At 33.0% G+C, this 67723-nt stretch overlaps 3 protein-coding genes, 1 non-coding gene and 1 pseudogene across 5 annotated transcripts in view; 1 reads left to right on the top strand and 4 right to left on the bottom strand.

Moving 5' to 3' along the window:
- Positions 1-17204: 17204 nt before the first annotated feature.
- Positions 17205-20530, top strand: PUB14 (plant U-box 14). Its single transcript, XM_039036015.2, has 4 exons — positions 17205-17947; positions 18429-18545; positions 18736-19152; positions 19245-20530. The coding sequence occupies exons 1-4, from the start codon at positions 17666-17668 to the stop codon at positions 20319-20321; spliced, it is 1893 nt and encodes a 630-aa protein (XP_038891943.1). The 5' UTR covers positions 17205-17665; the 3' UTR covers positions 20322-20530.
- Positions 20531-20556: 26 nt separating this feature from the next.
- ATVPS33 (Sec1/munc18-like (SM) proteins superfamily) lies at positions 20557-28972 on the bottom strand. Its single transcript, XM_039036016.2, has 22 exons — positions 28696-28972; positions 28570-28609; positions 28263-28343; positions 27818-28012; positions 27602-27712; positions 27431-27496; positions 27123-27230; positions 26982-27026; positions 26628-26684; positions 26248-26342; positions 25724-25775; positions 25517-25573; positions 25348-25410; positions 25134-25240; positions 24363-24485; positions 24196-24277; positions 24017-24087; positions 23127-23207; positions 22708-22765; positions 22552-22613; positions 21815-21908; positions 20557-21005 (listed from the first exon to the last, which is right to left on the bottom strand). The coding sequence occupies exons 1-22, from the start codon at positions 28746-28748 to the stop codon at positions 20916-20918; spliced, it is 1791 nt and encodes a 596-aa protein (XP_038891944.1). The 5' UTR covers positions 28749-28972; the 3' UTR covers positions 20557-20915.
- Positions 28973-45287: 16315 nt separating this feature from the next.
- LOC120082299 (small nucleolar RNA R71) lies at positions 45288-45394 on the bottom strand. The gene has a single exon (XR_005483130.1). It is a non-coding gene; the product is annotated as a small nucleolar RNA R71 (small nucleolar RNA).
- Positions 45395-49617: 4223 nt separating this feature from the next.
- On the bottom strand, positions 49618-54284 carry LOC150035145 (UDP-rhamnose/UDP-galactose transporter 3-like; annotated as a pseudogene).
- An 11757-nt stretch (positions 54285-66041) lies between these two features.
- Positions 66042-67723, bottom strand: part of LOC120080918 (vacuolar acid trehalase) — a 3825-nt gene continuing 2143 nt past the window's right edge. For both annotated transcript variants that reach the window (XM_039035599.2, XM_039035598.2), the window contains exons 6-8: positions 67307-67394; positions 66698-66795; positions 66042-66318 (exon numbers count right to left, since the gene is read on the bottom strand). In XM_039035599.2, coding sequence (XP_038891527.1) covers positions 66292-66318; positions 66698-66795; positions 67307-67394 — 213 coding nt within the window. In that variant the 3' untranslated portion in view covers positions 66042-66291. The remainder of the gene's footprint in view (positions 66319-66697; positions 66796-67306; positions 67395-67723) is intronic.

Raw genomic sequence — 67723 nt, 5'->3', positions numbered from 1 at the left:
GTGGGATTTATCTAAATGACATCCCTAAAAAATTACAATAATTATGCTATTTTTAGACCGAACTACCCTATTGAATTGCGTAACACGGTCATTCTGTACAATTTTTCAAAAAAAAAACGGTAATATAAGATTTTTTTAATTCCCATATTGGCCCTAGTATGGTCGATCAATAGTTTTTTTCGACATAATTGCTATACTCGGTTATGAGACTTTCAGATATCGATTTTTTTTCCAAATTTTAAAATTTGAATTAGCGGTTTTATATCTGTTTTGATTTGATTTAACTAGAAAATATTTAGAATTAATCCATCCTTAATTTGTTTATCACCATTTTGATTTTAATTTATAATAAATCTTTAGATTTTACATTATATTGTTTGTTTTTTTTATTATTTTAAATTCGGATTAATTTTTTTATCTTGATTAAGATTTTACTTAATATTTTATACATATTTGTATGTTTCATTTAAGTTTTATCATTTTTTTTTTGTATTTTTTAATCAAAATTTATTCATTATCATCTTTTTTTTTCTATGCCTCCAATGACTTAGACTTCTTTGGTAGGTTTTGTGGTTGATGGAATTATAAAGAGTGTATAATTGTTGAAGCTTAAATGAAAATGAAATTGTAAATACACTGTAATTGTAAATAAATGAGCACCCTTAATATTTTTTCTCCCCTAAATTATATTTGAATTTATATTTTATTATCAAATTAGATTTTATCTAACTAATTAATCCCAATAAACAAAATCTGGTTTTTCTATCCAATTTATATTTCAATTTATCTTTTATTATTAAATTTGATGTTATCTAACAAACTTTCAATTTGTTTAAATGTTTGTTAAAAATTCATTTGTATCTAAATATTTTTTTAATTATTTTATTCGTGTTTTTATCAATTTAATTTTTTTTTTCCATATTTTCAATATTTTCAATCTTTCATAGAAACACGTAAAAATGGTTTGTTGTACTTAAAAAGAAAGAAACATGTTCGTATATATAATATATACAATTGTTGGTTCAACAACCCTTTTTTGAATTTCATGACTAGCTTTTGACGACCACCCTTGCCTAACGTTCTGGATTGAGGAAGGCAATGAAACTCCCTAAAACTAATTTGGTGTCAAAGGCAATAATATTTTCAATAGTCACATAAGTTGCAATTCCTTTAAATACACACTTGCCAACAACTTCACTAGTACAATCACATCATCTTCCCTTGCATAGACACGTACTATTGGAAGATATTTGGTGATTTTTAATTTTTGCTTCTTGAATGTTTAGATATTGTGTATTTGTAGTTTTCTAGAATATTTAAGTTTAGCTGTATGTTTTTGCATTTATACTTAATTTTCTTGTTTTAGGGTATTTTTGTCATTTACTAATTAGTATTTTCTATTATATAAAACTTTGTTTTTCTATTTTTTATAAGTTTAAAACCCATTTGCCATTTTCCAAATGAAACTTTAAAATTTGTTATTTTTCATATTATTATTTTTTTTTTGGAAAACACTGAACTTTGGCCCACAGCTGAAGGCCCAACTCCCTACTTCAAACGGACAGGCCGTACTCAGTGGGCCGGACCAAACATTATTTGATCACCCTTTTAATTTTCAATTTCATTTAAATTTGATCTGAAATTAAATATTATTGTAACAAATTTTGTTACCATGAGATCAATTCTAGATGCCTTGGATTTAATTTTACATTTGTCCCAAAGTTTGGAATATATCCAAATTTAATACAAGATAAATATTAGGTTTTATAATTTTGGTTTAGATTTTAGAATAGAGTTAAATAAACTTTGGGGAATTTTATTTGGGATGAAAATTTCATAACGTCCAAATTCAATTGGAATATAATTTGAATCAAAACTCCTAATTTGATCGGAATTCCAAATTTATAACTTTAATTAAGATAATTTTTATTAAAAAATTGAGTTATTGAAAATATTTAAAGGAGTGGGAGAGAAAGATAAATTTTTTCAATAAATGTATAAAATTATTGAAGTTGATGAATAAAGTTATTTAACATCGTGTTGTGACGTATGTGGGTCAAACAACAGAGTTATTATTCTTCCCGAACTTAAATTAACAGGTCAAACACCTATATAAATAATTAATTTAGTCCATGTGGGACAGATTGATGGTATTTATTCAAAATTTAACCAAAATTCTTCATACATACATATTTCATCTTATGTTGAGGAGACAAATAATGTGGATATAAACCAAATCAAGAGAATTTCTAACTTGCATATCAAAGCAACATTACTCAACTAATAAATTATGATGTTGAGAATGATGAGTATGACAAATCTAATCAAATACACCAATAACAAATGATGTCATATTAGACCCACCTTTTTGTCATTTAAAATATGATGTAAAAAAAAGATGGGTCTTATGACATAGCCCTCTAAATTAGAGCAAAGTCAAAACTAAAAATCTTTAGAAAAATAACTATTAAAATAATGGCCTAAATGCATTGTATACTTTAAGCTATTTGGTGTTAACTTTTGTATTTCAAAAAGCAGCCTCCATCAACTAATCATGACCCTTGTGAAAAATTTTCAACTATTTCACACCTAACATTACCCCTCTCTGTCCCATCATAAAATTTCAATTCTATGTTTTAAAAAATTAATTTACATGGATATTATTCGTTCATAATTCTAAATACGATCCTTAGTTTTTTTCTTCACAAATAGGAAGTAAGACTCTTTTATACACGAATTTGCTCATTATATCAGAACCTTTAAACGGCTCAAAATGAATGGATAGTTTTGTTTGTCAAACGTCTAATATTATTGTCTTTTATTATTTGTATTAAATATACATATGTGACTTTTTTAAAAAAATAAAATAAAAACATATGTAACCTAACACCTTTGATTAATCATAATTTAATTTATCCCATTTATAACTAGAAGAAATAACAATTAAAATTTTCAAAGAGATCTAACAACTAAAATAGGATCCGGATGAAATTTATAAGAACCAATCTTATATAAATAGATTTTTTAACTAAAAGATATTTTGTATGTTACTTTTTCCAAAAGATTAATATTATAATTTAGTTTCGTATTTAAAAGGTCTTAAATTTTATTGGCAAAAAAAAATCTAATAAGTTTGTATATTTTTAATTTTGTCTATCAACTCCTTAAATTTTAAATGATGAATAAATTTTTTAACTTTCAACTTATTTTAGGAGGTCCAACATTTGACATTTAACCACTATTATATTAAAAAAAGGTCAACTAACATATTTTAAACTTAACAAATATATTAGACATAAAGTTTAATTTTGTATCTAATATAAGGTTAAACTTTCGAATTAGGATATTCGGTCATATACCACTAAATAAACTTTCTTTTAGAAAAATAGAAAATCATGAAAATATTTTGAAATATAGAAAAGTGGTTCCTCTCCATGTCTTTTAATATCGACAAATCTATCCTAAAATATCATCTCATTTGAATCTTTGAGATATAATGCAATCTTTTTTTCTTTTTTTGAAAAAGCTCAAATTATCTCATTGTTTCAATTTAATAAGGATACCATCGTTTTTTTATTCTACAAGTGTTCCTCTTTTAGTATTGGGAAGTAGATGAAAAACACATCATTGATAACCCAATGCCACAAATCTCCAAGAAACATACCAAGTGTAGCTCCAACAGAAACATACCAAGTGTAGCTCCAACAGAAACCTGTGCAACACTAATGAAGTTAGGGACCAGAAAGACCCAAGCCAAGAGAACGGTCGAGTTAATCTTCCCTCTAGTATTGGACATGCGTCAAGGCTGCCGCTTTGAGTGGTGCCACCATCATGGAAGTGAAAAATGGAGAACCTTTAAGGTTGAATCTGACTGGATCACAAATTTTGAGAAATTTCACTAGAGGTACTAGAAGGAGCGAAACATAAATAGATCGGAGACAAAAGGAATTTAAATGCATGAGATCGAGAAAAAACCAAATTGATTTGATTAAATGACGATGAAGATTTTTCAAGGGAGAGAGATAATCAGATTGTGTTTGCGGTTGGATATGTGTAGGGGTATTCATGGGTTGGTTCGGGTTTGTTCGATTTGGGGATAACCGAATCGCAAATTTTAAAAATGTTCGATACGGTTTCACGATTTTTTGTTTTTTTAATTTTTTAATACTTTTTCAACAAAGAACCCAACTCAACAAATTGAATTCACCTCAAATCTCAATCCTCATCGATAGTTCAAACAAACAAAACAAAGGAAAGGGAGAAAATCCAATTATTACAATAATGTGGAGCTGAAACATGGATAAAATCATCACCAGAGCCAGATTCCAAAGTCAAGAAGGCAAGAAGAATCCAAAATAACAGAATTTCATGAAGAATCAAGCAAAAAAACAAGAACCTAGGAAGCAAAAAATGATAAAGAAGAAGCCAGAGAGAAAGAGACAGTAGTACCTGGATGGATATAAAATGAGACGTGAGTGAGAGATAGAGCGGCGAGAGTGAGACGTGAGTGAGAGTGAAAGGCGACATGCATGGCAGTGAAGAATCGGGGAGTAAGTGTTAGCATAATTACTCCAAATGGCTATTGTCTTTCTCAACCAAAACTCCGAATGTCCTAAGTGGGATCTTTCTCTAGATGAGATTTCAGAAAGATTGATGACTTATTGTTTTGATATATTGGGGACCATAGCCTAAGATCTTTTTATATATTAAGGAATCTATGGCCTTAATTAATTAGATCACATGATAGGCTCAATCTAATAAAATAACCCAATGTGATATATTATTAATCCACATACGGAGATTTAATTATGTCTAACAATCTCCCACTTGGGTTATGTTACTGATTTAATTAAATCATATAAACCTTTCCCCTTTAGTTCAATCTGGTTTATCTCCTGTATTAGTATGGAATCCGAAGGAAATCTAAATCGAGATCCTTTGAATGAACACAACAATTACAGTCTTAAACGAAAACGAACAGATTATGCATAATTATAAAATTACAAGTATGCTACAAGAGAGGAACAAACAAGGGATAAAGTATGCATATCTTTGAAGAACTCTTCTTCAAGTATCCCTCGATCATTCAACAACTTGTTTAATAGCACGAACTCGAATCAACGATGAGAACACGATCTCCATGAACATCTGAATGAACCTCGATCCAAATTGAGTCCAACTCAATCCTCGAACGGAATAGGAACACCACTGCAAGTGTTACCTTGGTATGAGCTCTGTATGATCTTGGATTGAGGAAAGCATGAGGTAGACGATCGAGTAAGTGGGAGATGAAGACTGTCTATCGTATAAATGATGTACTCGATCGTTTGGAAGATGAAATCTATCGTATAGACTTTACTACTCGATCGTTTAGCAACAAGTGAACGAGTAACTATCGTATAGTCAGCTCGATCGTGTATGCTCTCTATGCTATCGCTTAGTAAAATCTTTTTACTTGATAGCCTTTTCCATGAGATTAATCTGGATAACTCAACCACCTAATTTTGGAAAACCGTTTTCCTTTTATCTCACATTACCATAACTTTCAGTAATCTCCCACTCAATTTGATTATTAAAGAAAAAGAATAATTAATTATTATATAATTAATATATTATAAATAAATATGATAACCAACTTATCATATTATATTTATAATCTATAGTTTTAATATTTCATCATATGAAACATATAAACCATAGTTATTTTTCTATTTTATGGTATTTAATATCAATCGTATTTATATTAATTCCTCCAATTAATGTATCTAATACATCATATCAATTATATCACATATAATTAAATTTTCTCTTGTTAATTTGAACACTTCAAACTAACCTAAAATATTATTCTCAACTTAAACCTATTTAGCTACCAAGGGGGCCTTATGGACATGTAGCTTGAAGCTCCAACGGTAGGTGAATAACTGACTAAACTCTTTAATCACGAGATCTACCATCTGTTAACTATTGGTCACTCCACTAAAGACTAATAGCTGCACTCTTCACACTACAGATATATTTCTGTGCCCATTGGATATAACTAGTCAACAGTGCGATGACTCTACACAAATCGCTTGTAAGTATAACTGAGCCAATTTACCGTTTTGCCCCTGTAGTTACATCTAACTCCTTCAGTACCACTGAGTCCTCTCTTCCAAAGAGAGGGTGTGGCCATTATGTTCAAGACTCGGAATCAGCCTTTAAGGGAGAAATTTATTTACTTACCCATGTTTCAAAGAAGAAGTGAATTCTGTCTTGTGTAGCTGAGTTCATAGTTCTCCAATCAGACGAATCCCCAAAAAGGTAGGCTTGTTGAGTTGACAATCTGGCCACTCTCACCCATACTAATCAAAGGACCGCCCTCATGAGCAGGAGTTCCCAACTCACTTAGGATTAAGGTCATGTCATCTATGGTCATCCTAGTGAGATGTTAGTCTCAATTATCAACGATGTTATATAAAAAGAGTAATAATCTTATGATCTGATCTTATACAAACTCTTTGTATAGGATACCCCGCTCGCATGTCTCCACATGATTGGTCAGAATTAGACCATTTGTAGTACTTACAATACTTGTAACATCTACAAAGCGGGTCGTATCCGTAGTGTCACCAGGATAAGGTATCCCTCATTTATCCCTCCACTACAGACCAGGTTATTACTTAGGCATGATCTACTTGTATGTCTCACATACATGCTTAAGTTGCATAAAATAACCACATATCTTAGTTTATTAGATTGAGTAAATGTTTATAAAATAACATTTATTTTATTAATAACAATATGTGTACAAATGTTTACAAACTACGAGACCACGGGAGAATTAAGACACCAATCCCAACAGAATCAAGGCAACTTTTGTCACTACCCTTGTAACTAAACCTTGATCACCAATTCCAATACATTCAATGACATAGATCAAGTATGGATGGATAGCATGACAACTACATGCAAATTGATCTGGATCTTCTTCGTTTCAATTGGTCAATTTTGATGAAAAAAATATGTCGCGTCATTAGCTCGGTTTTTTTCCCCCATTAAGCTTGTTTTGCCTATATCTTCTTCGTTTGAGCTCCAATTTGGGCGATTCAAATTGTATTGGAATCGTTGTTCCGAGCTCTACGCAATAGAAACTTCAAAACACTCAAATTTTCAATAAATAAAAGTAGGTTTGTTATCATTAAAATATTAATTAATTAAAATTAATTAATTTAAGGATAAGGGTAAAAAAGCCAATAACCTCCCACTTTTTGATGATGACAAACAAGTCAAAGAAAAAATGAAATCCAAATAGGTGTGATATATGAAATATATTCTTGATGCATAAGTAACACACATATAATTTCAATTCACTTGAACATAAAGAATATATTCAATAACAATATGCTTTCATTTTTCTTATTACCTCTCCTCCTTTTGGAATCTATAAAAAAAATGATAATTAAGAAAAGTAAAACATGAAAGTTCTCTGTAAAACATGAACACCTATTTGCATTTCTTCTATTATTTACATGCCTTCTAAAAGAAATATAACAAACAACAACATTATAAAATCTAGAGGCATCATAAAGAATCAACCAAGTTTAGGCTAATTCTATTTAAGATTATTTTCATAAATTTCTCCCCCTTTGAAATCAATTGAACACTCCCCTTAATAAGGGACAAAAAAATATTAACATATAATTCAATTTGAGGGTAGAAATATCAAATAAATTTTCAAGACATAATTTTACTGGAAGTACAATAAATCCCCTTAAAGGATAAACAATAAGAAAAAGAGAGGCACACATCAATAAACTAATATGAGAATTATTTTCATTCCAACGTGAAATTCATATATGAAAGTGTATAACTCCCCCTAAAATCAAGCAATCTCCTTCTAATAGAAATATGTCAATAAAAACCAAGGAGATAAAATCGATCATGTAAAATTCAAATAATCGAGATACCAAAATATCAAATATTATAATATAAACACAAATTGTTGAAAAACAAATAAAAGCAAAACAACATATTAGCAAATACAAATATAAGCATGATATCAACATAACCAATTTTGAACAAACATGCTATTGGAGATCAATAAAGTGACAATTTTATAAAAACTCCTCCTATGAAAAGGAATTTAACAACTCTTCAAAACAACATGCTCTAAACACATTCTTTTCAACATTGAATAAAAAAAATGGATAACTTATGCTCAAAACCCATTTAATAAACTCTAGTCAATTTCATCCAAAAGAATAAAACATATCTTAAGTATCAAAACAATGACAATCTTTTGCAAGACTCAATATCCTTTTGCTCAAAACTTTTCAAGAAAACACAAGGATAGAACAAGCATTTAATTGGCCAAAAAATCAAATAATAAGCGATATAGATAAATACCAAATACATAGATATTCAATCATTTCTCATGGACATTGAATTCTATATCCAATATAATTCAAGGAAACAAAATTTGAACTTTCCAAAACCATTTAAGAGATATAATTTATATAAAGATACCAAAAGCATAATTATCTCAAGAATAAAAAAAAAATGTTACCAAATATGCAATTTTCTTTGTTGGATTCAAGCAAATTTTTATTTTTAGTTGCTCTAATTTGAAATCCAAACAATCATTTGCTTCTTGAGCTACACCTACAAAGAAAGCTCAACAAAAAAATTTTTGGTACCCATTTCTTGGGCCTTCATGGTTATTGAGCAAGGACTTTGGAACCCATTTCAAATTAATTCCAAAACAACTATAATTTGTTTTTGGCAAATAACAAGCATGATATTTATAACCAATTTTGCCACAAAAATAACATACATCATTGGACAAGAATTTACTTTTAACGAGTGGAATTTTCACAATTTTTTTCTCAAATAAATTCTTCCTTGAAGCATTTTTCAATTTAAAGCAATTTGGTCTTATATGATTTTTAGCTCCACAAAAATAACAAGTAGGCACAAAATTTGATTTTTCATGCATAGATCTACCTTTTTCATGCTTAGACATAAAATTCACATTATGAACACATTTTAGTCTAACATGATTTCGTATATGAAAAATTTCTTATTTAACAAAATTAGGCACATTGGATAAAGAATTATGAGACATACAAGGGATAGTTTTAACAACAATAGTCCTAGAACTAGATGAAGAATTTTCATTCACATTGTTTAATCCCTTTTTGTTATTAAAAGGCTTTCCCACATTAATAATCTTATCCAATTTTTTTGTACCAATAGTCATCTTTTTAGTAGACTCTTTTGCAATTTCAAGCTCTTTATTAACAAGTCTTTCTCTTTAAGCATATGCAAAAGATTATTTTTCTCATCAATATCTCATTCAAGAAATTTAATCTTGTCAACAAGAGAATATTTGTCTTTTTCTAAAGAAGTATTGCTAGTTTACAACTCAATAATTCTATTTTTCAAATTAGCAATTTCGTCACTTAATTCCAAAAAGTAAGATTCAAATTTCTCATTTTTATTTCTCAAGTCAATCAATTCAATTTTCATTTCACATAATAAAGATTTGAGCTCATCATTCTCAATTTCAAGAAATTTAATCTTATCAATCAAAAACATTTTTCTCATCGCAAAGAAAATCATGCACCAACACATCGCATGGATCCATTTTTCAAACGTGTATTTTCATCTATCAAAGATTTATTTTCAATAGACAAAGCCATAAACTTCTTTGAGAGTTTTATATATTTAGAGCTAACTTATTCTAAATCATATTCCATATCTTCAAAAACATCATGTAGCTCATCATAGAACGGGATTCATTATTTACCTCATTTTCATCACCGAAATCTTTATTCGAATGAGCCATTAAGCACGAAGAAGATCCATCACATTTTTCTTTTTCTACTTTATGAACTTTTTCTTGAGTTTGAGAATTATAATTCTCCTCCACATCAAATAAATCATTAATACTACAAAGAGAATTTTCTACACTATACATATTATCAAGAAAGTGTTAAATATCATATGCATATTCAAAATGTAAAATTTTGTAACATATTTTTCTATCCAATGCACAATATATGATGTTTATGGTTTTGGTATTAAATATGAGCAACTCATTATTTAATTTTAATTTGATAAATCATGCTCACAGACATACACAACATTGAAATCCATAGCAAGCATAAATGTTTTCATTCTAATTTTTCATACATCATAATTTCTATTTCAATCAAAGTATGAGGGTCTATCAACACAATGATTTTCTAAAATTGTCATAAAACACCATCAATTAAGCTTTTAAATAATTTTTCAAAATATTAATATGATGCTTTAGGTATCAAAATAATACTTGAAAAATAATTTACGTAGAAGAGTTACATACCAATTGTAGGATCGGTACAAACCTAGAGGGGGTGAATAGTGTTTAATCAAACTAATTAAAACATTTTACTAATGTGAGCCCAATTAAACAAATTAACAAACTTTTTGCTAACAATAAATTTATACAAATAATTTCATTTTGAATTAAACAAGAAATTAACCATCACACTTTAAAGCACAATTTTTAAATATAATAAACAGTTGGTAAAGGATATATAAATTTAAGAACTACCAATCAAAATAAACATATATGAGCAATTAAATTTAAGGGAAAAAATTGCAAATAATTTCAAGTAATAAAATTTTAGAACAAATTAATTACAAAATTAAATAGTTTAAGGAATAGAGAAATTGACACAAAGAATTTTATAGTAGTTCGGCACAACCAGCCTGCATCCACTTCACAAGCTCCTTTTGAGTTTGTCACTCAAACTTGACTCTTTTCACGACTTAGAATCGAACTGTTACAACATTCTTTTTTTGGGTGCAAAAACAAACTCGATCCTTTCCACGGTTGAAGATCAAACCGTTACAACTCTTTTTTCGAGATCAAGAGCAAACCTTAATGAATTTAAAATGAAACATAATATGAGGAAAACTCTCTCAAAGAGTAGATTTACAAATTAAAGCTCTCAATGAATCAATCCTCATAACTTAAAATATCTCTTTCAAAAAGAAGATGAAAAGAAGAAAGCTGAAGCTTGGAGAGAGCATCAAGTGAAGCTTTGTATTTTTGGAGAGGATTGAAAATTATGAAAATTGTTCTAAACATTTGGAGAAGAATATGAGTTTAAATAAATAAGAAAAATTGTTAAAAACCATATTTAATTTGGACTATTGGATCTTGGAAAAGAAAATTGAATGGTAGAAATTTAAACTCAAGTTAGACACAAACATAATATATATAATAATATATATATTTTAAAATCATTTTCTTTTGAAACCTGTTCATCATGTGTCCAACTAACCGTTAGATACAAACATAAAATAATATTAAAATTTTTTTCATTTTAAAATCAATCCAAAAATAAAAAATCTAACCATGTGTCATTCCTCCTTCAAGTGGCACATTTCAATTGGTCCATTTTGATGGAAAAGAAATGTCACGTCATCAGCTCGGGATTTTTTCGTTAAGTTTGTTTTGCCTATATCTTCTTCGTTTGAGCTCCATTTAAGCGATTCAAATTGCGTTGGAATCCTTGTTCCGAGCTCTACGCAATTCACAATTCAAAATATGTCATGTTATCATAAAAATATTAATTAATTAATTAAAATTAATCAAAAAGCCAACACGTTCAAATCTTTTTACATTGAATTTTCACATCATTTCACATCTAAATTAGATTGATGTAAGTTTTATTTTTTTACCATCTAAAGCTTTCAATTCTAAGAAACAAAATTGATAAAAATAACATATTTATTTTAATTTCATCAAACATTTTTCCATTGAATTTTCACATCATTTCATTTCAAAATTGAATTGATGTGAGTTTTGCTTCTTTTACCGTCTAAAGTTTTCATTACCAAGAAAAAGACTTAGAAAACTATGGTCATAAGCAATAGTAATACACAACAAAACTATGGTCAAGGTACTAATTCTTACTCATATTATAATGGTCCTTCAAAACTTGACCATAACAAAAATTTCCAACCTAACTTTCCATCGAACGGCTATTATCCATCTAAAAGAGGAAAATCATCGACCAATGAGATGTATTCATCAATAAGATCTATATGTTTGCCATATGAATCCTATCAATTTCATTTAAGTAACTATCTTTAGCATTTTTAATATAGGATGACTTGGGAGCAATTACATAGTTTTTACCTGAATTATCAAGATTCTGGATTAGATGTTCCAAGTCCAAGGTCATCTTTTTGGTATTAGACATGTAGGTTTTATGATAAATAATTTACAATTATTTTGTATACAAACATTTCACGTCCTTTAATTTTGCAATTAGTTGTCAATATTTGATATTATTGTGTAATTATTTTTCCATTTCTTTTTTAATTTTTTGCTCTTGCATCGACATTTACACAGATATTTGCACTATACCTCTAAATATTATCTTACTTTATGGAAATGATGATTAAAAATGGTCAAATATAGTCCAATTAGGTCACAATCAAAGTTTCACGGCTAATTATAACAATTTCCATCAATTTTCATAAAGTTTCTTGAAATTTCCATCGATATCGATATTTTCATAAAATTGAGACTCGATATTTCCATCAATCAATATTTTGAACCTTGTTTTTTTACTGCTGCTACTAATAATAATAATAAGGGAAAAAAATACACTTTTAGTCCCGAAGATTTGAAGTTCATGTCTATTTGGTCCCCCGAAGTTTTAAAACAAATACATTAGTCTCTCACGTTTGTTAAATACTTCTAAATGGTCTCTGATTTAACTTTAAGTTAACAGAATGCGTACTAGACCGTTATATGTTAACGTGGACGTTAATTGTAATCGACGATGTGTCATTTTTATTGGATTAGTTAGAAAATAAATTAAAATTTAACTTAAAATATAAGGAAAAGTTATTTAAAATAGTTAAAAGGTTTAGAAAATATTTGTTCATGTGCCCTAGCCTCTACTTGTCGTATGAATAGAAATTGAACCGTCAGTGGTGTTGTCGATGTGTCGTCTCTCCACTATCAGTTAGTGTCATGTATTTTCATAAATATTATAAGACTTTTCAAGTGCATGTTTTCTTTCTCTATAACATATAACACAAATTTTCTTTAGTTAAATGTTGGTTTAGTGTCCTCTCCAATTCTTGCTATACAAAATTTCTTTTTACATAATGTGAGTTTTTGTTCAACATGTTTTAAATTAATTGAAGTTGAAACCAATTTATAACAATGTAGCACGATAGTTCATATATCAAGTTCGATTTTGATGGTTTAATTAAACTTTTCCTTCATCATTTTTTTCCTTTTTAAATAATTCACCTTTTATTCCATAGTTAATGAAAATTTAATTTAATTATACATCATTAATTCTAATTAATGTCCACGTCAACACATAACATCTAGTAGGTATTCCGTTAACTTAAATTTAAATCAAGGACCATTTACAAATATTTGACAAACATGAAGAACTAATGTGTTTGTTTTGAAACTCAAAAGACCAAATAGACATGATTATGAACTTAGAGATGTTCACAGGACAGGGACAGGTCATTTCATTTCTCATCCTTATGAAATTTCTCGTGAGGATTTCACGGGGATCGAGTTTCCCATTGGGGAAAAAAGTACTCGTTTGTTTTTTTAATTTTTATTCTTTTCTTAAACTTTTAATTTTATTCTCAACCTTGATAAAATTTTATATACTAAATCGATAATTTTCAATACATTTTTTAATTTAAAAACACTATAAAATTTACCAATAAAAACAATAATTTTTATATGCAAATATATAATTTAAATATTCAATCTTATAATTTCTACAAATGAAGATTTAGATATTATAAACCTAACCCTTCAACTTAAATATTATAATATTCATAGTCTTAAAAAGAATAAAGTTTTAAATATTAAAAAAATGTATCGAAGTATAATAACATTGATATAAAAATTAGAAAAATCTAATTATTAAAGTTATTAAAATATTATAAATAAGTGGATCGACGTACGTGTGTGTATATATAGAGAGATGAAAATAATATATATATATATATATATATATATATTTCTTTTAAGTCGGGGTCGGAGATGGGGAATGTAATCCCCATCCCCTTCTCTATTTAGTCAATAGGGAAAAACTTCTCCCATGCTCCCTCCCCATTTTCTATCTAATCGGGATTTTTTACCTCTTTTGAGACGGACATCTCTACCTGAACTTCAAATCTTTATGGATCAAATGTATATTTTGCTCCAGTAATAATAATAACATTTTTGGTTGAAATAAAATATCTTTAATAATACGTGGAATTAGAGATCTAGAAGGAGGGCCCACTTGTGTCACTCTCATTTAAACCCGCTTCGCCGGCGCGTGATTTATTGGCCACATGTTTGAAGTATACGCGCAATTGACTCTCCAACATATATATTTTTTTTTAGGAAAAGCAACCTTTCTGTTTTTGAAATATTCAACAATGTAAATCAAAACGGTCACATAGCTATAAAATTGCCATTTGTTATGTTAAAATTATTTTTACCATTTTTATAATTATTATCAAACATATTCTTAATGATTCAAAATCTTTTTTAATGAAATGAAAATTATATTTAAAAATATTAAATTAAATATTAAATTAATTTTGATTCATTAAAGACATGTCTCATAATGACTTTAAAATTGACAAAAGTGATTTTGACTCTCCAACAGTTTTTTGACAATTTCAAAGTCACTCTCGAATCTGCACTTAATAGTTATCTCTGTTAATTTAGACCCTATTTCGTAACTATTTGGTTTTGATTTTTTTTTTTTTGAAAATTAAGTTTATAAACACTACTTTCACCTCTAAAATTCTCCTTTAGTTATCTATTTTACCAATAGTTTAAAAAATCAAGTCAAATTTTAAAAATTAAGAAAAATAGCTTTGAAAAATTTGTTTTGAATTTTGAAATTTGGTTAAGAATTCAATCACCATACTTACAAAAAATATGCAAATTATGGTAAGAAATGAGGAAGAAATAGACTTAATCTTCAAAAACTAAAAACAAAAAAACGAAATAGTTACTAAATGGGAATTTATTTTTTGTTTCACCGGTTCTTTAAAGCAAAATAATATGGGAATATTCAAATTTTCAACTTTTTGATTAAGTCTATAAATTTAACCATTTTTTAGTTCAATGATTATCTCTCTCTAGTATATAGGTTTATTTATTTATTTTTTTTAGAAAAAGTTACATCTCTATATACCATAATCTTTTATAATTTTCTTAGTATAATAATGATAGGGTAAGAGATCGAATTTTGGCCAACTTGAGCTTAAATAAATTAATTAAGACACTATAAAAAATTTAAATATATGTCGTTGATATGTATGTAAATTGAATGATTCGACATGGTTAAAAATTTAACCAATAACTCTTATATATCATATATAATCAATCAATAATAACCAATATGCATATAAATACTAATAATAAGATTTATAATTATTAATTTATTAAATTTTCATATAAAAATTATATAATATATTCGTAGGAAGTCTTGAAATTGATATCAATGTTGATATTTGAATGCTTGCAAAAAATGATGGAGATTTTGGCCTCTAACATGTTGCTTGTTGATCTATTTAGATCTACCTATTAAATTGTTGATCTTCTCGAAGAGAATCCAAAGTCTTGAAGTCTTTATACTCTATGTGTCTTCACAACTTGTATTCAAAATAATTAGATCCATATTTCAATCTTTAGGGAGTCTTCCAACTTCCTTTCTTTGCCTGGTTTTTAATTGGATGATAGTGACATTATTTGATCTATTAACTATTAAGTTGATATTAAATAGGAGTGTATATGGATTGGATTGGAGGGATTTTTTAGACCAATCTAAAAGTTCGAGTTGGCTACCGAAATGACTCGAATGAGATATCCAGCCGAACCCAACTCAATCCTTAAAATTCGGATTGGGTTGAATTGGATTGTTGAGTTGGAATGTGAGACATCAAAAAAGGAGATCTGGATTATTTTCTTTTAAAAATAGAAAAAAGCCAGAGAATGGAAATCGACACCCTGAAGATCGAGGGGGAAGGCGCAAATGAAGGAAAATCATGAGGCAACAATGAAATGGACAGAGACAAAGCTTTTTTGTGCAATGTCTGAGGGACGACGACGAGAGAGACATGCAAAAAGAGGCCTGAGAGATGCATGAAGAAGGAGACGACGGTTAGAACTAAGAGAGATGAGATTTGATGATGCATAAAAACTAAAGAGGGAGATAACGGAGAAAAGTGAGAGAGATGAGGCCTAAAGAACGCGTAAACTTGAAAAGAAATCAAAGAGGGGAAGGAGGTGTGAGGATGAGCGGCAATAAGTGGAGGATAATATAAAACCTTAAAGTTATAATATAGATAGATAGATAGATATATATATTACTAGTAATTCGGGTTGGGTTGGGTCAACCCGAAATTTTAAAAATGCAACCTGAAACCCAACCAAACCTTTATTATTTGGATTGGATAGTTCGGGTTATTCGAGTTGTTGGGTTATTTGAACACCATTGTTATTAGATAACTCAACTTCAATAGTATTTACTATTATGCACATTATTGAAGTTTGTTCGTTTATTGAGAAATTTCATCTTACAATTCTACACCACCAAATAAAAACTTTCTTAATTCTAACTATTGACTCTAGACTTCACAACTCAACCCCAAATGCCTCCTTTAAGTTTTTTGTCTTTAAAATTTAAACTAGTCATCTCCAATAAAGTAAAATTAAACTCCTAAACTTTGGGTGTTGTATCAATTTAAATCATGACCTAATAATTGTATCAATTTAAATTTTGGACTTTGGAGATTGCATCAATTTAAACCCAAAATTAATAATTGTATCAATTTTAAACTCTGTATTAATTTAAACCCTAAACTTTCATAATTGTATCGACTTAAATTCTCGATTATGTTTTATTTGAATACACTTATGAATGATCAAGGTTTAAATTGATACACGGCTATAAAAATTTAGGGTTTAAATTGATATAATTATTAATTTGTGATTCAAATTGATACAAATCACAAAGTTCAAAATTTAAATTGATATGCCATCGAAAATTTAAAATTTAAATTGATACAAATTTTAAAATTTAAGAATATAAATTGATATTTGCTCCCGGAAATAAGAACTAAAACCTAGGAACTCCATTTCAATATTACAGCGCCAGCCTGTAGACTTTTGACCTCTTCTAATTATTTTCTTTCCCCTTTTGTGGTATTCTCGAAACCCATCCAAAAGTCTTCTGACTCTTCTCCAATGGAAATGTCATAAAATTATTAATCACAATATATATATATATATATTATATTAATTTAGTCATTTCATTCCCAAATGAAATCATCTCCTTCGACGGCTCACCTAAGCCTAAAACTTATTAATCTTTCCATTTAATCTTACCTATTAAACATTCAATTACTTCCCCTCAATTCGTAGTCCTATAACTATTTCCCTTCATTGATCTTTTCAGTTTCCCTAAATTCAACATTCATGGAGTTTTTCACATATCCCACTTCTAAATTTCTAACCAAACCATTCTAGTTTCAATTACAATCGAAATTGGGCTGATTCTCTCATCTGGGTCTTCTTCAAAAACTTCCAAACCCTTGAATTCGAGTTTATTTCTTCATCATTTTGCAGAATCTCGACATGGGTCCGTCGGAGAAGGAGCTGAAAGATATAATGGTGAGTCAACTGCCAGAGACTGTTAGGGAAATTTCAGGGCTTCCCGAGTACAACGGCGTCTGTAAGAAGATGTATGGGGACCTGATTCGAAGGGTCAAATTATTGAGCCCTTTGTTTGAGGAATTAAGAGATGGAGAAGAAGAACTCGGATTCGATGTTCTTAAAGGCTTGGAGTTGCTTAAAACTGCTTTGGATTCTGCTACAGAGCTTCTTAAGTCGGTCAGCCGAGGAAGCAAGCTATTTCAGGTATTGATTTTGTTTTCCTTTCTTGTATGTTCTTGTTCTGAACTTCTCTGTTTGGTTGTTGAGAATCTGAGATGATTATTAAACTAGAAATTCGAAGTATCAATTTGTAGGTAATCTGTGATGGTAATTTTCATAATGTTAACAGGAAATTACTTAGCTGATCTATCTGTTTTTTGTTCTGTGAATAACTGAAATGGTCAATTGTTTCAGAAGATTTTGATTGTTGTTCATATATGTTCCGTTGTTTGAAGAAGAAAGTTATGTTAATTTGGATTTCTTGATTGTAATCTCTAGCTTAGAAGATTTTCTGTGGCTTCTGTGATTCTTTATTTGATCGGGTATTCAATGTGGGCTGAGTAATTTCTAGAATGTCATCTACTTTGACAAGTGAATATCCGCTATCAAGAAGTTGTTGTCTTGAACTTGTTATCATAATTCATCAAATGCTTTATGGAATTTTCTTTCTCCTTTTGGGTATCAGGCTTCGCAGTTGGAGAAGATTGTACTTGAGTTTCATCATATGACGGAAGATATTGAAGCAGCACTCAGCAAGCTTCCCATCGACAAGCTTGGGATCTCGGACGAGGTTCGAGAACAGGTACAGTTATTACCTCCATGAATCTCATTGAACATCAAATTTGCTATTTTCTCTTTGTTTGGAGTTTTTCCCCGAGAGAGAGTTGGGGACTGTCATTTTAGTACCAAATTTTGATTAGTTGAGTTGGATGAGATATACACTTATACCAATCGATGTATTGACGGTTAACTGCTGATTTCATCTGTTTCAGACTGAACTTGTTCATGCACAATTCAAACGAGCGAAAGAGAGAATAACTTTAGCTGATGCACAGTTAGACAAGGATTTAGCCATATTACAGGAAGAAAAAGATTCTGATCCTACAATATTGAAGAGACTTTCTGAAAAGCTGCATCTTCGAACTATAAACGATCTAAAGAAAGAGTCACTAGCGATCCATGAGTTAGTGACCTCAAGCGATGGAGATCTCGAGGACGTTTTTGGAAAAATGTCATCTGTTTTAAAGAAGCTGAAGGATTTTGTACAATCAGAAAACCCAGAAGTTGAAACTTCTCAAGACGAAAAAACTACAACCATTAAACACAGATCTCCCGTCATCCCAGACGATTTCAGGTGCCCTATATCTCTTGAATTGATGAGGGATCCGGTCATTGTCTCCACCGGGCAGGTGAACACCGAAACTGATGGATGCAATGCAAATGTTTTCTTATTTTTCTTATTGTTATGCTTATTAATAGACTGTTTTGTGACCTTTTGTAGACTTATGAGAGATCCTGCATTCAGAAATGGTTGGATGCAGGGCACAAAACTTGTCCAAAATCTCAGCAGGCTTTATCACATACAGCCTTAACACCAAATTACGTTTTGAAGAGTCTAATTGCTTTATGGTGTGAGAACAATGGCGTTGAACTGCCAAGGAAGCAAGGTAGCTGTAGAAACAAGAAACCCGGAAACAATGTTTCAGACTGTGATCGGGCGGCCATCGATACCTTACTAGTAAAACTGGTAAATGGATCTCCAGAACAGAAAAGATCAGCTGCAGGTGAGCTCCGGTTACTAGCGAAGAGGAATACGGATAACAGAATTTGTATTGCCGAGGCAGGAGCCATTCCATTCCTTGTCGAACTATTATCCTCAAATGATACTAGAACCCAGGAGCATGCAGTTACAGCATTATTGAATCTTTCAATCAACGATGGTAACAAAAGAACTATTGTCAATTTACGAGCCATACCCGCTATAGTAGAAGTGTTGAAAAATGGCAGTATGGAGGCAAGGGAAAATGCAGCTGCAACCCTTTTCAGCTTATCAGTAATAGACGAGAATAAGGTTGCAATCGGAGCAGCTGGGGCAATTCCTGCTCTTATTAGTTTGCTACAAGAAGGGACTCCGAGAGGGAAGAAGGATGCTGCCACTGCTATTTTCAATCTTTCGATCTATCAGGGAAATAAAGCAAGAGCAATAAGGGCAGGCATTGTGAATCCACTTATGGGATTTCTGAAAGATGCTGGAGGTGGAATGGTTGATGAAGCTCTAGCCATTCTAGCCATTCTTGCAACTCACCATGAAGGAAAGATGGGAATAGGGGAAGCTGGGCCGATGGCAATTCTGTTGGAGTTCATCAGAACCGGTTCTCCACGGAACCGGGAGAATGCTGCTGCGGTGTTGTGGTCGCTTTGTAGTACTGATTTTGAGCAGTTGAAGCTAGCTAGGGAACATGGTGCAGAAGAGGCATTAAAGGAAGTATCTGAGAATGGCACAGACAGAGCAAAGAGGAAAGCAGGAAGCATTTTAGAACTCTTTCAACGCTTTGATGGACAATCAGCTAATCTATAAACAATTTGGCTATTAATTTATTTAATCAACTGGGGGTTATAGAAATCAAGTCAATGCCATCTTGCCCTTGTAATTACAAGGCATTAAAAGTGAAGGTACCATCACTTTTTTTATAATGTAATATATTTTATTGTATTTATGATTAAGGAATTCTATTTTTGTAGTTTGAATTTTTGGTGAAGAAAGTGCAACAAGGTCCTGCAGAATAAGATTTCATGCCCATTATAAGCAGTTATTTTGAAGCAATCTAAAATGGAAAGTAAAATTATTGAAAATAGATGATTCTTTACACTGTTGGGATCAAATATATGGAGTATACAGCCTGCAAGAACTTATACAAACCAACACTCAGGATTGTCACGAATAACCAATCTCGATAAAAAGAAAAAGAAATGATAATTTAAAGGAGCAAAAAGAAAAGGAGAACGAACATAATGAACTCTTTTGAGAACCATCGATCTGGATGAAGATAACTGTTATACCGCAATACCAAACAAACCAACAGCTGATTTTCGGTTCTTGCAGGTCATATTGATTAAATAGCTCTTAGAAGATGTATGGAGTAATTTTTTTAACAGAAAAAGAAAATCACAATTAGCCTAACTTCTCCACGAATGTTTCAGTCAAGGAATTGCCACTAACAATCTTTGTGGTACCAACTATCAACTCATAGGCCATTCCTTCCTGCAAGATGAGAACAATCGAACGAGAATTTCAGGGTGAGAGCCCTAAAAATAAACATATACCGAAAACGGTGCATCTGAGATTTTCCCAAAGTCACAGGGATATCTTTATCCACTAGATTTAATCGAGCATAAAACTCATCAGTATTCAACAAGGCAGCTACGACAGATATCCTTTATTCTTAGTTAAAGATGGCTGAATGAAATGGCTTAGCACGTTACTATGTTACTGCCCTAGGTTTCTCTTTCTTTCCCTTTTTACTTCCCCTCTCATTTATTTGTTCGTATATGATTATGACTAACTCTTACAAGTCTTTTACAAAGTTATAACTGTAAGTGACAAACATGACATGAAACAACGTTGTTTCTCTCTTCTTCGGGAGGGGGGAAGATTCAAGTAAAATGTTGTCATTAATGAACATGTATACCAACTTAATTATAGATACATGATATTTAACTTGTATTGTTTCACTTATTTGAAGGCTTCTGGAAAAAAGGGGGTGTAATTGTAAATAAGACACTACTTTGTGTAACATGAATAGAGGGGCAGAAGCGAAATGATGATAACTTAACACAAGAATAGTTTTAAAAGACCGAGTTTGTTCATTGGTGATAGTGTGACGCCCTATAAGATTTTAACTTTCAGATATGGGAAGGGTTTTTTGAATTATATTTGATGATTAACTTAATATTAAAAAATATATATATATTTCTAACCCATATTAACTGTCAAACAAGCATACTATTTAAATCTAGCTTTCTAAAACCATACAAGAAAACCAAAATTTAATAGACAAGTTGATCCCATACCTGACCACTGAGAAATCGAAGAGCAGAAATCTCAGCAAATGTTACTCCTCCAATAAAAACAACGAGTACAACTGTGCGCCTTCCATCTGTCACTCTGAGAAGTTAAGACATTTAATTGTCAAAGCCAAATCAATGAAATCGTCACTTGTGCATTATGAGGAAACAACCATTAATGAAAGTTTCCATCCTCGGTGTTCTTTAGCACAATAATTGTAAAAACAAGTATCATATATTGACCAACACAGAACAAATTCATAACCAATCTATCAATGGTACTGAAGTTCACTTCTTTGACAACAAAACTTCACTTTTCTGTATCCATACTGGTTTAATCATGGTCAAATAAGACGGACGTTACAAAACCAGAGGTCCAGAACACCGTTCTCCAGTTAAGGTATAATAACTTATGTAAGGTGGCTGCACTTAATTGCGTTGTCTTGTTGTCTGTATTTTGGCCGATTCTCCTGTCCTGTTTTTAGAGAATTGTGGCCATTGAGATTAGAGAGTTATGGCCATAAACGGATTAGTCGTTTTAGTTTAGGTAACTACATGGCCAGCTGAATTAATGCTGCCGCTAGTTTTTTCTTCTTTCTTCTTTCTTTTTTTTTTTTTTTTCTTTTTTCTTTTTTCTTTTGAGAAACCAAACTTTCAATGGGGAAAACCAAATCTAATAAAATCTTATCACATTAATCTTACACCAATACTTCAGCATACATATTGACAGAGTTTAGACTTACTTATCATTACTGGCTGAAGCCCCTTGCAACGTATCATAGGATGAACTGCTAAGGAATCCACCCTGGATTTCGAAACCAAAATAATTATGAAAAATAAGCCAAGAGAAGAAGGAAAAGAATTGCAAACAAAACAATCGTAAAGACAAAATTACTGACTCTCTTTGTTTCTGAATGAGGCCCAGGTAATAACTTCAAAATTTCTTCAATAGGACGCCTGATATACCCAGGCAATGAGATTAATTTCGCAAAATGGAGGTAAATAATATCCAAAATACAAAAATTTATGCACATACAAACAGAGATATAGTAGATACTGAGCGAAATTGAGGATGACAACAAAATAATTAATGGGAAAACACAGTTGGCAAAGGATAACAATTTATGAAATTTGTGACAATCCCCACCCGAAGAGCTTACAGAAACCAAATTCAATTAGAGTTAAATACAAAATAACTAAGAATGAGATCGCTAATATGAACAATATCTATTTTTTTTTCCTTTCCTTCACAATATTCATTGTTGTGCAACTAAAAAAGCAAAGACAACATCCCCCCCAACACAAAAAGGAGGCTTACCATCCAGATCTTACAGCTTGTTGGACAAGACGAATGCTAAGAGGTGCATATCCAGAAAAGACATAGGCAATATCAGTCGGGCTGAAACATAATAAATAGAAGTCAAATTCATGACGGCCAAAGAGGCAGATGTTTTGAAAAAAAATCTTTTGCACAGCATACGATATTACGAGTTATAGATGGTTGAAACAAAGATCATACGCAATTCTAGACTGGAATCTCAGAGGTGCCAATTACCAACAATTGTTAAACATACCGCATGCAAATGAATAAAATGATAGCTGTTCCTTCTTTTATTTCATTACTTAGAATATGGCCAACTCCACACTTAAAAAAAATAATACATTTGTTCATCAATGCATCATCATTTTTATAATTCTAACACCGCTTTAAATATAGAGTAGACGATTCCTTTGCTACATTTTTATATTGAGGCATAAGAAAATTTTAATTAAGGAAGCAATATGGTAACAAGGAGGACATGTACCAAATGAAAAATGGAGCCTTAAATGCTGGAAGCCGTAAATGAAGAGAAATTCTAAAATGGAAAGAATAAGATAAAGCTTTACAGGCTTTTAAAATTCAACATCGGTTAAATTAGAAAAAAGCATTCATTCCTTTTCAATACAACAAAAAATAGCTACTTTAAGGTAAGTGACGGGGTGGCATAGAGTCTAAAATATAGTTCTCCTACTGACCAGATGACTCATTAGTTTAATACTAAAATGATTCCAACATTGTTGAAAAGATATCACATCTTGCTATCATACAGAACTTAAATGAAAAAAATCAAAAGCAAAAATGTTGCTGCATGTTGATCTGCAGGTGCCTTGAGATTATTTAAGCGTCCAACTATAAACAATTGGTAACAAGATGAAGAAGAATAATACTTCACTGTGTTTGTGTCCTCTACAACAAGTTGCAGACCACGTTTGATAGTTAGCCAGTTGCTTTTTGACTCCTGCAAGGTATAGACCGTAACAATCATGGTTTAAAATTATCATTGATGGCGTCTTGGCCATTTGAAAGTGAACCACAAATTTCCTAAATCTAGATGAAGAGGCTCAACCTGTTTTTTAATTAATCCTGCTTTCTCCAAGTTATTCAATGTACCCATGTGTTCAAACCCATAGCTATGAAGTAGCTCTCTCCTAATAAGGCAGAAGCTGTGTAAGACACCAAGAGTACCCTAACTAATAGAAAGAAATAAAAATCTGACTGGGATAATTCTCTTACCTCAAGTAGTCAAAATGCCTTTTAGGTAAACCAGAATTTGTAACAGAAAGCAAGATGAGAAGACGGAGGACTTTAACAAGGGGCTCCTGCTTATGGATCAGTTCTTCAATGTACTCAAAACATCTGCACGCAGAAACTATAACATTTTCACCAATATATAACACATAACATACATGAGGGGTAGACTAGTAATAAATGTATTTTCAAGATAACTAAGACAGCTTCAAAAGTTGTACTTAAAAATTATTTCCTATCTTAAACAAAAAAAGAGATTTTTTTCACCACGAAAATGTGTTGGACAGGGCACTTGTAACATTTTTTTCAGAGAAAGCAGAAAGCAAAGGAATAAGTGGTAGTTTTCCAAAGTAACTATTCAAAAGAAACACAACACACAAAGATGTTCTAAATAATTTTTAAAATAATAACTACTTAGCAAGTCTAGAACATAAATACAGAGGAAAAACAGCAAGTACCAAGTATATGTGAAGTTGAAAAGATAATTGACTTTTAAAAAGTCAACATAAACAAACTTCAAAAGTACCATAAAGAAGAACAAACAATCAATACATTACACAACATACATGATAAATAGCTTTGTCATTTAGACTTCAACAACTAGATTTCTACACTTTAGTTGGCCATATGAGCACGAGCATAAATAAATCCATCATCAAATACAAAAAATAAAGCCTTTGATATTTCTTTTGCAAGAAGTCAACCAGCACATTTCATGTTAAAAAAAATTCAAATGTAAGCATGAGTTTAGTTTACATGTCATAGCTTTCAGCTTCAATAATTGTGTGTTCCATGTCAAGCTGCCCAAGAAAGGATGCCTTTGATGTGAACGTCGACAAGTGTTGAGCCAGGTTAATGTGCCTCTAGAAATAAATTGTGGCAAATAATAATTTTATTATCATGTAAAATGCCCCTTGATAAAGTCTTCAAGGAAGGAAAAAAAAAAAAAGAAAACGTAGGAGGTACTCACTGTCATTTCTGGCAACGAATTAAGCTTTTTAACAAAGTCTTTCAACTCAGAAACGGACTGTGTCTGTATTTGACACGAACTACCAATTAGAGTTTGTTGCAAAAGCTTTTCCTTTTTAATTATATGAGTCAGTTGAAATAGATGTGTAGGTTGACAATAAACAGCTTACAGTAGTTGACATCTCTGCATAGTCCTGCTTCATGTTCATAGCTTTTTGACGTAGAATCTGCAATTATGCTGAAGAAAACAATTAAGGAAGTGGAACTTCAAGAAAGGGAGTAATAACAATATCACATGCAAACTTCAAAAGAAGGGATGGCGGAGAAAAGAAAGTTAACTACAATCCACTAAATAGAGTTAATAAAACTAGATCAACCTGGACAACCACTTCGAAGTTGAGATCCCTCGTCTCCTTATACAGCTTGTCACTAGAATTACAAGTAAAGAAAGAAATAAACATAAGTTTTAAAATTAATAGTGAGATAGCTGCCATCACACTAGAATGTGATTCGGATTTAGTTTCCCAATCCTCCGACATTCATAAATAATATAATCACTCGGCCAAATTAACAATATCTTGATGTCACGTTTTTAATTATGCTTTTTTTCAAAGTACTCCTCTCTAAAAAAATCATGCTCTTTTTTAATGAGATACCAAGATTCTATAGAATTAAAAAGTATCGACCTCTACAATCTGGTATAACATACTGTCAAATCTAATCCATCAGAGAAGTTAGACACGTAAAGGGAATCATAAAGCTAAAGGATAGCATAAAAATGTATAGTATATTTGTTTGGCATAAAAGAAAGAAGACCAACATATATAAAATTTAGTGAGGATCAGCATATAATGCTTGCTGCTAAGGATGGCTAAATATATTGAGCAAAGATAGTAGAAACCTTGAATTAAGTGGAACCTTCATCTTTTTTCCATCCTGTTGAGCACCCATGATTGATGAATCAAGCTCCACGGAACCATTATTCACATGCAAAAACTGCAAAGGCCATATCAGAAAACTTCAAAATAAAATTAAGTTATACATAGCCAGTCTATTTGAATTATGGTAAGTAGGCTAACAAGTACTATGACGAGTATATAATCGGGAGTTGGTGAGGCTTTGAAGCCAAAATGGGAGAAGTTACAGCAAATTAACTATCTTCCCCCATAAGAATCTTCATGTCTTGTCAAACTATACCAAGTGATCATCCAATGGGGCAAAAAGGAGGAAGAAGAAGAAAGAAAGAAAGAAAGAAGAACTTCCATTCATGCATTAGCTCACCTCATCAACCAACCCTTCATACGTCAACTGAGAACACATGGGAGTGACCATGTCCACCTGCAAAGCAGGAATAGCAAGTTCAAAACAACAAAGGCAGTTGAATAGACTAGACAAAGATAAATATGGAAGAGCTCTTTCTTTGGCGTCAAGCTCCAATTTATCCTCCTTCAAAACCAAGGAGCTTTAGAACAAAAGTTTCAAATACAATTATTCATAACTTGAAGTAAATATAACTTTTATATCCCCATCAATAAATTACCAAAATTAATATACATAGTATGACCTATACAAATCAAACCACATAACATAATGACATTCACAGCAGAAATATGACGATATTTAATGAAACTTTACCTCCCTATCAATAAGAATGAGTGTATTTATCTCTGGCACAACCATCTGAAATAAAATGAATAAATCAATTCTTGCATAAATTTTTTAAATGAAATTGAAAAGAGAGAGACAGAACGAGGTGTCTTGAAGTTAAACATTTACATCATTTGAGTTGACAGGTTCCTCTGTTTGCAAATGATTCAGAATGTCAGCAACACGTACTGATGCTTTCCCTTTGGCCCTCACATTTGGTATTGCCCCAAAGGAAAACTAGCATACACAGCCAAATAACTATACCATGATTACACAATAATTCAGGAATATATATGAGTGAACATGGTAATAAATCAGCATATTTTACAGTACTAGAAATGTACTTATCATACAGCAGCGTTGAGTACATGAACAGATTTTCCCAAGTTCTAGATTTTATTCTTTATATAGACAAAATGCAGGAAAGATTGTACAACCTCAAGCTTGTGAATTGCTTTTGCAATATGCCAGAGTGAGCTAGTATCACCATCAACAAGGTATTCCTGCCAGAAAAGGGAGACAAAAGTTAAATGTCAAGTCATGTATAAGCACAAAGAAAGAACATTGACAATACCAAACAAAACAATTGAATGAACTTCTTTTTATACTTTGTTCGAACGATCAAGTTCAAATGAAAGAATATCCTCATCCAATGGAATTACGTATAAAGGATACTCCCCGATAGTCAGTAGGTGGTGGACCTTTTCCTCCTCCAGAACCTGCATAATTTAAATTTTAACTTTGATTATGAGGATGTGACCAAAAATTTTAACTTTGTAAATTTCAAAATCAGACCATGACTCCAACTGGCTCCCAACTCTTACCCTCTCACAAACTACTGTACGGCGAGGGGCAAAATAAACAAAGTATTCTCTTTGAAGTCCTTTCGAAATGTCATTTTGAATATTGGAACATATGAAGCGCATCAAATCCATCTGAGCTCGAACAAGATAAACCACCTTATTGCAATCAGTTTGAATTGGATCAGATGAAAGATGTCGCAATTCAGCTCCATGTTCCTGTTTTGCACCAGCAGCAGCCATTCCTCAATCCTCAAACGATTAAAAGTGGAAATGGAGATGAATAATTAAATTCCCACCAGAAAGATAAAACATGACTTAACTGAATAAGAACACAAATCAATTCACAAGATTAAAAATGAATAGCCAAATACATATAGGAAAATGAGATATTCTCATAAATTCTTCCAGTATCCGATCTTCATCGTCCACTGGTAAAAACAAGCCTTGAGTGAAAAGAAGAGAGTACCTTAAGTATTGACGTTTGGATGATTAAAGAAAGAGAACCTCCCAGCTTAGGATCAACGACCAAACACTTCCTTCCCCGAATCTAAACAGCAACATTCAAATTCAAAGCAAATTTTTGCAAATTAACTCCTCGAAATCTAATCTTCAATGTTACATCAAACGTGCACGTTCTGTTAAACCATCCGTAAACTTCAATATAATTTACTTTTTTATTTCTGTAATGTATTCTCGGTAACCAAACAGATAGAAGACAAAAAGAAGTGAAACTCAAATTCGCGACTAATGTTAACCGGAAGAAAGGAACTCACATTTTTTAGGATGTTTATGAGCTCCTTCTGAGATTGTTCCCTGAAAAATTGACCATGAAAACTTGAGGAGACGGATTGAAAGAAATTGGTAGTGAAAAATTATGAAGCGATGATCAGAATAAGAACCTGAGCGCTCGGAGATTCAGAGGAGCATTATCCAAATTCGGAATCTGTGCCATCGAAGCCGAAGATTTTCCTTTTCTTCTCTATTTCAATTCGATTCTTTGTTAACAGAGAATTTTCCTTCCCCTCGCTAGAAGAAAATGGCAGTCGACTTCCGATGCATCTATAGTCCTTTTCCTCATCGGCGCCGTCGTATTGGTTTTATTATTTTTCTAATAACTTTTTAGAAATGTTTAAATATTTGTTTTATGATTTTAAATTCACTCACTTTGGCAAACATATGTTTGACATACCATCAAATTCCTATTTCTAAAAATTGTTTTCGAATTCTTTAGAAAAATATGTTAGGATATAAATCTAATTCAATTTTTTTAATTAAAATATATATGATATAATATATTGTAAATTAAATTAGATTAAATTTTAAATTTAACCTTTATGATTTAGATAAAATTAGAAATTAGTTCATATGATTTTTAAATTTAGAATTTAGTTATTATGGTTCAATATAACTTCATATACAGTCCCTATATTTTACTAAATCTTCTAAAATGCTCTCTACCATAAGGACTATTAATTATGAAATTTTTATCAAATCATAGAGATAAATACTAATTATAAACCATAAGACCTGAATTTTAACTTACTCTAAATTAGGGGACCAAAATTTCAATTTTTCCTATAAATTATATAATATTACAAAATAATAATTACACAACTTTTTAACCTAAAATATGTTAATTAATTAATTAATTAATAATAATTTATTGTCAACTAATATTTAGTAGGTAACTACAACAAGTTTACAAATGTTTAAATTAGAATCTAATTTTTGAATTCTACTACTAAATAGATATATGAAAATATGGAATACAACTCTTTTTTAATTTAATCTATTGTTTTTAAATTTTCTATCAAACAGATTCTAACGTATTATTTGAGTTGTAACTTTGGTGTGCAACCAAGACATCTTTGTATAAAATATTGTGAGGGCTTGAATGTGATATAGAAAAATGGTAGACATACACCTTGACCACTAGAAACCCCAAGTATTTCAAAACCTTGAAGCATAAGTTTTAATCAAATAACAACACTCTTTTTAAAAAATGAAAACCATCTTAGATTTTTTTTTTTTCTTTTTGAATTTTTAACATTTATAGAAAATTCACATAGAAAACAAACATTAAAAAAAAAAAAAAAAAAAAAAAAAAATCTCAATTAGTTATCAAACGGTATACAATGTCTTCAGAATTGAACTAATTTATTAAATGCAGCAACTTTTTAAAAATTGAAAAGATATATAGATAAATAATTATGAAGTAATTTGTGGAGCTCTAATTAAGTAAATTTAAATTACATTTCTTAAATTTTAGGGTTTTAGTTTTCTATTTAACTTTAAAATTTAAGATCTTTGATTGAATTAAATTGGGGAGAATTTAGATTTAATAGAGTTAATCAGAAATTTGTAGATTGAAATTAAAATCGAATATAATTTAAATAAAAAATTATAAAATGTGTTTTATTGTGTTGGAAAGTAAGCTTTAAAGGTGTTAATGGGTTGGATTGAAAGACTTTTTAGATCAACCAAATTGTTCGGGTGTAAATTTTTTCAACCCAAATAACTCTGGTTAAAAAAATGAACCCAACCCAACTCAACCTTGAAATATTTGGATTGAGTTGGTTTGGGTTAATTGGATCGTTTATTTAAAAATTTGTTATAAAAAAATAAAAAGTAAATATGTAAAAATTTAATTTAATTATTTTCATATATTGAATTAAGATTAACAACTCAATTTCAATTTATATAGTGAACATTTTCTTTCTAAAGTGCAAGAAAACTACTTTTAAGAGTCGTTGAAGAATAAATTATTAAAAAAATATTAGAATTAAATAAATTAAAATCAATATATGTATAAATAATTGTGTTATAAGTAATAAAAAATATATATTTTTTTAAAATTAATAATAATTTTGGGTTGGTTAGGGTTGATTTGGGTTATATTAGGTGAACCCATGACCCAACCCAACCCATAAAATTTTCATTTATTTAAACTCAATCCAATTCAAATGAGTTGATAACCTAATCCAAACCATACGAATTGAATTGGATTGATTGGTTTTTTAAGATCATTAGGTATTTTTGAACCCAACTAGTAAGCTTAAAAAAAGTATAAATAAGAAAGCATTAAAATTAAATGTCCATTTATTACTTCTCAAACTCTTTTGACCTCTCACAAATAATAATAATTCTCTAATCTCTCTCATCCCACGTTCAAAAAGGTAAGTAACGAAGTTGCTTTGTATTCACTATTATAATTACGAATTTTGTCCTAATATTTAAACAAAATATTCCCCAAAAAGAAAAAAATAAAAATAAAAACAGATTTTACTTTAATTGGCGCCAAAAATAGTGATGTTTTTTTCAGACCGATAAATTCTTATTTTTTTCTATACTGATCAATTACTTCAGCTTCCCATGAAGAATTATTGAATTTCTATCCTTTTTACAAGATTTTTAGAGATTTCGTTCCTCCAATTGTGTTGCCGGTCATTGACATTTATAGCCAAGAACCTTCTCAAATATGGCAACAACGTGGAGAGATTGATGGCCAAGATGTCTGTTTCTTCGCCAATCTCAAGAAGAAAGAAGTCTCGAGTTATTAGAAAAGTCGACTCTAATGGGACTACTTGAAGTGATGAGAACAAGGTAAACAAAGTGTTTTCTTCCGTCAATAATGTCTTGATTGATAGTGTTAAACGATTTCATTATGAAAACTCTAAAGTAAAGTTTAATGATACTCGCTCTTGGATCATGTATGAGTACATCCTTCATCTACTTTTGTACCAAAAGGGGTAGTACATGATCCTTCCATACTTTGTTAGCTTTGGAACAAAATTTTGAATCAAGGAAAAAGGACATTCTCCACGGCAATACAAACATCAATTTTTCTCAATTGGCCAAAAGCTACAACAACACAAATGAAAATACGTAAAGATCAAAATCCTAAATGTAGAAAATTGGAAAAATGAGTGGTTGGTCGTTCAGAAAATGAACTTTGCATTAATGGGTTTAATTTTGAAACCAATTTTGCATCGATATGGGACGATTTACTCAATTTATGCATGGATACAATTTGAAATCACCTCACATTCAAGATGATATCCTTCAACCTTTGGAAATAGACAAATTAAACTGAAATGAGATTGGGAAATCAACATTATGACAACGTGGAACCTACTAGTAAATGGTATGTAAACAAATTTTATTTTGATTTATATTAAAGTTACTTCATTTTTTTAGATAGATAGTTGCCTTTAAAAAGAGTTTATTCATTATCAATGTTCTTAAACAAAAGATGTTTATTTTTTTGTAGTTCAACAATACGAATGAAATCACATGATTGATATAATTCAATTGATGTAGAAATGTTGAAAAAATATATCGAGATAAGACTTCAAAAAATATTCAACAATGTGGAATCTTCGAACGGAGAAAAAGATTCACATTATGATCATAAAATATGGTACATATGAAGCATTTTTATTTTGATTTTTATATATCAATAATTTCTTCATTTCGATTTATAATTATCTTTCAAGAGATCTTAATTTTGTAGATTTTGAAATTATTTTATTCCTTAACAATATTCTTTAAGGAAATATTTTGATTTTTCTTATAGTCCAATCATACAAATGAAAGTACTTGATCAAGATGATTCAATTGATGAAGACACATTATTTGCAAAAGAGCTCGAGATGGAACTTGAGCAATGCAATGATGTGACACCTTCAAATAGAGAAAATGATTTAAATTATGACAAAGAATGGTGTTGAAGTGGTCATCCAACTTCTTCATAGGCATATTCAACATGTGGGTTTAATTTGCTTTCCATAAACATTCTAATTCCTAATTTTTATTTTTATTCATCATTTTCACAAACTCATAATTTTGCAGACATGATCGTTTGTGGCATCACGTCATCATTCAACTTGGAGCAGATGAGATTTGCCATTTGTATAACTTTTCTATTATTTTTAGTTTAGATGAAACATGGAAATGTCAATCCTTCTTATAACCAATAATTAATTTTAGTGAAAAAAAATAGGGTCTGTTTGGTTCGCAATTCATATAATGTGTTATATTTTCAGATTCATTGAATTTAAAGAATATATGTTTGGTAGACAACCTAAATTCGATTTCTAAAAACTGTTTTCATATTCTGTGATCCAAATAGTACAAATTCTGAAAACAACATTCTATTTTTATGTTTTTCTTAGTATCCAGAATTTGAATATCAAAATTTAAAATGCATGATTGTATTAAATAAAGAATAAAAATATTTATAAATAAATATGTCATGTAATAAACTCAATTCAATTTTTTTAAAATTAAAATATATATTATGTAATTTATTATAGATTAAATTTGGTTAAATTCCAAGTATGATCCCTATTGTTTGCCTAAGTTAGTCTATATGATTTTAAATTTATAATTTAATTCTTATGGTTTGATATAACTTCATAATAGTCCCTATGTTTTGTTAAATCCTCTAAAATAGTCCTTACCCCTAGGACTATTAATTATGAAGTTTTTATCAAACCACAAGGGTAAATTCTAATTATAAATCATAAAACCTAAATTTTAACTTAATCTAAACTATAGGGACTAAGATTTCAAATTTTCCTATAAATTATATAATTTAAAAAACAATAATTACACAATTTTTTGACATAAAATATGTTCATAAATTAATTAATAATAATTTATTGTCAACTAATAATTAGTAGGTAACTACAACTAGTTTACAATTGTTTAAATTATAATACAATTTTTTAATTTTGCTACCAAACGCATATCTAAAAACATGAAATACTACTCTATTTTCATTTAATATTTTGTTTTCAAATTCTCTACCAAACGTATCTTAATTTTTCGATTTTGACATTTACTATTTATTTCCTCCTAAATTTTATATCATAGTTTTCACATTTTTTTTCTAATAAACACTTAAATTAATTAATAGTCAAGCTCTAAAAAGAAAAATTATTCTTTTATCCAAATGCCATCACTCCCTAGTAGTTATCGAACTTTTGAGAGGATGTTCATAGAGATGCCCATTAAAATCGTGGGGCAGACCCGTCTCGAACAGGCCGAGAAATCCCTGAATACACGAGGAATGGGGGAGGGAGTGGGGAATTTTTTTTTTTTCCGTTTGCAATTCGGGGCTGGGGACGGGGAATATATTCCCTGACCCCGACCCCCCGTCTCGAGCCCTCACCCCACCTCGAATGTATATAAATATATATTATAAAAATCTAATTCCTAAACATATATATACATACACACATATACATATATATAACCCTAAGTTGCATTATCACCTGCCCTCCTCCCTCCTTTCAAGTCTCAGCCTGCCTGTCTGCCCCCTTCTTCTCTTCTCAGCTTGTCGATTGTTGCCTGCCCTAACCTCTCCATCTTCTCTCAGCTAGTCAGCCTTTCACCTGCTAAGTTCCACCCCCTTCTTCTCCTCTCAGCCTTTCGCCTGTCGAGTGTCACCCTATCACACCCCCTCCCAGTTTACCATCTAAAAATCGAATGAGGATATGACGGGAGCAGTTACCGACCTAGGTGCCAACACTTACTACCTAACTTAAGTGAACTTGCTTAAACCTGAATATGCAAATGGCTTGGCAAAACACATCTATGAAATTAAACAGTGCAAGTCTTAATTACAGTTCCAAAAACAAACATATGTCCAAAGAAATAAGATGACCAAAATAAACATATGTGCCAAAAGAAAATAAGTTTCACAAGTCCCCGACTCCTTTTCAAATGTGTGTACATCAAAATAAGCTTAACCTAAGCTTCTTCCTAAGGTCACAAAACTTTGGGTGGCAACCTGCAATGAATTCAACTGTGAGGGAACTGACCTCTACCTGGGAAAAAGAGAAACATTTGAAAACTGTGAGTTGGTTGCCCAGTGAGTGACACATTGAAATACATTTCTTCTCAAATCTTTCATATGCTTTAATGTAAAATAAATAACATGCTGGAAAATAATCTCAAGCAACTTGCATAGTATTATACCTTAACCATAGCGTTATAATCAATCATGCTACCAAACCTTAGTCGAGAACGAGCATTCATAGCTCAAGCTCTCAATGTCCATTCATGGCCGTGAGACCTATACTTCGGTCTCATAAAGAACTACCTACGTGCACGTGGAGTATACTAAGTACCATTAACACCTTAGGTACTTCCTCAGATACCTTCTATACCTTCGGTACCTGGTATATTGGAAATATACATTCATGAAAGATATTGGAAATATACATTCATGAAAGATTCGAGCATCATCAGTTTTAAGCTTGGCACTTACTTAGCTTCTGCCCTAAGAGCATCATTACCATTCTACTTTACAATCAATAACTTGTAATTGCATTACTTTTTCATACATTCTTAACACACGCTAGGATTAGTAAAACTCATTTAAAATATAAATATAAACTTTAGTTTCTTGGAAAACCCATGACGTTAGCATGAAATTCATTTGGAACGCATGACCCTTTTGTGACTATATTTGAAAACATTTAGTCACTCACGGATCCTTGGGCTTGGTTCTTCCTAAGCTTTTTAGGGCTCCCCAATGGATATATTTCCTACACATAAAAGAATAAGAGTTTAGTTGTTACATGGTCTCCCTTTTGAGACTACACTTTTAACTAAGCTCATACTTAGCAAAGGGTTGCCTAATCGTCCAACATTTTCCAGATTCAACTTCTAACGTAAATAACTTGAAAACTAGAACCCATTTTAAGGAAATTCCTTCTCCAAACATGTTTGAAATTTCGTTACTAATGTTACTTCAAAGTTTCAGCATGAAATTCCTTGTTGTTTAACTTGGGCCTTCAAATTTTTCCCGACAGCCCTAACCGCAACTTCTTGCTTGAGTAAAGATTCGAGGTTTAACTTCCCAAAATATGTAACTCGAATCCTAGACCTTTTCTTGTCAAATTTCCTTCTACAAACTTACTGAAATGGTGTTTACAAGAATACCTTAAAGTATCGGCTTGAAAACCCAAGTGGTTCGATCTAGATCTATGTTTCTTCGTCGAGTGCCTGGTAATGCCTGAAAATAGACCTTCGACTCTTCCTTCCTTCTTCGAACCTCTTCCCGATGAGAAATCCCTTCCAAAGACTCGATTTCAAAAACTAGACTCATAGAGCTTTCCAATGGTACTAATTCGTCTGGTTTGCTCGAGTAAATCATCCAAAACGAGCCCTTAAAATTATCTTCTTTTTTATACTATTGTCTAGTTCTTTACATGAAATCTCCTTAAGCCACCTTACCCACTAGTGGAGTTTAAGTCATCTGTCTAGGTAACTAAAAGAGAAGTTTAAAACTGAGTATTTCAAGCAACTTGATCCTCGCTGCGAAAACTCGATGGAGAGAGGTCCTTATTCGACGGAAATTTTTTAGACTCTCTATTAAATACTCGATGAAAGGACTCGCTACTCGATGGGGAAACTCAGCGCTGGGAGCTCGCTCAACGCACACTCCTCACTCGATACTCGTACTCGACACGTGACCCTTCCTAGCTTACCCTTGACGCTCGACTCATTCCTCGATCACTTATACTCGACACTTGGAAGCCTCTATTCGAGGCTCGACTCTTCCTCGATTACTTTTGATGCTCGACAGTATTTACTCGATGCTCGCCTGGTGCTCACTTGATGCTCAAGCACTCTTCAGCACGATCAACACTTAGCCAGAATTTCTCTTGTAAAGTCAGATTAATAAGTACTGAGGGCTAAGTTCCTTACTTAACCATTTTCCTTCTCCAAACTCATCCTTTATCTCGGAATGCACAAATCCAAACTAACTTAGATATTTAATCCAAAATTTTGCTTAACTTAAACAATAACATAATTTAAAAGAATAAAGTAAGGTACGGGTTTTACACGCCCCCCTTCTCCTGTCAGCCTACCCCTCCCTGCAGCCCCCCTTCTCTTCTTAGCCAGTTACCTCAGGGCTCAGACGCCCCCCTCCTTCTTTCAGCCAATCATCTGTCATCGTCCCTCCTTCTTCTCTCAGCCGATCACCTCAGATGCCCTCTCAAATCCGACGGTCATCTCAGATCCAGCACTACTCTCGGATCCAGCGGTCACCTCAGACCCACCGTCCATGTTGTTGTCGTTTGGATCCTCACCGTCTATCCCTCAAATCCGTCATTCGTGTCATTGCTGACATCTTTTCATCCCATGGTATGTTCAAATCTGATTTCTGGTGTGTTAAAATTTAATTTCTAAAATGAGTTACTAATGTACTAGTGTACAAATTTGTTGTTCGATTTTAGTGTTTAAATTTGAGTATTTTTTGTTGTTCTGTTGGTGTAATCAGTTTTCATTCATTAATAATCTATATTTTGTTTCGGTGTACAAATTACAATGATATGTGGATCTGTGATTGTTACTATTTGACTTTTGTAGGTGAAAATGACTTTGTCAAACAATAAGGAGTTTAGAACAAGGTGGTTCAACTCCAACATCTATGAACATGAGTGAATCAACCCCACTGAATATTATTTCAAATGGTAGTGATCAATCTACACCTATTACATTAGATACCAATGATAATGAAGATTTACTAAAAAGAAATAGGTTAACGTCAATAGTATGGAATCATTATAAAAGTAAAAACTAAATAAATAAATAAATAACACCATAAAAGCAATATGTAACTATTGTGAAAAAAAAATTAGGAAGGGAATCTAAAAATAGAACAAAGAATTTACATGATCATATCAAAAGTTGTCCCTTACGGAGACAAAGAGACATTAGGCAATTATGTTTGAGACTTACTAAAACCAATGAAGGAAAAGTAATGCTAAATCCAACCCTCTTTGATTATGGAGCTTCTAGAAGAGACCTTGCTTGTGTTATAATTTTACATGAATATCCAATAAATATGGTTGAACATAAAAGATTTAGAAAGTTTTTTAGTAGTGTTCAATGGATGTTTAAGATGATTTCAAGAACCACGATGAGGAGAGATATAATAAAAATTTATGAAGAAGAGAGAATTAAAACAATAGAAGTAGGGTTGCTCTTACTACAGACATGTGGACTGCGACTAGCCAGAAGAAGGGATACATGGCAACCACTGCATATTTTATTGATGATTCTTAGGTCCTGCATATTTTAATATTTTATGTTATTAGGTATTTGTTATTCATTAGTTAGTTTTCATTTTAACATATTATTACATAATACTAGGTCTGTACACGTGCCACATCTACATACTGGACAGTTATTTTCTGAAGCATTAATGGAGTGTATATTTGATTGGAACATAGATCGTAAATTATCCACTTTAACAATAGATAATTGTTCAACAAATAATGTAATGGTCGACATTTTATTAAGGAAGTTAGATTTAAGGACATTGTTGTGCACATATTTTGAATTTTATAGTGAAAGATGGTTTAGCTGTAATTTCTGATAGTATAGAGAAGATTAGAGGTACTATTCATTTTTGGACTCTTTCTGCAAAAATGAAGGAAAACTTTGAAGAAATAGTTCGTCAATTACAAATTCCATGCACTAAAAAACTAAGTCTTGATTTTGTTACAAGATGGAATTCAACATTTGTGATGCTCAAAACTGTTTTGAAATACAAAGATGTTTTTCATCATCTAAAACAATGTGAACCACTATACACTTGTCTTCCTTCAGAGATTGGTTGGAATTTTGCGAAAAAAATGTGTGATAGTTAGAACCCTTTTACTTGATGACTGAGTATTTTTTGGGTCCAGTTATCCAACCTCCAATGTCTTTTTTTGAAGAAGTTTGTGAAATTGAGTTCGAACTTTCTAAGTGGCTTAATTCTAAGGTTGAGGAGATATAAGTAATGGCATCAAGAATAATTGCTAAGTTTGAAAAATATTGGAGTGTGATTCATGGTGTGTTGGCAATAGCTACAGTATTAGATCCTAGGTCTAAGATGAGATTGTTATAGTTTTATTTTCCTCAAATCTATGGATCTCATCATATTGTTGAAATTAAACGCGTTAGAGATTTATGTTGTGATTTGATAAAGTTTTATAGATCAAATTCAAGAACAGTAAAAGAACCTCAACTTTCTACATCTACAATTAGTACTTCTTTGACTTCAAAGCCAGATGAAAGTAGTACTTCAACTTCTCTTGTTAATAGGAAAGACCGATATCTCAAGTTTAGAAAGTTTGTAACAATGTTGCATTTGCCACAGCCCCGTTGTTATCACAATACAGTGTGATCGACAAATCCATATTTGGAACAACTTCCAAATTTGTAAGAAACTTCCTCAGCCAAATAGCCTCTTTAGCTGCTTCACAAGCCGCTACATATTCAGCTTCCATAGTGGAGTCCACGATGCATCCTTGCTTGATGCTTTGCCAGACTACAGCCCCTCCATTTAGAGTAAACACTGACCCCGATGTCGATTTGCGAGAATCTCGATCAATTTGAAAGTTAGAGTCTATGTATCCTGTAAGAATCAGATCTTAATCTCCATACACAAGCATCCCTCGTTCTCTGATGATACTTAAGGATCGTCTTGACCGCCGTCTAGTGATCAAATCCTGGATTGGACTGATACCAACTGACAATCCCTACTGCATAGAAAATGTCGGGTCTGGTACACAACATTACATACATCAAGCTTCCTATAGCAGAAGCATAGGAAATTCGTCTCATCTCCTCAACCTCTTGAGGTGTCTTAGGACATTGATCTTTAGACAGAACGATTCCATGCCTGAAACCCTCTTGGAATCCTACATCCTGTACCTGATCAACATTTGATCAATGTACGATGCCTGAGATAGGGCTAACCGTTTGTTCTTGCGATCCCGAATAATTTGGATCCCGAGAACATACTGTGTCTCACCCAAATCTTTCATTTGGAACTGGGCAGGTAGCCACTTTTTAATGTCAGTTAGATACCCTACATCATTCCCAATGAGTAGGATATCATCCACATACAGTACCAAGACAGCTATTGAGTTGTTGATGGTCTTCTTGTAAACACAAGGCTCATCATTGTTCTAGTCAAAGCCAAACGACTTGACAGCAGTGTCAAATCTGATGTTCCAAGATCTAGATGCTTGTTTCACCCCATAAATGGACCTATTAAGCTTGCAAACTCTTTTCTCTTGATCTGGAACTATGAACCCCTCTGGTTGAGTCATATAGATAATCTCCTCAAGATTACCATTAAGAAAGGCAATCTTGACGTCCATTGACCATATTTCATAATCATAAAATGTGGCTATGGACAGAAGAATCCTGATAGACTTTAGCATGATAACAGGTGAGAAATTTTCCTCATAGTCAACTCTCTCAACCTGGGTATAACCCCTTGCCACGAGTCTAGCCTTAAAGGTTTGCACCTTTCCATCTACACCTCTCTTTCGTTTAAAGATCCACTTACACCCAATAAGTCTTATCCTATCAGGTGGATCAACAAGCTCTCATATGTTATTGAAGTACATAGACTCCATTTCTTGGTTCATGGCTTTAACCCATTCATCTTTGTCAACATCCTCCATTACTTTCTTAAAAGAAAACGGATCCTCGACCCCATCATTCGTAATGACGTTTTGGGCTTCACTCAAACCCATGTAGCGATCTGATGGGTTCATAACCCTCCCACTACGTCGAGGCAGTCTCAACTCTTGAGCTGGTTGACTAGACGTTCTGACCTCAACAACTCTTGTTGATCTGTCGGCCTATTCAACAACTCTTATTAAACCCTCAACAGTCTCAGTCTCACTTGAGATCTCACGTAAAATGAGCTTACTTCGTGGCTTATGATCCCTCATGTGATCTTCTTCCAAGAAGATAACATTAGTGGAAACAAATACTTTATTCTCACTTGGATCAAAGAAGTATCCTCCTCTCGTTTCCTTGGAGTAGCCCACAAAGAGGCTAACCTTCGAACACGGTTTCAACTTCTTTGGGTTAGTTGCTAGCACATGTGCCGGATAGCCCCAAATCCTAAAGTGGCGTAAACTACCTTTAGGCCTCTCCATAACTCAAAAGGTGTTTTAGAAACACTTTTCGAGGGAATCTTGTTTAGGATATAACATGAAGTCTGCATTGCATGACCCCAAAACGAGTCTGAAAGATGAGCATAACTCATCATAGACCGAACCATGTCCAACAAGGTCCTGTTTCTTCTTTCAAATACACTATTCTGCTGAGATGTACCCGGGGCCGAGAGTTGAGACGAAATCCCATGTTCTATCATATGGTTCTGGAATTGGAGGTCCATATACTCTCCACCACGATCATATCGTAGTGTTTTTATCTTCTTACCCAACAAGTTTTCAACTTCTGCCTTATACTCCTTGAACTTGTCAAGGGCTTCAGAATTACGTTGCATTAGGAAGAGATACCCAAACCTTGAATAATCATCTATGAAAGAGATGAAATATTCATACCCACCTCAAGCTCTAACATTCATTGGACCACAGAGGTCTGAATGTACAAGCTCCAAGGTTTCCCTAGCTCTATAACCTTTTCCAGTAAAAGGTCATTTGGTCATCTTGCCTTTAAGGCATGATTCACATACCGGTAAGGAGTTTTCTTTTAAACTCTTTAGAAGTCCACTTTTCACCAACTTCTCAATCCTATTGAGGTTGATATGACCTAACCTTATATGCCAAAGATGGGCATTGTCTTTTGGAGAAACTTTTGGTCTTTTAGCTGTTGTTGTCGTATTGAACATTTCAGTGTTAAACAAGGCTTTTATGACTAACGACCTTAGTACATATAAGTTATTTTCCATTGAATCATAACCAATCTCCATTCCATTCTTGAAAATAAACAATTTATTCTCAGAAAAAGAGACGGTATAACCTTATTCAATGAGACAAGAAATCGAGATTAAGTTCCTCTTAATATAAGAAACTACAAAACCATTATCCAGTAACAGATAACGTTTCTTGTCATCAAATAACTTCAGCCTACTTACAGCAACAGCTGAAACAACCTCACCAGTACCGACTCGAAGAGTCATCTCTCCTTGTGGCAACGTTTGCTAGAAACTAAATCCTTGGTAAGAGGAACTGACATGATTGGTAGCACAATCAAGGATCTAGGCAGAATCATCATTCTCTACTAGACATGTCTCCAAGACGAATAAATCATATTTACTGTCTTGCCTCCTCTTTTGGAGATTAGTGGGATGGAGGTTGTTTTCCACAAAATTTGTTTCACACGATTCTTTCCACTATAACTAATCGGTCATTTTTAAAAGCTTTAAATGGAAATACTAACTTGCTGAAAAGAAAAACACATTGACCTACGTCAAGTTTTAAGCAAATACCCGTTGTAAAACAAAACAACATCCAATAAGAATTTAGCAAAACTAACATGAACCCCGTGTGACATCTAGTTTCGCAATGATACTTTAAAAGTTTAGGACAAAAGTCGTCGAATGGAGGTCAGTTATCCCTCTTTTGAATTGAGAAGTTCTCAACCAGTCATTAATACCAGAACAACCTTTGTTCCTATAACGACAAGCCATCATTGATTTGGCCAAGAGATCATTAACTTACTTAACAATCTCCCGTAAGTGTGACCCACCATTTTAAGCCCTAAAGGTCCGTCCCAAAAAGCCAATCCAAAGGGGAAAAATCCAATTGGGGCAAAACCTAAAGCGACCATATCCATTTCTGGAGTTCACCTTGATATTGACCAACTGTACAAAACCCATCCAAAGGGGGATGCTTCCAGGGCGACACGAGGGCGTAAAGAATGATCTCACGGTGTGAACCAATAACAGAGACCATAAGACGTGTTGACACACACCCTTCACCCACTTACAATAAATACTCTCTCCGTCCACCTTGATATTGACTCATGCAAACACTATCCTAAGGGGGGATGCATCTTGGGCATCTCGAGGCCAAGCATGAATCTCATGGTGTGAACATACAGGGAGAAACGTTAGTGGAATCATAAACATATCTGATACGACTCCTCCTCCCATTGAGTATTTTATAACCTAGGGTTTAGCTTACTTAGAAAAAACATGGCTAAGGATTTTAACTAAATGACTTTTAGGTTTTCCCAATAGTAACTTTTACCTTGGATAGTTGAACAACTTTTAATCATCATCCATTAAACTCTTTAACGGAGTCTTTGACCAAATCATCGCATGCTTGTTGAAAATCTATCTAATTCACCTTTCCAGATAGGTTCCTGATAACGGGCAGAAATGCACGTTATTACAGTGCAAAGATATAAAACAATAAAAATGCACGTTATTACAGTGCAAAGATATATTATTACAGTAAAAATATATAAAAATGCGTCCAAAAGCATTAAGTTTAGAACATTGCGATCGCATGCGTCTATCGCATTAAAGCAGCTAATTTATGTATTTTGTGCAGGAAATGCGTTCGCACAAGGCGAAATTGCGATCCAAGGAAATTCGCGTCTGAGTGCATAAAAGATTGCGACTGCAAGGCTATGCAATCGTTTGTGTTCGTGAAAATCTACTCAAGAAGGTGGCCGCATAGAGTTGGCACATCAAGGTGAAAACTTAATAAATCACGATGGGACAGAAAGCTGATGACGGTCGATTCTGAATTAAGTTGACAAGCTGTTAATGACACACTATAGCAAGTACACTCAACTTTTCGGTGACAATTATTCGATGCATCAGACAGAGAATTAATGACATCCCATCAATGCAATCATTTGAGAGAAAAAGCTCTTCACCCTGAAGCTCTATAAATACCGAAGGCTACATTCGTTAAAGAAGTTGGGAGAGTTCATCATATAGAAGATAGTTAGCCTTTGTTCATAGTTTTCTTATACTTAGAAGGCGGAGGCGAGAGAAGAGAGAAGACGCCGGAAGATCGTCCTGGTCAACTCGAGAGAGTGCCATGGAGCGTGGAAAACATAGGGAGGGCTGACTCTTGTGAGAGTAAGAATATTCTTTGAACAAAGTAGAGAAAACAGTGTAAAAGCCTTGGGAAGCAAGAAATTCCTACCAAGCTCCTTATCTTTATTTCACATTGTCATTCTATATTTCGATTTCATTTATAGAATTGAACCTGCATTTCTACATCTGTTCACTCTCTTTACATTACGCATGAGTAACTAAACTTTCGAATGGGTTGAGAAGTACTTAGCTAACATGACCTAGGATCTTCATTGCATGCGATCATCTTGTCTTATGTTGCGTCCATCACCCCTTTAGAGCTTTCGAGAGAGAGTCTAAAGAAAGAACCTAAGACTTGAGAGAGTTAGGTTAGAATCTAGACTTGAGAAAGCAAGATTAGATCTGCATAAGCAAGAAATAGAGACTTAGAGATAAGCTCTGTTTGCCAACATGCATCGCATTCACCCTAGAAATAGGTTGTGGTAGTATGCGGTCACCTTGTGTATGTGTGTGTCATTCATCATCGCATATTTAAGAATAGATGCTTAGGCATAATTCATATAGACATCATTACATACATCGCATGCGTTCTAAAACTAGAAGCTATAGCATTTGCATTGAAAGATGACTTGTTGTTGTATGTATGTACCATGATCGCATAACATGAACGCATTCTTAGGAAGTGTTAGTTAAATCCCTTCTCAACCCGTTCCCTTGCATACTCATTGTACTTTCGTATTATTAACTCTTTTCTCAAATCCACCGTATATACTTTATACCTTAAACAACATACAAACCAACAAAGAGAACTGAAATTACCATCGCATACTGTTTCCATAGTCCCTGTGTTCGACCCTGGACTTACTAGGCAACTTAGTAGGATTTATATTTAGATCTTGCTAAGAAAACTTGCGTGCACAACGCATATTCCATCATCGCATTCTACACCATTATTTCATCGCATTAACCACACATCAAGTTTTTGGCACCATTGTCGGGGACTACGGCAATACATTGTGCTAACGGTAACTTTTTTTATTTTCTTTGCAGACTCTCCATCTCTGTGCACTGCTTCTCCTTAGGTAAAGGAAGAAGCGGGCGTCGTATGAGCAAAGGACAAATTCTTGAGCCCAATTACAACCTAGAGATTGAGAGAACTTTTCGAAAAAAAGAAGAAACAACCGCCAACAACAACAACAAGAGAAAGATCCAAACATGGCGGAGCAACAAGAAAATGGAGCACCAAATGTAAATATCATGGCGAATCCCATCCTCTTGGCGAACGACCGCACTAGGCCCATCCAGGATTATGCGTCGCCCAACCTCTATGATTTCTCACCAGGAATCATGAGGCTAGCTCTTGATGAATCGAGGTTCAAAATGAAACTGGTGATGCTGCAAATGATTCAAACTGCCGAACAGTTTGGCAGTAGGCGTGGCGAGGATCTGCACGCTCACCTCCAAGGTTTCATGGAGATTTGCAACATGTTTGTGTTCCCAAACATCTCCGCTGAGGAGATTCGATTAACATTGTTCCCATTTTCGTTGTGTGACCAGGCATGGAAATAGGCTTATTTTCTCGAACCAGGGGAGATTACATCATGAGAATAAGTAGTTGAGAAGTTCATTAAGAAGTACTTCCCCCCAACGGAGAATGTTAGAATGAGGAAGTTGATCACCAATTTTGAACAGTATATTGACGAATCATTCAGTGACGCCTGGGCAAGGTTTAAAAGGTTGGTAAGAGATTGCCCGCATAATGGCTTACCAGATTGCTTATAGATGGAAATTTTATGGGGAAGGTCTGAGTATATGAGATCAAGTGATGTGTTCATTAAGAAAAATGCGTTCATTATCTCTAAAAAAAATCATATAAACTCCAATATCAGTGCAAGGGAAACTCCAAAAACAATCCCAACCTGATAAGAGTTAAGTTGTGAAAGGAGCCTACTCATAGTTGGATGTTCGCATGACACCCGTGGGAGCAAGCCAAAACAAAGGTGAGTTTCCAAGAACAACGCAGTATGAAAAGAGAAAAATGAGAAAGAAAAATAAAAGAAACAAGAGACAACTCCTCTGAAATTCAAGAGTTAAAGTTGAGACTGGCACATAACCGTAGTTGGATGTTCGCATGACACCCATGGGAACAAGCCAAAACAAAGGGTGTAACCATGATCAACAGTCTCTAATAAATGACGCAGAGTTTGACCACTGCATCTAGACGCATCAAGTTGTTTTAACAAGAAGAGGTAAACATTCTTTTTAAAATTAGAAAAGAATTTTTTAGCAGAAATTTATTGTATAGGAGAATAAAGTAGGGCTTTGTAATGAATTTTCAAGGGTAGAAAGAAATTGCGATGTTAAGTAATGTGCCTAGGTGGGGCATTCGGAGCAACCAATCGACGCAAAATTTAAGATAGGAATAGAGCGATATTGCCTTAGTGGAAGATATGTTTGAGGACAAGCATATATCTAAATTTGGGGGTGTGATAACTTGTAGAAATACAAGTTATTTATACTGTTTTATTTAGATATTGCGGCCAAAAGAAAGAAAAGATGCGTCAATTGTATGGAAATTAGCTAAGAAATGCAAGAATTATAAATTGTCATCAATACACCCATTTACACCATTATGATGGTAGAAAAGAATATTTCAAGTCTATTTTGCAGGAAATCAAGTCACCGCATGTGTTCATGGCTCAAGATAAATTGAACAACACATCTACGTCGCATTGTGCTCATCATTCAGGAATGAAGAGATGATCAACGCAATGACGGCGCATGCGATAATCGATCAAGAGCTAAGCGATCAACACGATCTCAACTGCATGTAGTAATAAAAAACAACACCGCATGTGGGCAAACGATCGAAGATGTGAAGAGCAACATAATTGGGAGGATTTTGACGCGTGTACAGCTGACCGTTGTGCATTTCTGACAGTATTGATTGCGTAACAGAAGGAATATTCACTCCACCATTTTCAGAACTGCCTTAACAATAAAGTGGGGACCACAATTCAAAGAGTCAAAGTTGAGCCTATAAATAGCTTCGGCCATTGCACTGAAAAAAGATACTAGAATATAGAGAAAAGTATATACTGATCTAAGAGAGAGACTGGTTGAGCGACTAATCAGAGTAGATCCGAGAAGAATTAAGAGAAAAGGCCGAGAGGTGAGTCTCCGGGCAAAGAATCCTTCCGATCCCCACTGTTGAAGCTCTGTATGAAAGTCATTTCTACTGGACGAGCAAGCCTGAGAGGGATGCTCTTCTCTTCATCCGCTCCACACGCCAGCAAGCAAATCCACCGTCCAGATCTGTGTCAAGATGTTGACACTCTTCTGTATTTGTTTCTATCTCTTTATCATCAATTGTATTCATCTTCTTAATTTCTATCATTCACACCATGTATCAGACGCTTAATCTTAGTATTAATTGTTATGATCATTTCCATCTCTATCTCTTTGCCTATTTTCGTTCATCCATATTTCACTTTCTCCACAATGTTTTCTTAATCCCTTGGATAATTAGCATTAATTGAGCAAGTAAATTAATTGGGTTAAGGAAATAATTAAGTTTAGTCAAAGCATGCTAGACGACATCTTTACCTGTGAGAGGAGAAGTGAAGATGCCATTCCACCTATCGAGAGAAGGTTGGAAGAATGCGTTCACTAAAGCGAGAAGTACTTCTAGATATGGAAGCAACCTTGCGTTCACCACGTTCATCTCTATTTCACCATAGAGATATGGGAACGCGGCCGATCACCGAGAGATGTATGCCAAAGGAAAGCAAAACCTTAGTTGTATCTTTAATGCAATTAACAAACTTGCGATGTTTGTACTAACTATTCTTTCTCCTTCTAATTCATCCATTTAGTCTTGCCATTGCATACCACGATCCTTTGTATAAACTTCACAGTCAGTCTCGAACTCAGCATCATGTATATCATGTATCTTGTATCTTGCATCACGTTAACTTAGGTTTATCGCACTTTATTTTATTAACGCAACTTTAGTTTATCTGCACAATTTTACTTTACCACAATTTAATTTCCTGTACAAACACACCCTTTATTAATTGTAAAAACACCGGTCGCATATATCATAAATGTAACACATTAACGACAACAATCCCTGTGTTTGACTCAGATCACTTCGAGAAACTTGCGTTGGAATTATACTTGGTTTCAGCGCAAGGAAACTTTGTGATATACTTGGTCCCAACTCTGAAACCAAGTATACTAGAAGAAATTTGGGCTTTAATGTCGATTTAAAACCGACATTAAAGATAGTGTTATTAAAGCCCTTTAATGTCGATTGCCTTTAATGTCGGTTTTAAACCGACATTAAAGGGCTTCAATAACATAGCCTTCAATGTCGGTTGCAACCGACATTAAAGACCTTCAGTGAAATTTCCAACCGACATTAAAGCCTATGTTTTTTTTTTTAAATTCTTAACCGACATTGAAGCCCGAATCTGTCCATTTTTTTTTTAAAATTTCGTTATCGAATCCATTTTTTTAGTCAAAAAGTATAACATGACACATCATCATTGAACATTGTGGCTATGACATATTATTCATGTATGGATTGTAAATCTATTACATTTAATCCACAAATTCTGCTATAGAATTATAATTTAAAAGGTCGTACAATAATTCAGGCCTTGAAAACACAAATTACAAGTAATATAAACATTATGAGATTACTATCTCTCTCCACTTGGTACGTATGGATCCCTTCATAATTCTTCTTGAACCAAGCCCTAGCTTTAGCAGCGTCTGGTTATAGGTATTTTTGTCTGACCACTATTGTTCAAAGGATCACAAATAAAAAAGGTTTAAGACAAAGGATTGAAAATGAAAATGTGATAAGAATTCATATTCAACTAACCGTGTTTATTGGGAGTGTGCATAAATGGTACATTCAAGGGAAAATTCTTGTAGTGAATGTGTTGGATCTAAAGTTCCCCAAGAAAAAGCATAAAGAGGTTGCAATACCAAATATTTACTCCTTTGTTGCATCTGCAAAACAAAAAAACTCAATAGTTGAATAAATGAGAGAATCTTCTTTTTCAAGATCTTGAAGAAGAGAAGCTTTGTTACCTAGATATGAGATATGAAGACGATGAAAAAATTTTGGTAGCATAACGATGCTACCATAACAAAACTCAAAATTTACCTTGAACCTGTTCAAAGAAACACACTCCCAAAAATATTTCATAACCACTTGTTCTCAACATAACTATCAGAATTCCCAAAAAATGAATATTCAAGAATACATACATCAATAAGCAAATTTAGCTCACAATGTACTTCAAACCTCAAAAGTTGTCACAAAGACTACCATAGTGCATGAATAACCCACAAACTACCATAGTGTGACCTACAAACTCGAGCACCTTGAATCAAATCTAAACTACAAATAAATAGTACCCATGAGTCGTAAACTACAAACCTCCCTATGAGGATTGCACCCGTCCTATTCCTGTTTGTCAATGGAGTTCATAATTTCAGCTAACATGAGCTATAAGGCAAGGGGGTTACACACAGAACTGTTGTCTAGTCAATGAGCCCAACTTGCAAGTAAATGAGTGTCCAGAAAAGACAATACACATTAAAAATTCGCTAGGTTACACAATTAGTTTCTTCAACTTGCTTGCTTCTGAAATCATATTGTTCTAATATATCTTATTTTGATGATTTTTCGTACTAATTATCAAAACTTTATACACACGACTCTTTGGGGTTAATTTTGAAATCTTGAATACAAGGCTATGAAACAAATTATGATTTACCATCTTGAAAAATAGAAAAGGTGATAAGATTTCAAGTAACAACAGAGGATAATGCTACTATTGTTATTCTATATTAAGAATAAACCAACTTTAATGCTATTCCACGTTAAACATATAACAAGTTAATTTTATGAAACTTCCTAAAGGTAACAGAATAGAATACCTTCTTCTGTAGTTGGATTTGTGCTCCCACGTCAGATGGCCTCCCTGATCCGAGGAGGTGCAAATGCTGGACCTTGAAGAAATGATGAATTATGTCCTAGAGGAACTCCAAGAAGAGAAGTTGATGCTATAGCACCTCCTAAAGCGCGCACAAGCTCACCCTAGGAGAACAAGTCCAGAAGCTTAATAATTAATATTGTAATTGGCTGCTGGCAAACTCAACTATCAAAACTAAATATTGGGTTTTTGTTTTTAATCCGAACTAATGTAGGACCAATCTTGGAGTTTTCTTGAATCTAATATTTATTGAATAATACCTCAAATACAACCTAGAGACCCTATAAATAGGGTAGAAACCACAAAAAAACCATAGTGTTACCTAGATATGAGATATGAAGACAATGGAAAATTTACGGCAGCATAACAATGCTACCACAACAAAACCAAACTCACAATGTACTATCAAAATTCTCAAAAAATGAATATTCAAGAACACATACATCAATAAGCAAATTTAGCTCACAATGTACTTCAAATCTCAAAAATTGTCATAAAAACTACCATAGTGTATGGATAACCCAATAACTACCATAGGGCAACCCACAAACTCAAACACCTTGAATCAAATTTAAACTACAAATAAATAGTACCCATGAGTCATAAACGGGTGTTACATTCTAATCCAATATGATCCAAAGAGAAATAAGCACACTATAACTTCTCAAACATGAATTTTCATATCATTAGAGTCACTTGAAAACACTTAGAAACTGTGCTTAAAACTGCAAGCATTTAAAAATGTACTTACCAGGAACAATTTTCACCTGAATCCCTTGTTGTTGCAAGAAATCCATCTCCTCCCCACCCATTCCAAACACCTAAAAAACACATAAACAAAAAAAGGTTTAAGACAAAGGATTGAAAGTGAAAATGTTATCAGAATTCATATTCAACTAACCGTGTTTATTGGGAATGTACATAAATGGTACATTCAAGGAAAAATTCTTATAGTGATGCTTATCGAATGATCAAATAATTTAAATCAAATATTAAAATGATGCTTTTTTCTCAATTTCAACTGCCCAGCTATACACCACCATCCCAACAAGAACCATCCCTGATATGTTCTTCAATGTCATCTCTGAATCAAAGAGCAGCCACCCCAACATCAGAACGCATACCGTCTTCATATGGCCTAAAACCTGGAATGATACGATCGAGAAGCGCCCGATGCACAGATATTGACCGATGTTGCAGAAGACAGTTAGGGAGCATGACAGTAATATGAAACACTGCAACATTCATTAAGGATAGATTGAACTTCAAAAGTAAAAGCGAAACAAATACAAGATTCGAAAAAGAGAGATATCGGAATAACAACTTACGAATGCACCAAAAGTGTAGTTGTATTTCAGTAGAGATTTGCTAGTAAGGCAATAGTCAATGAACGGACCAACTATTAGAAGGAAAAGTGCTTGTATGGGAGCTGTTTTGCTTAGTAATTCAAAGGAACCTATTGAGTACTTCTTCTGTAATGAACCTATTGACTGTTTAAATCAATGCAAAAGATTTGAGCTTTGTAATTAGGGCTGTAAGAGGGAGAAGAAGTCTTTGTGAAGAATTGAACCTGATTGTGCTTTGTAATGTCTACTTCTTGATTTTGATCTTGAATAAAGATGTCAATGGTTGTTCTCTAGAGTGAATGTAGGAATAAATAAGCCGAACCACTATAAATCAGGTGTTTCTCTTCTACTTTCCTTAATCTTCATCTAGTTCTTTACTCAAATTTTGTCTCCATTGATTTGTTGTGAGTGAATAGAAAGATCAGAGAATTTTAGAGAGAATTTGCATGTTGATCAGAAAAGTAAAAAAGAAAGACAATCATATTCAATTGTTGTATTACCTTTTACAGTGAGACATGGTAGTTGTTTTCTCTTTACAATTTGGTATCAAAACTTGGAAAAGAACTTATCAATGGCAGTAGAGAAGTACACAATTGAAAAGTTCACTGAAAATAATGATTTTAATTTGTGGTCAAAGAAGAAATGATATTGACATATCAAAAGACCTTAAAAGGATTAGAAGATCCTAAGACATTGCCTACAACCCTAACTCAAGTAGAGAAACAGAATATTGAAGAAGTAGCCTATAGACGAACTATGTTATTGAATGTAACTGGCAACATACTAAGGCAAGTAATTGATGAATGCACAACATATGAAGTTTTGAATAAATTAGAATCTTTAAATGAGAAAAGGGATGTGTCAAATAAAATTTTCTTGAGGGAAAGGTTGTTCTCATTCAAGATGAATATTGCAAAACAATGGATGAGAATCTAGATGACTGTAGAAGACTAACATCAGAAATAAATCAAACAGAGGAGAAACTAAGCAAAGAAAGTGAAGCAACCATTCTTCTTAATTAATTACCAAATACTTATAAAGATGTAAAAATGGCACTTAAGTATGGAAGGGATAATATCTCCACTGATGTAATAAGTGTAGCCATCAAATGTAAGTAGCTGGAATTCAAGACAGAATCTAAAAGTTCTGGAAATGGTGAGACCTTATTTTCAAAGGGGAAGAACAATCATTTCAAAAAGAAAAGTTTATAAAGGGCAGAGATTTCATAGGCAAAAATCGGTGATTAAGTGCTATCATTGTCATAAAGAAGGCCACTTTAAGAGAAATTATCCTGAAAGAAAGAAGAATGACTTTAAAGATAGCAACAGAGCATAGGAACATGGAAAGATAGATTTCTCTATCTGTAATGAACCTATTGACTGTTTAAATTTCAACTTATTCACATTGCTACTGCTTCACAACTAAAGAAAATTTAAACTACACAGAAGAAAAACCGGATCGAAAGACCCATGAGTAGCTCAGACAAGTAGACGACCGGATCGGAAAAGCCCACAACTAAAAAACATAATATACTCACTCATATTTTCTAGCAAGAATTCGCAACACAAATAAAGCCCCGTAAACGTTTGGAGCTTGTAAATTTTCTTTCACTCAATCAAGAAGACACGACCATTGCTCCGGATAATCAGCATGAATGATAGACTTTAAGCACTCCCCAAGTTGTACCTTGCATATGCACAATGTTGAAGCAACAGAAAGAATTTAGATCCACACATGTCATAGTCAATTATTTTTGGAAGTTACCCAATTTAAAAAGATTTTTCATAGAACAATGAGTTCCCAAACTCCTATTATACCCAAAATATTCAAAAAGGCAGTCTTCAACCGCTATTTTACATCATATATAAATAGACAACAGACACTTACCTCAACAAAGATGGAACCTGTGACAAGAATGGAAGAATGTTCTTCCGGACTGCATCTTTTTCACTCTCAGAAATCTTCTGTTGTACATCTACATCATTTCAACAAGAACAATTAAGCCACCAAAACTAGCCAATGATTCCAATAACAATTCAACAAACATATCTATTACTTGGGTCAACGAGGGACCAGTTCTTAGCAATGTAATTCTTAAAATGAATGATAGCAACCTAACGAAAAGCCAAGTTACAACAGAAGAAAAACCAGATCGGAAGACCCACAAGTAGATTGAATGTTGGCGGCCCACCTCCACGACCAGAACAAGCTGGACGAATAGCGAGCTGACCCACTGGAATCTATAGATCCAAGGAGAAGAAAGAACTCCACCACTGATGGAATCGACGAACGGCGAACTCCACTATGCCAATGACGATCCACCAACATCGGTGACCCAAATCTACAGATCTAACCAATGTCGGTGATAGAGACCACGACAACGACTAGATAACGTTGTTAAAGACGATAGAGACCCACGACAACACCCATAACAATGATCGGATGACAAAAACCAACCACCAACGACGACAGAGACCCTAACAACGTCGATGACGATAACGATCGGAACAACAAAAAGTGTAGGGATTCGAACGGCCAAGGAGAAGAGAAAGTGAAAGGAGAAAGAAGGTTTGGTTAAAATGAAAGATATATTTTTTAATAAAGTAAGAAAAAAATAAATTGAGACCTTTAATGTCAATTTTAAACCGACATTGTAGCCATTGTAGCCAGGCTACAATGTCGATTTAAAACCGACATTAAAGATCCATTTTTTCTTTTTTTTAAAAAAAAAACCGACATTATACATATGTTTTTACTTTTTCCAACCGACATTAAAGCCCAAATTTCTTGTAGTGAACAGGCAAACCAGGTCTTGAACCGCTTGGAAAAGCATCGCTTCTCCAACCATCCATTGTGTACTAAGCACCCCACGATCGTCTACACGATAAAACAAACCCTTTGCTCTATCGCTTACGAGCGCTCCAAAGTTAAATGATCGTTTAACTTTTACTATACGATCGTCTAGAAAGATCCAAACGATCGTTTTGTTATTACTACACGATCGTGTACCTTTACTAAGCGATGAAGTCTGAAGTACACGATCGCTTAGCGCGCTCCGCACAAGGCCCACCTTCCGCGATCGTCTAAGCGACTACGATGCCACGAAGCACCATTGCCTAAGCGATTTCTTAGCTAGCATCTCCGTATCGCATACGTGCAATTGCGTAGGTAGTAACTAAGCAATGAAGTTTGCTAACTACGCGATCGTCTAGCGCGTGCCTTCTACTAAACGACGAGCATCACATGCTCCCATTACAATCATCTACTTCCAGCACCTTCGCAATCGTGGAACCCATCGCTATGCGATATGGTAAACAATTTATCCCATCGCTTAGCATTAACTAAACGATCAATTAAAAAATACTACACGATCGTCTAAAAAAAATATCTAAATGATCGTTTAGTAAAATCCCTACGATCGTATACCTGAGGCTACACGATCCGACCAATATTTGGTCTTCTTCTTCGTTGACAACTGCATCGCCATGCACCAAAGCTTCATCATGAACGACTCGACGAACTCGAACTTTTCGAATTACAGACTCGATTGCAAAGTTAATTTCACCCAAAAACACAGGGACCCTTATAATTAACACTTTGTGAAATTGAAAGCTTTAACGAAAAAGGCAATTGAAACCCGAAATGTTCAACAATTCATCCACAAATGCAGAAAACGATTAACCACAAATGCAGAAACCCACCCCGACTGAAAAGTGCATTCAATTCATATCTGTAATTTGGAATATCAGAGAACTTGGCTCTGATACCAATTCAAGGAAATCGAAAATCGAGATTTCCATGAGCAACGGAACAAGACTATTCCAAATTACAATCATGAATGAATATATATTTACAGTCGACTTGAATACAAATGGTATGCAATTACAATGCAGAAATTATAGCATGAATAAACTCAAAAGAACAAAGATCAAACTCTATACGAAAAAATGCAGCAACGTTTCCACGCTCTGATGCACGACTCTAATCGAACAACAGCCACCACGAGTGCTCGATCTACACGACCGCAACACCGCACGAATACTTCACACTCGTCCTAAACGATCTCTTCTGTCACAAACTCTTCCGCACTACGAACGGCCTCCAGAAAACCTCGACGATGTCAGGCTGAGTCTGACACCACCAACAAGGCTACCTTAGTATTCTCGATATGAGAATCCAAAGGGTGGGCTCTGTTCGGACTTGGTATGAAGCAGACGAATGGAAGAAATAATGATCATGTACACGACTAGGCAAGTGAGAGATGGCAGAGACCTATCGTATAGGTCGATGCCCAATCGTTTAGATAAAGCTATGCGATCATCTAGCAAAAGCTATGCGATCATTTAGTCTATCGTTTAGCTCAATCTCTCCTACAGACTCTACAAGATCATTTATCTTGTGTCAACAATCGTCTAGCAAAACTATGCGATCATTTAGTAAACACTACACGATCATTTAGCTCGCGCCTGCACGATCGTTTAACTCGCCCAGCCGTCGCTTAGTAAATCCAAATTTACATGACGACTTCGTGAGTTTCTTTTTCGTGAGAGAAAACTCAAAAACCTTTTCAAATGTTTGTAAAAACTTCTTTTCAAAATAGGAAACCACTTTACTTTTAAACTCACGGTTACCATGATCTAATAACCATCCACTACTTTGGTTATTTAAAAGAAAAAAAATTAATTATCCAATAATTAATATTATTATAAACATATATGATAACGGTTAACTTTAGGGCTTCAATAAAAAAGGGGGAGATTGTTAGCTTTAGGGCTTCAATCAAACCAAGTATTTTGATGATAAAAAAAACTCAGATTTTTTGTACTAACATTTTCAGTGTTTCAGAGTCACTATCTTGTAGAGCTCGGAAAGACGATTCCAACGTAATTTGAATCACTCAAATCGGAGTACAAACGAGAAAGTTATAAGCAAAAGAAGATTGGAGAGGAAATCCAATGTGGCAGTACACGTGGCACCTTGCTAACGTGGTGGCTGACGTGGCACACAAACTGTCCATATTGATGACGTGGCACTCCAACCGGTCACTTTTTTCTGACATGGTGATGACGTGGCATATGATGTGGCGATGACATGGTGACTGTGGACGAATGAAATAATGAAAAGTGGCGGTCACCTAGCTTCACGCGAGTGTGCGCCGCACGTGCTTTTTTCATAGAATGCGGCACGTGACTCAATCTCCTCCCCTGTTCGCGTGGTGACCATATTATCTGGCTATTTTTTAATTTCAATTTTTATTTTCTTATTTTACTTTAATTTCCTGATCCAATTTTCTCCAACATCTCACCAAATTTCAGTCTTTTCAAATTTGATTTCCTTCCTAAATTTTCATCCTTCAAATACTTTTTATCCTCCAAATCTCAATAATTCCAATCTTTCAAAATTCCTCTCTTAATTACAAATCCTTTCCTTTTCTATTTTTATTCAATCTCCACCCTTCATTTGCAATCATATCCAATGGCCAAAATTTATCCCACTCGCCTATAAATTCAACTTGATTTTACTCTTCATTGACACACCAAAAAGCTATCAAGTCTTAAACTCTCTATTCTCCCTACTCTCAAATTCTTGTCCTCCTTGCTCCTAAATTGGCCTAGAGTTATTTTTGTGAGTTTTTTTTAGTGGTAAACTTATGTATTTACCCTTCAAGAGGTAATATTGTGAGGTTTTCTTTTTTTGGGAATTATATTAATGTGTGGGTACACCTTGAATTGTGAGAAAAAGAAATTGGTTTGATCCTGAACCAGTAAAAAGGATCTTGGGTTTCTCTTTAGCCTAGGAAAAAGAGAGTCGTGTGTCGGTTTGGTCCTCACCTGCAAGAGGATCACTTAGTGAAATACCCAAGAAGGAGTCTTGGAGGGTGGAATAGGCAATTTGTCGAACCTTCTCTTCATCTCTCTCTTTTATTTCTTGTTTTCAAATTTTTTTTTTTGCTTCTTGTCTTAGTTATTTTTTTAATCTTTCCTAATTTCATGATTTAATTTTTAGTGTGTTATTTAAATTTATCCTTGATTAAATTGTCTTTAAATTTGAAGTTATCATAGCTTGCATGATTTAAGTTTTGTCTTGCATAAATTTTCTTTAATCAAATTAGTGGGTTAACTTTATTGAGCATTGTTTGAAGATAAAATTATTTTTTAAAAATTGGTAGTCAACCCTATTCATCCCCCCCCCCCCCCCCCTCTCTAGTGTTGCCTTTAGATCCTACAATAACCAACTTATCATACTATATCTATAACCTATAGTTTTGATATTTCATCTCATAAAATATATAAACCATAGTTCTTTTTCTATTCCATGATACTTAATGTAAATCTCATCTACATCAATCCTCTACTAGATGTATCTCATACATCAAACCGATTATATAATCAAAATACCTCTTGTCAATTTGAACATTTCAAATCAACACCAATAACTAATCCTCAACATAATCTAAGCTATTAAGGGGACCTCATGGACCTGTAGCTCCGAAGCTCCAACGGTACGTGAATAACTGATTAAACTCTTTAGTCACGGGATCCACCATCCGTTAACTGCCAGGCACTCCACTAAAGACCAACAACTAAATTTTCCTTACTACAGATATATTATGTGTCCATCTTAACCAATCAGCAGTGCGACAATCCTTCACAGATCGCTCGTAAGTACAGCTGGGCCAATAACCGTTATGCCCCTGTAGTTACATCTGTCTCCTTAAGTACCGCTGATCCCTCTAATGAACATAAGTCATAGTCCTAATATGACTGAGTCTTATCTTCCAAAGAGAAGTTATGGCCAATATGTTCAAGTTTCAGAATCAGCCCTTAAGGGAGCAATCTCTCTACTTATCCTTCTTCGGGAAAGGATTAAATTTCATCTTGTGGATTGAGTTCTCAGTTCCCAAATCAGACAAGTCCCCAAAAAGGTAGGCATGTTGAGTTGACAATCTGGCCACTCTCACCCATACTAATCAAAGGACCGCCCTCAAAGGCAGGAATTCCCAAAACACTCAGGATTGACGTCGTGTCACCTATGGTCGTTTAGGTGGGATGCAAGTCTCTAGTATCAACGGCGTTATATACAGAGTCTAGTCATCTCGTGGTCCAGGTCTTATACAAACTCTTTGTATAAGACACCCCCGCTCCACGTCTCCACATGAATGGTCAGGATCTACTATCTATAGTAGTTTACAACACTTGCAAACCTCCACAAAGCGGACCGTATCCGTAGTGTTATTAGGATCAGATATCCCACCTTAATCCTTATACTACAGACCGATTTAGGTTATCACTTAAGGCATGACCACTTGTATATCACGTATACATGCTTAATTTTACATGAGATAACCAAGGAGCTTTGTTTATTGAATATGAGTAAATGCCAGAATTAAATAACACTTATTTTATTCATTGAACATTGTGTATCTTTACAAAACACGAGACTCTAGGAGAATTAGGACACCAATCCCAACAGTTGACAATGTCAAATCAGAGCTGGATCATTATTGGATGAATCTCTTCTAATGCGGTCAGATAACTTTAACATTTTTCAATGGTGGAACACTAAAAGAAATTCGGCCTTTAATGTCAGTTGGCAACCGACCTTAAAGGTAGTGTTATTAAAGGCCTTTAATGTCGGTTGCTTTTAATGTCGGTTTTACCGACATTAAAGGCCTTCAGTAACACCAATATTGCAGCCTTTCAATGTCGGTTGGCCTTTAATGTCGGTAAAACCGATTTTACCGACATTAAAGGCCTTCAGTAACACCAATATTGCAACCTTCAATGTCGGTTGCAACCGACATTGAAAGTTTCAATATTGAAAGTCTTGCAACCGAATAAAGGTCTTTAGTAATTAAAGGTCTTTAATGTCGGTTGCAACCGACATAAAGCCTATTTTTTTTTTTAAATTCTTAACCGACATTGAAGCCCGAATCTATCTGTTTTTTTTTTAAATTCCATTGTCGAATCAATTTTAAATGACATTATATGTCTCGTGTTGGGTCAGGAAATGTCCGTCATTGTTTTATATTAAATAGTATTTTAAAAAATTGCATGGCGAGCCCATCAATATTTATCTTCCACCTATGAATTTATCCACAAACAAGAATCAATATTTCCAATCCATTACATATACTCATCAATATTTATCTTCCACCTATGAATTTATCCACAAACAAGAATCACAATACCAAAACCAGACTTCCATAGAATACTTACACCAAAGCCATCATTTCTCTCATTCACAAATATCAAGTAGTACTAACTCCGTGAATAAACAAGAATCACAATACCATGAATACAGCTTCCAATAATAAACAGATCATGTCTTCCACCTATGAATTTATCCCCAAACAAGAATCACAATACCATAACCAGACTTTCATAGAATACTTACACCAAGCCAACCAGAACCAAACTTTTATAGAATACTTACACTAAGCCATCATTTCTCTCATTCACAAATATCTAGTACTGGTTCCATGAATAAACCAGAATCACAATACCATAAATATAGCTTTCAATGATAAACAGATCATGTCTTCCACCTATGAATTTATCCACAAACAAGAATCACAATACCAGAACTAGACTTTCATAGAATACTTACACCAAGCCAACCAGAACCAGACTTTCATAGAATACTTACACCAAGCCATCATTTCTCTCATAACAAATATCTAGTACTAGTTCCATGAATAAACCAAAATCACAATACCATAAATACAACTTTCAATGATAAACATATCATGTCTTCCACCTATGAATTTATCCACAAACAAGAATCACAAAACCTGAACCAGACTTTCATAAAATACTTACACCGAGCCAACCAGAACCAGACTTTCATAGAATACTTACACCAAGCCATCATTTCTCTCATTCACAAATATCTAGTACTAAATCCATGAATAAACACGAATTACAATACTATAAATACAATTTTCAATAAAAAACAGATCATGTCTTCCACCTATGAATTTATCCACACACAAGAATCACAATACCAGAACTAGACTTTCATAGAATACTTACATCAAGCCAACTAGAACCAGACTTTCATAGAATACGTACACCAAGCCTCATTCACAAATATCTAGTACTAAATCCACGAATAAACAAGACTCACAATACCAGAATCACAATACCATAAATACAACTTCCAATAATAAACAGATCATGTCTTCCACCTATGAATTTATCCACAAACAAGAATCACAATACCAGAACCAGACTTTCATAGAATACTTGCACCAAAGCCATCATTTCTCTCATTCACAAATATCAAGTAGTACTAATTCCATGAATAAACAAGAATCACAATACTAGAATACAACTTCCAATAATAAACAGATCATGTTTTCCACCTATGAATTTATCCACAAATTCATTCTAAGCTACCATTTACATTCTAAAAAACAAGAATTACATCCTTACACAAATCGGCCAACAAAACTTTCCCATTGGGTTCGAATTACATCGATCTCTCCTTGTGTATATGCATCTTTTGTATTGAACTACAAAAAGGAAAAAAACGATAAACTCAACATAAGTTTACATCCATTTATTAAATTAAAGCTAGCACTATATAAAAAATAAATAATTTACGTACGAGGCTAGTAATGGGAGTAGTAGGATTATGCACTATTTCATGTATATGGATGATGGCGGGGTAGAAACTTGCGATGCCCGAGATATGCCATCCTTTTCTCTTTTGGTAAATAAATGGATGAAGTATTCTCTCCACAAATTGGACATGCATGATATCCTTTAACCGTTCAACCACACAAGTTACCATATGCAGGAAAATCATTAATAGTCCATAATAAAATGGCTTTAAGCATGAAACGTTGTTCTTCATACGCATCGTAACATTCTACCTCATCTTTCCAAAGTTTTTTCAAGTCATCTACTAACGGAGCTAAATAAACATCTATGTCATTTTTCGATTGTTTAGGACCAGATATTAGTGCAGTCAACATAAAAAAAATTTCGCTTCATGCACAACCATGGAGGTAGATTGTACATCACTAACATCACTAGCCAACAATTATATCTACTACTCAAATTTCCATGTGGATTTACCCCATCTGTCGAAAGAGCAAGACGAAGATTTCTAGGTTCTGACCCAAACTCTGGCAACAAATTATCTATTTTTTTCCACAATAGGGCATCTTTGGGATGTTTTAATAAACCATCTGTTTCTTTTTTTTAGCATGCCACGTTAATAAACTTGTTGTCTCTTTACTTCGAAACATTCTTTCAAATCTTGGAATTGGGGGGAAATACCACATGACTTTTGCTGGGATATTCTTAGCCTTTTCGTTTAATTTTTTTTAAAGCTTCTATCTTGACGTACCACAAATGGGGCATACATTTGCATTAGAGAGTTCTTTTCTAAACAAGCAAGAATCATTTCTACATGCATGAATCTTCTCGTACTTCATTCCAAGAGTACCCAACATCTTTTTTGCTTCATAAGTAGAAGTTGGAATTTCATTAGGACTAGGTAATATGTCATGAATTAATTCCAACAACTCAGTGAAACTCTTATCGCTCCATCCAAATTTAGCTTTTAAATTATATAACTTTACCAATGTAGATATTTTGGAAAAAGTTTTACAATTTGGGTACAATGGATTCTTCGCATCATCTAATAATTCTTCAAAATTATCAGATTTTCCATTAAAATAGTTATTGTATGCAGCCTCAAACATTCCAATTGTGTCATCAACATCAACATCATCCTCATCAGCTTCGTCTCTTTCACTAATAGACACATTTTCATTGTTCCTCTTAATCGGTAATGATTCACCATGAAAAATCCATGTCTGATAACTTTGATCTATACCATTAAAAAATAAATGTTCTCTTATTTTGTTCACATCTAAAGTCTTTGCATTAACACACTTCAAACATGGACAACTCATGACATTCGATATATTTGAATGTTGTAAACTATTTTTAATAAACACCTCGACCCCTAAACCATACTCAGCTGACATTCTATTCATTTTCATCCATGACTTATCCATGATTGTAAAATATGCAACTTAATCTATAAAAAAATAATAATAATAATAAAATAACAAGGAAAAATTTAAAAGCATAAAATTATGATTGAAAAATATGCAACTTCAACAAATTTAGAACAACTAGACTTTTAAGATAAGCATCTTATAAATATTACCTTGTCCTTGTTATTAATGTTATTATGAAGTCCTTTTTGTATTGGGTGCACCTTATCCACTTGCCAACCTTCTTAAAACACGTCCAATGCAATCTTCCTATCTTCCTTCCAAATCCTCAAGAATCAAAATTTAGCCTTACACGTCAAACTTGAACCTAACAAATGAAAAACTTCACTCAACACCACACAACAACTGGCAGTGAATTCTAAGCTAAAGTCAATGGGAGGTAAGGACTCTAAACAGTAACATATGGAGATGACAAGCATAAACCATTAACCACATTACGTATAAATTAGATCAACGGAAGAGAAAAAAGGCCTACTGCACGAAGCTACAAAAGATTAACGAAAATAATGTTCCTTACTAAAGTGCAGGATAATCAGTGCCTTAATTTCTTATTTTCTTATATAGGAACCATATTGCTCAACTTGAATAACAACAAGATTGAGGATCAAAAGATGGATTGGTCAGATATAAAGAGTTATTAAACCATTTGTAAATTATAAGTAAATGTAAACATATGAAAGTTTCCATAATATATAGTGGATGAGTAACAGAACAAAGCAACATAAACATCGATAACACATTGGTGTTCTTGGTTGAATGAGTAACAAAACAATGGATGAGTAACAGAACAATGCACCGTCTAATGAAGTCTGAGGTTGAATGGCTAAACAATAGTATAAATTTGACAGAAATTTCTTTCATCTAAACAGCAGTATAAATCTGGTCTAAAGAAGATAAACCCAAAATTTCTCAAATGGATACAACAAGACAAGCTGCTCTTTTGGTGGTTATTAGGTTCGATGACAAAAGAAATGTTGTTCAAATATTCAACTATCAAATGACAGAGGAAGACAACCTCACTTGAAGGCAAACAAAAATGTTGTTCAAATGACAAAGGAAGACAACCATACCTGCGATGGAGAAGCTTGGATGACGAGCTCGTTTCCGATGACCGCCCGATGAAGATAACCCCACCTGAAGGCAAACGGCCGACCAGCAGCTACTGAGAGAGGAGAGAGTTTGTTTGGGTAGGCAAACGGCTGATCGAGGGCATTGCAATATGTTTGGTAAAGTGAGAGAGCTGAGAGATGAAATTTTAGGGCACGCGCACGCGAGAGGGAAATCAAAATTTTGATAAATTTTAAAAAAATAATAAAATAATGGGAGGCCTTCAATGTCAGTTTTAAACCAACATTGTAGGCCATCTTCAATGTCGGTTTAAAACCGACATTGAAGATCCATTTTTTTCAACCGACATAATACATCCAATAATATTATTTTCAACCGACATTGAAGCTCGAATTTCTTCTAGTGGAAGTTGAATGGAGTGAAGTATCCTATTTTGTATTAAATTACAAGAGATGTTCTAGTTGTTCCCATCACTACTGTTGCTTCTAAATCTGCATTTAGTATTGGTGGTAGACATGTAGGTCCACATCGTTCTCAAATTCATGAATATTTATTGGAAACTCTGATGTGTACTTAAGATTGGTTATGGGCGGAAGGTATGAGTTAATATTATTGTTTAATTTATTTAATAAACTTTTATTTTTTTACTATTTGAGATCTAGTTTTCTTTTTAGATGTCTTAAATAGATAAGCATACTCCTATAGATGCTAAAGTATTGGAAAACGTTCTTGAGAATCGAGATCCAGATGATGTAAGTTATAAGTTTGTGTATTATTTTTATTATTATTTTAATATTGATTTATATTAATATGTACAATATTTGTGTTTTTTTTTTTTTTCAGGAGTTATCCCTTACAAAATTGGATTAAATTCGTTGATGGCTTCGTTTGTTTATGTTGTAACTTTTCTTAAAAAAAAAAAACATGTTGTTGTCCTATTGTGTCTGGACTTATGATTTGTTATTGTCATGTCGTGTCTTAAAAAAACTATGTTGTTGTCATGTTGTAACTTTTCTTAAAGTAATTATGGATGGATGTTTTAATTGTTTAAGTTTAAATTGAATTTTAATGAGAATAATTGATGGATTATGGATGAATGTTTTTAATAGGAAAATTGACAATGTTCTCTTGAAATTTGAACTAAGAAATGTTTCAATTAAAATTGCATTGAAAAAAAAAAAAACGGGAAATTTTTCTCCGCGGATCCCGCAGGGAATCCCACCTCGTTCCCCGTGGAGAAATTCACGGGGACAGAGAATGATATGGGGGGTAGGGATGGAGACGAGGATGGCTTCCCCGTCCTCGTCCCATCCCGTGGACATCTCTAGATGTGCATGATATCAACTATAATCTCACTACTTAATTTTTTGTACTATATTTATAGCAATTTAGTCATAAACTTCATAAATAACAAGTTTTTTGTCTAATAGTGAGAAGGATTCGAATGATATACGTATTGGTCGCTAAAATATTAGTATGTAATTTGAATTATGCTCACTTTGACCAATAAATAACAAGTTAATCTCTATATTTTATAATTTATAATAATTTGATCTCTACCAAAATCAATATTGGAAATATTTAAAAAATATCTTACATAAATAGATTAGTAAACTAATTAAACTTCAATTTTATTTATGAACTTAAATATTTAGTCGAGAACATATGCTTTAATCAGTGATTTCAAACATTGTTATAGTTTTAAGAGGGTTGCACTGTAGTTTGAGGGGTAAAAACATGCCCTTCTCAGGAAAAAGTAATAATATGTTTAAATATTTATTTCTAATAATTCTCTAATTGAAATCAAGAAAGTTAAAAAATGGTTTTAAATACTTTATGACTTTTGCTTAAAAAAAAAAAAAAAAATACTTCATGATTTTGAAAGGCCAATAATCGAAGCAAATGTAATTAAAAAATTAAAATATTGTGTTCGACGTATGGAAAAAAACAAAATTTATTGAATAGGTTTTCAATTTTGATTAATTAATAAAAATTAAAATATTGCATGGTTTATACCCAAAATTCTGTGTCTTAGTTGGGAAATTTGTTCCCTGAAAAACAGAATTTATCATTATTACTTTTTTAAATGAAATGGCAAATAGGTAAAGTAAATTGAAAGCAGAGGAATCTTTTTCTTTTCTTTTTAATTTTTCAAGAAAAACAGAACAACTAATCAAACTTACTTCTTATTTTATTTTCACACACAACAAAAAAAATTACGAAACTTTAGTTCCTCAAAAAATTACAAAACCATAAAACTTATGCTTTTTATATATATATATATATATATATATATATATATATAATCATTCGATTTTTTGAAAATTGTATGTGTTTTCTTCCAATTTTTTTCACTAACTAAGTTTTTCATTAAAATATAATAAAAAAAATAAAAAATAAAAAAACTTTTTATAATCTTCAAAAGGAAATTTTCAAAAATAGAAAAATAAGAAAAATTATTTAGAAATTTTTTAAATATAAAAAAAAATATTTAAAAATATTTACACTTTATAGCAAAACGTTTCAAAAGTACAAATACTTTTAGAACTTTTTGCCATAAACCATAAATATTTTTAAAAAGTTTCTATTTATAAGAATTTCCCAACTATTATTTTATCCAAAATAACAAAATTTAATCTTCTTTGATAGAGATTGATATAAGTCTATCAGTGTCTATCAGTAATAGAAACAGATAGAAATTTATCATTGATACTATGTGATAGACGTGGATAAAAGTCTATTAGTGTCTTTCAGTATTTCTTTTGTTATTTCTGTAAACGGTTTGACATTTTTTTTTATCGGTAAAAATTCTCCTTTTCAAGGGGGGAACTACATAAATTTTAAAATCATTCAAAATTAATAAATAACAAAACAAATAAACTAATAGGTAGAAGTAGATTCTATGAGTTTAAATTTAAAAAGCTAAAAGGCTAAACCCATATAGTTGTGATCTAAATATTTAAAATAGATAAAATTGATTAAAAGAGGGGGGAACACTTCAGGTTTAATTTGTATGATATCAACCACCATATATATGATATAAGATCATACATAATTGAATGAAATGCAAGACAAGTCCAGATTGGATTTAAGACAAAAAGAAGAACAATGATTTTCAAAACAAAAAATAACAGAAGGAACAAATGGGGAAGAAGATGTTTGAGAATTCTCCAACAGCTTTCTAGTTTGGTGTTTGCCTATGGCCTTTCTGATGCAGCACCAGTCTGCATGAAAATATATAAGGTGTCTTTAATAGTGGGGATATTCAAAATATAACCATAGAGATCAAGATAAAATTATAAATTCAAACCAACTCAAAAAAACTTGGCAGGATGTTCTACATTGGATTAAATCAGTTTCATCAAATGGAAAACCATACAGGTAAAACTGGTTACCAGATTTATAAAATTGAGCAACTCAGACCAATCCATTTTTGGCTATGAATGGAGGAAAAAAATGACCAAATCTCAAAGCATTTAAAGTTGGTAGGCTAGGATTAGTTTTAGGGGATCAAACAGAGAGGATTAGTTTCATTGGTACCGGATCATAGACGATCGAAGGCTTTAGAAATTCAGATGAACAAAACTAAGAATTCTTCCTTACCAGCGCTTCATGGTCCCCCATGATCTCTTCTATTAACTCTTCTACTGGTTTATTAGCAGCGTTCGGAACAAGAGCAGCAAATACAGCTGGTTCAAGTCCTGCACCAAAAGAAAATGAGAAGACTAAACAAAAAAGACATCTTCCAAGTGATACGCCCCCAATTATAGAAGTATGCAAAGCGTGGGTGGGAAGAAGAGTGGTGTAATTACATGAGATGAACGTTTTGGGCCCCAAGGAATACGATTAGGGGAGCTCTCGAAAAGTCGAAAGTTCTCTATTGCTTGTTGATAAATAAAATTGAGGCTAAGGTCTATCACTAAGTTCTAACTAATTTCTGAGATGACTATCGTAGTACTAAGAGGGAAAGGAAGAGATTTCATCTGACTTCTTTGGCTGTGGTGTCGTGATCATAACTATTTCATAGATGATTATCCAAAGATGAATCAATCATAACTATTTCATTGATGATTATCCAATGATATTAGACTCATCGTGTTTGCATAATGATAATATGGAGAGAGTACAAGAATTTGCAAACTTTTAATATACCTTTGGATTTTAAAAGATTCTAACTTCTTGAAATAAAAAAAGAAGAGGGGCTTTCAATACCAGTTTCTGGAAAAGCATCTATGAACATCATCATTTCCTCTCCACTAAGACCGGATAAGAAACAGATTCGCGGCAATGATCTGGCTATCTGAAGAAATAATATACAGACTGAGTAACATGACAGATAATTTACAGTTTATGTTGATATGTTGCAGCATTACATTAACAAAGGAAACATTATATGACAATTTTCAGATCTGAAGTGCTTTCGCACGCCATTGCTAATTTTCTTTCATTTTTTTCTTTTTTGGGGTCAATCATATCATCACTTCAGTGGCATGATCATCTGCATGTCAGGCTATGTTATATGCATATTTATGAAGCCTTTATAAATTATAATAGTACATCGAGATTGTTGCTGAGAATTCACTCCGCCGAAAAACAATAGAGATAATGCTGAAAACAGAATTTAGTATA

This window comes from Benincasa hispida, chromosome 7, assembly GCF_027475165.1.
Source record: "Benincasa hispida cultivar pf3 chromosome 7, pf3_genome.v1.1, whole genome shotgun sequence".
Lineage (NCBI taxonomy): Eukaryota > Viridiplantae > Streptophyta > Magnoliopsida > Cucurbitales > Cucurbitaceae > Benincasa > Benincasa hispida.
The sequence above is the reverse complement of the archived record's forward strand: the minus strand, read 5'-3'. Positions and strand labels throughout refer to the sequence as shown.

What these genes read in the sequence shown, in the direction of transcription:
- PUB14 (XM_039036015.2), top strand. Translation starts at nt 17,666, where the DNA reads ATGGGTCCGTCGGAGAAGGAGCTGAAAGATATAATGGTGAGTCAACTG. An exon ending in CGGACGAGGTTCGAGAACAG is followed by an intron (nt 18,546 to 18,735) that starts GTACAGTTATTA and finishes CATCTGTTTCAG; the next exon opens with ACTGAACTTGTTCATGCACA. An exon ending in TCATTGTCTCCACCGGGCAG is followed by an intron (nt 19,153 to 19,244) that starts GTGAACACCGAA and finishes GACCTTTTGTAG; the next exon opens with ACTTATGAGAGATCCTGCAT.
- ATVPS33 (XM_039036016.2), bottom strand. Translation starts at nt 28,748, where the DNA reads ATGGCACAGATTCCGAATTTGGATAATGCTCCTCTGAATCTCCGAGCG. An exon ending in ACTTCGAAGTGGTTGTCCAG is followed by an intron (nt 25,574 to 25,723) that starts GTTGATCTAGTT and finishes GCATAATTGCAG; the next exon opens with ATTCTACGTCAAAAAGCTAT. An exon ending in GAAGCTGAAAGCTATGACAT is followed by an intron (nt 24,486 to 25,133) that starts GTAAACTAAACT and finishes TTCTGCGTGCAG; the next exon opens with ATGTTTTGAGTACATTGAAG.